Source organism: Salmo salar, chromosome 14 (genome assembly GCF_965601325.2).
Source record: "Salmo salar chromosome 14, fSalSal1, whole genome shotgun sequence".
Taxonomy (NCBI): domain Eukaryota; kingdom Metazoa; phylum Chordata; class Actinopteri; order Salmoniformes; family Salmonidae; genus Salmo; species Salmo salar.
In genome coordinates this window covers 75,587,265-75,659,353 of record NC_138304.1, presented here as the reverse complement: position 1 = coordinate 75,659,353, position 72,089 = coordinate 75,587,265, and the positions used below count along the sequence as shown (strand labels likewise).

Genomic DNA, 72,089 nt, shown 5'->3' with positions numbered 1-72,089 from the left:
GTTGTTTTGAAAGTGTATTGGAAAGTTTCTTCGTAGCTAGCTAACTTTTTAGTTTGGATTCCGCTACGCATTTGACATCAGTTACTGGGACTGCTACTCTCTGTCTAGTGATCCTGCCGACCAAGGCCGGGTCTGAGGAGCTATTTGGCGTAGCAGCTAGCCTAGCTGCTTAATAGCTGCCTATCAAGCTAGCACGGTTCATTGAGGACTAGAATGTAGCCCGCAACGTGGTTAGCCATTGTGGCTGGGACCGCAGATTGTCACGGGTTTGTGGCTGTCTAGATCCCTGCTGTTTGTTGTGTTCAATCTTCCCTGTGACCTGCCATGTCTGGAACTGCGAGGAGTAACAGCGTAACATACGTTGCTAGCTACCATGGCAAAGACGAAAGCCGGCGGGAGTATTGTTGAGGAGTGGTGTCTCCCTATCACAGGTGAAGGATCTTTTAAACAAACAAAAAGAGTCCAGGACCTGAAGAACAATTTGCAGTTCTCCCAGGGTCAGCTCGATGAGGTGAAACAGGAGAACGGCAAGATGACAGCAATCGTAAGTCATTGAGAGAGGACATCAGTTATGTGTGTGAATCCATGATAACAATGACGGGTAAATCTCGAGGGACAATCAAGGCGGAACAACATGTTTGTGGACGGAATTGCAGAATCCCCACATGAGACCTGGATGAAGTCTGAGGAACGTATATCTTCCTCAACAAGGACTATCCTGAAGCTGTGCGGCAGAAGAGAAAATAACTTATCCCAGTCATGAAAGCTGTCAGAGCGCGGGGGACATTGCTTACATACGCTATGACAGGCTCATTGTCCACCCTCCCTCCCAAAAGCCTGGAAGGGATGAGAGAGCTTCAACCCCACAGCACACACACACACACACACACACACACCAATTGATTAACCTCTCTAGGGTAGGGGGCAGTATTTGCACGGCCGGATAAAAAACGTACCCGATTTAATCTGGTTATTACTACTGCCCAGAAACTAGAATATGCATATAATTGTTTGATTTGGATAGAAAACACCCTAAAGTTTCTAAAACTGTTTGAATGGTGTCTGTGAGTATAACAGAACTCATATGGCAGGCAAAAACCTGAGAAGATTCTGTACAGGAAGTGCCCTCTCTGACCATTTCTTGGCTTTCTACACTCTCTTTATTGAAAACTGAGGATCTCTGCTGTAACGTGACACTTCCTACGGCTCCCATAGGCTCTCAGAAGGCGCAGAACGTTGAATGATGACTTTGCAGCCCATGGCTGAAAAACAGTAGCGCATTTGGTAAGTGGTCGATCTGAGAACAATGAGACGGGGGCGCGCGTGCACGTGAAGAGTCCATTTTAGATTTTCAGTCTTTGAACGAAAACAGGGTTTCCCGGTCGGAATATTATCGTTTTTTTACAAGAAAAATCGCATAAAAATTGATTTTAAACAGCGTTTGACATGCTTCGAAGTACGGTAATGGAATATTTCGAATTTTTTTGTCATGATACGCGCCGGGCGCGTCACCCTTCTTTACCATTCGGATAGTGTCTTGAACGCACGAACAAAACAGAGGATATTTGAACATAACTATGGATTATTTTGAACCAAACCAACATTTGTTATTGAAGTAGAAGTCCTGGGAGTGCATTCTGACGAAGAACAGCAAAGGTAATCCAATTTTTCTTATAGTAAATCTGAGTTTGGTGAGTGCCAAACTTGGTGGGTGTCAAAATAGCTAGCCCGTGATGGCGAGCTATCTACTCAGAATATTGCAAAATGTGCTTTTGCCGAAAAGCTATTTTAAAATCGGACATAGCAATTGCATAAAGGAGTTCTGTATCTATAATTCTTAAAATAATTGTTATGTTTTTTGTGAATGTTTATCGTGAGTAATTTAGTAAATTCACCAGAAGTTTGCGGTGGGTATGCTAGTTCTGAACGTCACATGCTAATGTAAAAAGCTGTTTTTTGATATAAATATAAACTTGATTGAACAAAACATGCATGTATTGTATAACATAATGTCCTAGGAGTGTCATCTGATGAAGATCATCAAAGGTTAGTGCTGCATTTAGCTGTGGTTTGGGTTTATGTGACATTATATGCTAGCTTGAAAAATGGGTGTCTGATTATTTCTGGCTGGGTACTCTGCTGACATAATCTAATGTTTTGCTTTCGTTGTAAAGCCTTTTTGAAATCGGACAGTGTGGTTAGATTAACGAGAGTCTTGTCTTTAAAATGGTGTAAAATAGTCATATGTTTGAGAAATTGAAGTAATAGCATTTCTAAGGTATTTGAATATTGCGCCACGGGATTCCGCTGGCTGTTGAGTTGGTGGGACGCAAGCTAGAGGTTAATAATGCCACTTTAATAATGTTTACATATCTTGCGTTACTCTTCCCATATGTATATACTGTATTTTATACCATCTATTGCATCTTGCCTATGCCACTCAGTCATTGCTCATCCATATATGTATATATTCTTATTCCATCCCTTTACTTAGATTTGTGTCTATTAGGTAGTTGTTGTGGAATTGTTAGATTACTTGCTAGATATTGCTGTACCGCCGGAACTAGAAGCACAAGCATTTCTCTAAACTCGCAATAACATCTGCTAACCATGTGTATGTGACCAATAACATTTGATTTGATTTTTTACTGTTAGTGTTCAGTGCAGCCTTTGATATTGTAACCTGTTGTTGAAGAAATGTATGTGTTATGGCTTTTCAACCCTTGCCATATCATGTATTCAGAGCTATCTATCTAATAGAACTCAACGGGTTTTCTTTAATGTAAGCTTCTCTAATGTCAAACATGTAAAGTTTGGTGTAGCACAGGGCAGCTCTCTAGAACCTCTACTCTTTTCTATTTTTACCAATGACCTGCCACTGGCATTATACAAAGCACGAGTGTCCATGTATGCTAATGATTCAACCATATACGCATCAGCAACCACAGCTAATGAAGTCACTGGAACCCTTAGCAAATACTTGCTGTATGTTTTGGAATGGGTGGCCAGTAATAAACTGGTGCTGAACATCTCTAAAAATAAGAGCATTGTATTTGGTACAAATCATTCCTTAAGTTCTAGACTTCAATCTGGTAATGAATGGTGTGGCTGTTGAACAAGTTGAGGTTACTAAATTACTTGGTGTTACCTTTTAGATTGGAAACTGTCATGGTCAAAACATATAGATTCAATTGTTGTGAAGATGGTGAGAGATCTGTCCATAATAAAGTCATTTTTGACCACACTCCAAAAAGCAAGTTCTGCAGGCTCTAGTTTTGTCTTATCTTGTTTATTGTCCAGTCGTGTGGTCCAGTGCTGCAAGGAAAGACCTAGTTAAGCTGCAGCTGGCCCAGAACAGAGCGGCACGTCTTGCTCTTCATTGTAATTGGAAGGCCTGATATAAATACTATGCATGCCAGTCTCTCTTGGCTAAGAGTTAAGGAGAGACAGACGACATCACTTCTTTTTATAATAAATATTTATCCCAAATTGTTTGCATAGTCAACTTACACACAGCTCTGACAAACACAATTACCCCACCAGACATGCCACCAGTGGTCTTTTCACAGTCCCCAAATACAGAACAAATTCAAGAAAGTGTACAGTATAATATAGAGCCATTATTGCATGGAACTCCGTTCCATCTCATATTGCTCAAGTGAACAGCAAACCTGGTTTAAAAAAACAGATTAAGCAACTCCTCACAGCACAACGCCTCTCCCCTATTTGACCTCGATAGTTTGTGTGTATGTATTGGTATTGATATGTAGGCTACGTGTGCCTTTTTACATTTATTTTTAATAATGTAGTTCTGTCCTTGAGCTGTTCTTGTCTATTAATGTTCTATATTATGTCATGTTTCATGTTTTGTGTGGACCCCAGGAAGAGTAGCTGCTGCTTTTGCAACAGCTAAAGGGGATCCTAATGAAATACCAAAATACTTTGCTCTGTTGATCTTTCCCTCGATCCTGACTAGTCTCTGCCGCTGAAAACATCCCCACAGCATGATGCTGCCACCACCATGCTTCACCGTAGGGATGGTACCAGGTTTCCTCAAGATGTAACGCTTGGCATTCAGGCCAAATAGTTCAATCTTGGTTACATCAGACCAGAGAATCTTGTTTCCCATGGTCTGAGAGTCCTTTAGGTGTCTTTTGGCAAACTCCAAGCGGGCTGTCATGTGCCTTTTGCTGAGGAGTGGCTTCCGTCCATAAAGGCCTGATTGGTGGAGTGCTGCAGAGATGGTTGTCCTTCTGGAAGGTTCTCCCATCTCCACAGAGGAACTCTCAAGCTCTGTCAGAGTGACCATCGGGTTCTTGGTCACCTCCCTGATAAAGGCCCTTCTCCAATCAAGTTGTAGAAACATCTCAAGGATGATCAATTTCGAGTCTCATAGCAAAGGGTCTGAATACTTAAAAAACAGTTTTCGCTTTGTCATTATGGGGTATTGTGTGTAGATTGATGAGGATTTTTTTTTATTTAATCCATTTTAGAATAAGGCTGTATCGTAACAAAATGTGGAAAAAGTCAAGGGGTCTGACTACTTTCCTAATGCACTGTATACATTCTGAACAAAATGATAAATGCAACATGTAAAGTGTTGGTACCAATTTTAAAACTTCTTCAGGATTGATGGGTCCCCCACGGGACGGTTGAGCTAACGTAGCCTAATGCGATTAGCATGAGGTTGTAAGTAACAAGAAAATTTCACAGGACATAGACATATCTGATATTGTTAAGCTAACTGCACTGTCCAATTTACAGTAGCTATTACAGTGAAATAATACCATGCTATTGTTTGAGGAGAGTGCACAGTTATGAACTTGAAAAGTTATTAATAAACTAATTAGGCACATTTGGGCAGTCTTGAACCATACAATGGTTCATTGGATCAGTCTAAACCTTTGCACATGCACTGCTGCCATCTAGTGGCCAAAATCTAAATTGCGCCTGGGCTGGAATAATACATTATGGCCTTTCTCTTGCATTTCAAAGATGATGGTACAATTTTTTTTAAAATTTTCTTTGTATTCTCTTTTACCAGATCTAATGTGTTATATTCTCCTACATTCATTTCACATTTCCTTTCAAATGGTATCAAGAATATGCATATCCTTGATTCAATGCCGGAGCTACAGGCAGTTAGATTTGGGCATGTCATTTTAGGTGAACATTTTTAAAAATGGCTCGATCCTTTAGAGGTTATTAATTAATGAGCTGAAATAAAAGGTCCCAGAAATGTTCCATACACACAAAAGCTTATTTCACTCAAATTTTGTGCACAGATTTGTTTACTTCCCTTTTAGTGAGCATTTCTCCTTTGCCAAGATAATTCATCCACCTGACAGGTGTGGCATATCAAGAAGCTGATTGAACAGCATGATCATTATCACAGGTGCACCTTGTCACACAACACAATGCCACAGATGTCTCAAGTTTTGAGGGAGTGTGCAATTAGCATGCTGATTGTAGGAATATCCACTAGAACTGTTGCCAGAGAATTTAATGTTAATTTCTCTACCCTAAGCCACCTCCAACATCGTTTTAGAGTTTGCATACTCACCAGACATGTCACCCATTGAGCATGTTTGGGCTGTTCTGGATCGTTGTGTACGACAGCATATTCCAGTCCCGTCAATATCCAGCTACTTAATACTGCCATTGAATATGAGTGGGACAACATTCCACAGGCCACAAGCAACAGCCTGATCAACTCTATGCAAAGGAGATGTATTGCGCTGCATGATGCAAATCGTGGTCACACCAGATACTGACTGGTTTTCTGATCCACATCGCTACCTTTTTTAAGGTATCTCTTGCCAACAGATGCATATCTGTATTCACAGTCATGTGAAATCCATAGATTAGCGTCTAATGATTTTATTTCAATTAACTGATTTCCTTATATGAACTGTGTAACTCAATAAAATATTTGAAATTGTTGCATGTTGCGTTTATATTTTTGTACAGTGTATATTATTCTTATTAACACAAGTTCAACTCACTATAAAACTATAAATCTGGATATCCAAGATGATTTCCTCTGTTGTTCGGTTCACCATGTGGGGTCATTGTGACCCTCAATCATAGTTAGCAGCTGATTACAAAGTACCTTGACATCTCTTTTGTTAGAGATTCATGAACGGAATCTACCTTTAAAAGAAACAGCTACGTTATGTTAGTTAAAATATATTGGAATTAGCAAGTATGTGAGTGTAGGACTGTTAAATAAAAAAAAGTCTGGGTGATCACTTTAGGCCACTGATGAAATAAAATTAATGGCTCAAAAGTTAAGCAAATTATGTGTAATGAAGCAAGTTTTGGGCTATAGAAAATCTTGAAAAATGTTTGTCACCTGACCAGTTTTCAATACAAGAAGGTCAGTAACTGGGGAACTAACAATTGTAATTATACTCTCAAAGAGATTCACCTACCCATCTTTTGTTCCTCCCTTTTTCACATTATGTTTTGTCCCTCCCACAAGTTCTTCAGAACACCTAACCAGTTTTCTTTCACCTGACCGGTTTTCAATAACTCGGCAGTATCTTGTGGAAAAAACAAAAGCAATATTATCCATATACTGCATATTATTATATAACATAGCAGTGACCCCACCACTTTTGAAAACAGATGGGGAATGAGGCTGGATAAATGTATGCAAGGAAATTCATGGATGCATGGAATGACCGTCAATGAAGTAAAAATGATGAGGATCAAGGCAGGCTTCAAAATATTGAAATGCCTTTATTGCAGTGTAGTTTCATGTTCAATAGAACAAATAAAAAAAAAATATTTGAACACCTTTCATCATTATAGCAGTCGTCAGGCAGAGATACAAGTAACCACTGTGATTATTATTATTTGACCCTGCTGGTCATTGTCACGTCCTGACCAGTTTAGGTATTATTTGTATTGTAGTTTGGTCAGGATGTGGCAGAGGGTATTTGTTTTGGTTGGTTCGGGGTGGTTGGTTGTGTTTAGGGTGTGTGATTTGTTAGTTCTGGGTGTTGGGTATGTTCTAGGTTGTATTTTCTACGTTCTGTCTAGTTTAGTTTTTCTATGTTTAGGTTTGGGTGTGGACTCTCAATTGGAGGCAGGTGTTTCTATTTTCCTCTGATTGAGAGTCCTATATATAGGTATGTGTTTGGGGTTGTTAATTGTGCGTAGTTGTATTTCGCACTGCTGTTATTATTGTAGCCTGTGAAACTGTCGTTCTTTGTTTTCCGTGTTCACGTTTATTTAATAAATTATAATGATGAGCACGCAACCCGCTGTGCCTTGGTCCTCTCTCTCCTACGACAGCCATTACAGTCATCTATGAACATTTCAACATCTTAGCCATGTTCTGTTATAATCTCCACCTGGCACAGCCAGAAGAGGACTGGCCCTAGGTTCTGGCCTTTCTAGGGAGTTTTTCCTAGCCACCGTGCTTCTACACCTGCATTGCTTGCTGTTTGGGGTTTTAGGCTGGGTTTCTGTACAGCACTTTGTGACATCAGCTGATGTAAGAAGTGATTTATAAATACATTTGATTTGATTTAAATAAAAATGCAATATTCTGTTATGTAATATTATAACAAACCAAACCAGTGTTCAATCAACCATGATTATAAAGGGTTTGGCAAGTCACAGAATTAGTCATCTGTGGACAGCAACAGCTAAGACAATAGTAAATGATCAGAAACGTGAAATCACAGTTCACGTATCCAAAATAGTGCTAAGTGTAAGTGTAAGAGTAGGTTGTACAATTCACATCGGATAAATATAAATTGTTGCGGATTGTTACAATTGGGGTCCCTGCAATATGTTTGGTTCGGAGTTCAACATAGGTTGGCGGTCTCAAAATGGTCTCTCAATAGCCATTTTGTACGGCTCACATCCTTAGGTTGTCCCCTGTCCTGGGGAAATGTAACCACTCAAATTCATAGACTGTTATGGATGCAAGAATTAATACTTACCAATCCCAGATTGTCCATTTAAAGACTGCCCAATCACTTTTTTAATTAAAAATGTTTTTATTCAGCCACGAGATAAAGATTTATATTAATTTCTCCAAAAATATTATCTGTGAAGTCTAAAAATTAAAGGGTAGCACACAAAAGTCATAGACAGAATGTCAGAATGATTATTATTTAAAAAAAAAATATATTTTCTAGCAGGCACACACGGATGTTTTGGTGTCAATCTTCAGTTTAAGTAATCAATGTTAAATCATTTTAGCATCTGAAAAAAGTGCCATACAAATATATTATTCTTATTAATACAATTAATGAAGTCCAACTGAAATCTGGAAATCCAAGATGATTTTCTTCATTGTTGAACTCACCATGTGGGGTCATTGTGATCCTCAGTCATAGTTAGCAGCTGATTACAAAGTACCTTGGCATCTCTTTTGTTAGGGATTCATTAACTGAATCTACTGATTATAGAAACAGCTAGGTTATGTTAATAATATATATACGAATTAGCAGGCGTGTGAGTGTAGGACTGTTAAATAGAAAAAGGCTGAATTATAACCTTAGGCCACTGACTAAATAAAAGTACGTTTTTGACTATAGAAAATGTAAAAAAAAAATAATAATTGTTGCCTGACCAGTTTTCAATACAATAAGGTCATTAAGTGGGGAAAACGAAATTGTTATTATACTCGCAATCCGATTCACCTACCCATATTTCGTTCCTCCCTTTTTCATATTATCTTTTGTCCCTCCCAAAAATTTTTGTCATAACACCTAACCAGTTTTCTTTCACCTGACCAGTTTTCAATACCACGTCAGTATCTTGGGAAAAAACAAAAACAGTATTATCCACAAGACCTTTCACATGCATTCACCCGCCCATCCATTGTCCCTCCCTTTTTTCATAATCTTTCTTATATTTTGTGCCTCCCAAAATATTTACGTCACTTGAAAGGTGAAGAATTTGTGGCATCAAAACAGCCCTAGAGTAATATAAATAGAAACTAGAAAAACATTGGCATGACAGTATACATATGAACAGTTCAATTGTAAGCTTGAAATGGCAAACACAACTACAAGGATAATAACATTTTAGAGTGGATAGAAGCTAGATATTGTGATTGTTTATTGTCATTGACCAATTCCTTCCTCAATTGATATTTGGAGAAATTACAGAAATAAGGAGACTGGCAGTAAAGTGTTTTCTGTAGGTAAGTAATGACCTTTACTGTATAATGTAATATATACATGGAAAAGCTTTGATTTTTTTTACATTTTATTTGCACACAGTAAAAAAATATAAAATATAACACAAGGTATGTACACATGTCACATGAGGAAGAGAAACCCAAAATGGGCTTATAAGAAAGGATACAAATCCTAAATGGATAATGTAAATAAAAAACATAGAAACTATGAAGTTTATGGTTATTATGTATGTGTTAAAAATGAACTTATCCACTTTTGATGAACTACAACTATTACTGTCACAGAATATATATAGGATTCAGAAATTCTGGCAGACCATTTGGAAACTTGAAATTACTTTTCCTCTTTTATGAAGTAACGGTTACATGATTTAAGTGATATACATTCATCAGTATAATGTATGGATGTGGATTCCTTTCAAAATAATTAAGTACGCTTACAGTATTGTTATGTGTGAGAGGATATTAAGCATAATTATTTATCCCCGTCTTCTTTATACGAATACAATAACATGTAGCCAAGTCCTGTGCTGTCATAATGAATGACACAAACATATCTCCCATCTAAATCTACCACATTCCATATGTTTTTTAAGCAGTAATAGGCTGATTTCTCTTGACAAAATGCAACCCTAATGTATTATTAGATGTATTATGTGTTATATTTGGAAAAACACTCCACTTTTGATGAACTGAACCTATTACTGTCACATAATATGTATAGGTTTCAGAGTGAATTGCTGGGTGCTGGTAGACTGTTTGAAAACTAGAAATTACTTTTCTTCTTTTATGAAGTAACATCATTGACATGCTGCAGTAAAAGGCAGATTTCTTATAGAAAAAATACAACACAAATTTTGATTTTCCTATAAAATTTCACTAGGGTGTATAAATCCCGTGTGGCTCAGTTGGTAGAGCATGGTGTTTGCAACGCCAGGGTTGTGGGTTTGATTCCCACGGGGGACCAGTATGGAAAAAATGTATGAAATGTATGCATTCACTACTATAAGTCGCTTTGGATAAGAGCGTCTGCTAAATGACTAAAACATATATATTTTTTAATCCATTTTTACAGCAGCCTACTATACAAAAAAGTATAGAAAACTTTTTGAGATCTTTATACCGCTTGATCTGGCACACCTAAATGAATTCAAGTGCATACGTTTCCTTACCAAGTTACACATTAAGTTTAACTTGAATGGAGTCCACCATTGCACATTAATAGTGGTTCATATGAACAGTCAATAAAATTGATATTTTTTATTTCTGTTCAGAAAACAACTGCATCAACTGGGTTCAAAATGAAGGCACAGAAAGTGACAGCTACTTTCACCATGGGTATGTAGTACACTAAATTTCATGTTTTACTAAATGCTAACTTCATGTCAACTAGTGTATTAATCCTGAATCAAAATATAAATGATCAGAAAGGCAGGATGGTGACAGAAAATACCATATCCAATTTGGATAATGTAATTAAATCATCAAATGAAATGTATTTATAAATCCCTTCTTACATCAGCTGATGTAAGCCCAATTGTAACAATCCGCAACAATTTATATTTATCAGATGTGAATTGTACAACCTACTCTTACACTTACACTTAGCACAATTTTGGATACGTGAACTGTGATTTCACGTTTCTGGTCATTTGCTATTGTCTTAGCTGTTGCTGTCCACAGATGACTAATTCTGTGACTTGCCAAACCCTTTATAATCATGGTTGATTGAACACTGGTTTGGTATAATATTACATAACAGAATATTGTATTTTTATTTAAATCAAATCAAATGTATTTAGAAATCCCTTCGTACATCAGCTGATGTCACAAAGTGCTGTACAGAAACCCTGCATAAAACCCCAAACAGCAAGCAATGCAGGTGTAGAAGCACAGTGGCTAGGAAAAACTCCCTAGAAAGGCCAGAACCTAGGAAGAAACCTAGAGAGGAACCAGGCTATGAGGGGGGGCCAGTCCTCTTCTGGCTGTGCCGGGTGGAGATTATAACAGAACATGGCTAAGATGTTCAAGTGTTCATAGATTACCAGCAGGGTCAAATAATAATAATCACAGTGGTTGCCGAGGGTGCAACAGGTCAGCACCTCAGGAGTAAATGTCAGTTGGCTTTTCATAGCCGATCATTCAGAGTATCTCAACCGCTCCTTCTGTCTCTAGAGAGTTGAAAACAGCAGGTCTGGGACAGGTAGCACGTCCGGTGAACAGGTCAGGGTTCCATAGCCGCAGGCAGAACAGTTGAAACTGGAGCAGCAGCACGGCCAGGTGGACTGGGGACAGCAAGGAGTCATCAAGCCAGGTAGTCCTCAGGCATGGTCCTTGGGCTCAGGGCTCGAGAGAGAGAAAAAGATAGAGAGAAAGAAAGATAGAATTAGAGAGAGCATACTTACATTCACACAGGACCCCGGATAAGACAGGAGAAATACTCCAGATATAACAGACTGACCCTAGCCCCCCGACTCACAAACTACTGCAGCATAAATACTGGGGACTGAGACAGGAGGGGTCGGGAGACACTGTGGCCCCATCCGACGATACCACTGGGCAGGGCCAAACAGGCAGGATATAAGCCTACCGACTTTGCTAAAGCATAGCCCACACACCACTAGAGGGATATCTTCAACCACCAACTTACCATCCTGAGACAAGGCCGAGTATAGCCCACAAAGCTCTCTGCCACTGCACAAAACAAGGGGGGCGCCAACCCAATTATTGTCACGTCCTGACCATAGTAAGTGGTTATTTTCTATGGTAGAGTAGGTCAGGGTGTGACGGGGTGTTTGTCTATGTTTTGTATTTCTATGTTCAGTTTCTAGTTTTGTATTTCTATGTTGGTTTTGTTTGGTATGATCTCCAATTAGAGGCAGCTGGTCGTCGTTGTCTCTAAATGGAGGTCATATTTAAGTTGATGTTTGTCCCACCTGTTTTTGTGGGTGATTATTTGTGAGTAGTGTTTGTTTCTCCTCTGCGTCACGGTTTGTTATTTTGTAGATTTCAGTTATTTGATGTATTGCATACTTTTCCCAGATTAAATAAATATGTGGAACGAAACACACGCTGCACTTTGGTCCGATCCTTTCGACAGCCGTGACAGAATCACCCACCACCAAAGGACCAAGCAGCGTGGTATGGATCAGCAAGACAAATGGACTTGGGAGGAGATATTGGACGGGAAAGGACCCTGGAGGCAGGCTGGGGAGTATCGCCATCCTAAGGAGGAGATTGAGGCAGCAAGAGCGGAGCGACGATACTACGAGGCGCTATATCCACCAAGAGGCAAGTGCGAGAGGCACCCCCAAATATTTTTTTTGGGGGGGGGCACATGGGAAGATTGGCAGAGTCAGGTTGGAGACATGAGCCAACTCCCCGTGCTTACCGTGGTTAGCAAGTGACCGAGCAGGCACAGTGTTATGCGGTGATGCGCACTGTGTCGCCAGTGCGCACTCACAGCCCGGTGCGCTCGGTGCAAGCTCCTCACCGTTACCGTGCTAGAGTTGGCCGTCAGCCAGGAAGAAGTGCGCCAGCTCAGCGTATCTGGTCTCCAGTGTGTCTCTTCGGCCCAGGTTATCCTGCGCCTGCTCTACGCACGGTACCCGCCATTCACCAGCACAGCCCAGTTCGTCCTGTGCCAGCGCTCCGCCCTTGCTGGGCTCAAATAACCATCCAGCCAGGACGGGGTGTGCCAGCCCTAAGCTCCAGACCTCCAGTGCGCCTCCACGGCCCAGTATACCCTGTGCCTGCCCTGCGCACCCAGTCTCCTGTGCGTCTCCCCAGTCCGGTGAGACCGGTTCCAGCTCCACGTATGAAGCCTCCAGTGATGATCAATGGTCCGAAGCCTCCAGTGATGATCCATGGCCCGGAGCCTGTAGTGATAATCCATGGCATGAAGCCTCCAGTGATGATCCATGGCCCAGAGCCTGTAGGGATGATCCATGGCACGAAGCCTCCAGTGATGATCCATGGCCCGGAGCCTGTAGGGATGATCCATGGCATGAAGCCTCCTGTGATAATTCATGGCCTGGAGCCTCCAGTGATGGTCCATGGCACAAAGCCTCCAGTGATGATCCATGGCGCGGAACCTGTAGTGATGATCCATGGCACGGAGCCTGCCATGACGGTTCCCAGTCCGGAACATACAGAGACGCTCTCCAGTCTGGAGCCTCCAGCGACGCTCTCCAGTCCGGAGCCTCCAGCGACGCTCTACAGTCCGGAGCCTCCAGCGACGCTCTCCAGTCCGGAGCCTCCAGCGACGCTCTCCAGTCCGGAGCCTCCAGCGACGCTCCCTAGTCCTGAGCCTCCAGCGACGCTCCCCAGTCCGGAGCCTCCAGCGACGCTCCGCAGCCCGGAGCCTTCAGCGGCGGCCTGCAGCCCGGAGTCTTCAGCGGCGGCCTGCAGCCCGGAGTCTTCAGCGACGGCCTGCAGCCCGGAATCTCCAGCGGCGGCCTGCAGCCCGGAGTCTTCAGCGCCGGCCTGCAGCCCGGAGTCTTCAGCGCCGGCCTGCAGCCCGGAGTCTTCAGCGCCGGCCTGCAGCCCAGAACCTCCATCGGCGGCCTGCAGCCCAGAACCTCCAGCGGCGGCCTGCAACCCAGAGCCTCCGGCGATGATCTACAGTCCGGTGGTACAGAAGCAGAGGGATCAGCGGGTGGAGCTGGGGTTACGCCTCGAACCCGAGCCGCCTCCTCCACGTGGGGATGCGCTGGATAAAAAGGTTCTGGGTACTGCACCTGAGCCGCCATAGACATTCGTCACCCACCCTACCCTCCCTTTGTGTTTTTGTTATTTGGGGGGGGTGTTGTTTTAAAAAAAATATATAATAATTGTGTAGGTGCGGTCAGAGTCCGCACCTTTGGGGGGGGGGGAGGTACTGTCACGTCCTGACCATAGTAAGTGGTTATTTTCTATGGTAGAGTAGGTCAGGGCGTGACAGGGGGTGTTTGTCTATGGTTTGTATTTCTATGTTGGTTTTGTTTGGTATGATCTCCAATTAGAGGCAGCTGGTCATCGTTGTCTCTAAATGGAGGTCATATTTAAGTTGATGTTTGTCCCACCTGTTTTTGTGGGGGATTGTTTGTGAGTAGTGTTTGTTTCTCCTCTGCGTCACGATTTGTTATTTTGTAGATTTCAGTTATTTGATGTATAGCATAGTTTTCACGTATTAAATAAATATGTGGAACGAAACACACGCTGCACTTTGGTCCGATCCTTTCGACAGCCGTGACAATTATACTAATGAGCAATGATGTATTTTTTTTTGCATATGATGTTACAATGCATATGATTTTTTTCAAATATGTTTCTATTTTGACATTTAGTGTGGGAAATTTGAAATGTTGCCTAATCTAATGTCAAATGTCACACCTCGTTTAAATACATACATATTAAAATGGAAAATGACTAAAGTGTAAGAGGTAAACATAATCACACTGCTATATATTACTTTAATTATATTAACACACTACTGTAATGAAAACAGTGATATCTTATAAACAAACAAAAAATACAACTCAAGTATGTTAATCTCAGTAAGGTATTATCAGTGCCTTTAGAAATTATTCACACCCTTTCACTTTTTCCATGTTGTTGAATTCCAGCCTGAATTTAGAATGGATTAAATTGAGATTTTTATACCACTGGCCTCGACTCAATACCCGATAATGTCAAAGTGGAGTCATGTTTTTCAATTTTTTTAAACAAATTAATAAAAAATGAAATGCTGAAATGTCTTGAGTTTATAAGTATGCAACCTCTTTCGCTATGGCAAGCCTAAATAAGTTCAGGAGTAAAAATGTGATTTACAAGTCACATAATAAGTTGCAAGGACTCACTCTGAGTGCAATAATAGTGTTTAACATGATTTTTGAGTTACTAACTCATCTCTGTACCCAACACATACAATTATCTGTAAGTTCTCGAGCAGTGAATCTCAAACACAGATTCAACCACAAAGACCAGGAAGGTTTTCCAATGCCTCGCAAAAAAAAGCAGACATTGAATATCCCTTTGAGCATGGTGAAGTTATTAATTCATCTTTAGAAGGTGTATCAATACACCCAGTCACTACAAAGATACAGGCATCCTTCCTAGTGAAGTTGAAAGAGAGGAAGGAAAACGCTCAGGGATTTCACCATCAGGCCAATGGTAACTTTGAAACAGTTTAATGGCTGTGATAGGGAAAACTGAGGATGGATCAACAACATTGTAGTTAATCCACAATACTAACCTAATTGACAGAGTGAAAAGACAGAAGCCTATACAGAATATTCAAATCACTTTTTGTCCTGAATACAAAGTGTTATGTTTGGGGCAAATCCAATACAACACATTACTGAGTACCACTCCATATTTTCAAGCATAGTTGTAGATGCATCATGTTATGGGTATGCTTAGAATCATTAAGGACTGGGGAGTTTTTAAGGATAAAAAAGAAATGGAATGGAGCTAAGCGCAGGTGAAATCCTAGAGGAAAATCTGGTTTCCACCAGACACTGGGAGATGAATTCACATTTCAGCAGGACAATAACCTAAAAAGGAAGGTGAAATCTACACTGAAGTTGCTAATCAAGAAGACAGTGTGAATGTTCCAGTTCTGACTTGAATCTACTTGAAAATCTATGTAAATGGTTGTCTAGCAATGATCAACAACCAATTTGACAGAGCTTGAAGAATTTTGAAAAGAATAATGAGTAAATGTTGCACAATCCAGGTGTGGAAAGCTCTTAGAGACTGACAAAAGGTGTTTCTACAAAGTATTGATTCTGGTGTGAACACTTATGCAAATGAGATATTTCTGTATTTTATTTTCAATACGTTTGAAAAATGTTCTTAACATGTTTTCACTTTGTCATTATGGCTTATTGTGTGTAGATGGGTAAGAATTATATTTTTTTTAATACATTTTGAATTCAGGCTGTAACACAACAAAATGTGGAATAAGTCAAGTGGTATGAACACTTTCTTCAGGCATTGTAGGTAATAAATATCCGTAACAATCAATTACATTTTTACATCATTATTTATTTTCTGAAAAAATAGGGAGTGTGGCTACAAATTATAATTATTTATTTTATATGAAAATAAGCAGAATATTTAAAAACTGCACCATCCTGATGAAGAGTAATCTTGGAAATATTGATATTGTGCGCAATAAACAATTTAACCCTTCATCTCACAAACCACAGTGTTCTTAAATTGGATTATCCATGGAGTTTCTACCACAACCGCATCTTCTACAACTGCAGATCTAATTATGAAAAGTACAACTACAGCTCTTATTACAACAACAACAACTGAAGCTCCTACGGCAACAACTGTAGCTCCTACGACAACTGCAGATCCTACGACAACTGCAGCTCCAACGACAACTACAACTGCAGTTCCTAATACAACTGAAGCTCCTATGACCACTACCACAGTAGAACCTACAACGACAACTGTAGCTCCTACAGCAACAAATGTAGCTCCTACTACTACTACAACTACAGCCCCTACTACGACTGTAGATCCTACGGACACTACAAAGGTAACTGTAGCTCCCAGGACACCTGCAGCTCCTTCGACAACTGAAGCTCTGACGACAACAACTGCTGCTCCTACGACCACAACAACTCCAGAACCTACTACGACAGAACCTACCCCTACGACTGCTACGACTGCAGAACTTACCATGACAACCAGTGCAGCTCCTACTACACCAACTGCTGTTCTTATGACCACAGCAAATGCAGCACCTTCTACAACAACTACAACTTCAGCTCCTACGACAACCACAACAACAACTGTAGCTGCCACGACAACTGCAGCTCCTACAACAACTTTAGTATCTACCTCAACCACAGCAGCTGCCTCTACGACAACCACTGCAGCCCTAACTGCAACTGCTGCTCCTACGACCACTACAACTCCAGAACCTACTACGACAGAACCTACTCTTACGACTGCTACGACTGCAGAACTTACCACGACAACCAGTGCAGCTCCTACTACAACAACTGCTGTTCTTACGACCACAGCGACTACAGCACCTTCTACAACAACTTCAATTTCAGCTCCTACGACAACCACAACAACAGCACCTAATACAACACCTGCAGTTCCTACAAATGTAGCGCCAACGACCACTACACCTGCTGAAATTACTACAACAATCACAACTACAGCTCCTTCTACAACACCTGTAGCTTCTACGTCAACCACAGCAGTTGCCTCTACAACAACCACTGCAGCTCTAACTACAACTGCTGTTCCAATGACCACTACAACTCCAGAACCTATCACGACAACCACTGCAGCTCCGACTACAACACCTGCTATTCTTACGACTGCAGCACCTTCTACAATACCTACAACTTCAGCTCCTACGATAACCACAACAACAACTGTAGCTCCCACGACACCTGCAGCTCCTACAACAACTTTAGCATCTACTTCAACCACAGCAGCTGCCTCTACGACAACCACTGCTGCCCTAACTACAACAACTTCTGCTCCTACGACCACTACAACTCCAGAACCTACTCCTACGACTGCTACGACTGCCGAACCTACCACGACAACAACTGCCACTCCTACTACAACAACTGTTGATCTTACGACTGCAACCACTGCAGCACCATCTACAACAACTACAACTTCTGCTCCTACGACAACCACAACAGCAGCACCTACTACAACACCTGCAGTTCCTACAACTGTAGCTCCAGCTACCACTTCACCTGATTTACTTACTACAACAATCACAACTACAGTTCCTGCTACAACTGTAGTTTCTACATCAACCTCAGTAGCTGCCTCTACGACAACCACTGCAGCTCTAACTAAAACAACTGCTGCTCCAACAACCGCTACAACTCCAGAACTTATTACGACAACCACTGCAACTCCTACCACAACAACTGCTGTTCTTACTACCGCAACGACTGCAGCACCTTCTACAACAACTACAACTTTAGCTCCTACGACATCCACAACAACAGCACCTTCTACAACACCTGCAGTTCCTACAACCACAGCAGATGCCTCTACGACAACCACTGCAGCCCTAGCTACAACAACTGCAACTGAAACGTCCACTACATCTCCAGAACCTACTGCGACAGAACCTACTCATACGACTGCTACGATTGCAGAACCTACCACGACAACCACTTTAGCTCCTACTACAACATCTGCTGTTCTTACGACCACTACGACTGCAGCACCTTCTACAACAACTACTACTTCAGCTCCTACGACAACCACAACAACAACTGTAGCTGCCACGACAACTGCAGCTCCTACAACAACTTTAGCATCTACTTCAACCACAGCAGCTGCCCCTTCAACAACCACTGCAGCCCTAACTACAACAACTGCTGCTCCTACGACCACTACAACTCCAGAACCTACTCCTACGACTGCTACGACTGCCGAACCTACCACGACAACAACTGCCACTCCTACTACAACAACTGTTGATCTTACGACTGCAACCACTGCAGCACCATCTACAACAACTACAACTTCTGCTCCTACGACAACCACAACAGCAGCACCTACTACAACACCTGCAGTTCCTACAACTGTAGCTCCAGCTACCACTTCACCTGATTTACTTACTACAACAATCACAACTACAGTTCCTGCTACAACTGTAGTTTCTACGTCAACCTCAGCAGCTGCCTCTACGACAACCACTGCAGCTCTAACTAAAACAACTGCTGCTCCAACAACCGCTACAACTCCAGAACGTATTACGACAACCACTGCAACTCCTACCACAACAACTGCTGTTCTTACTACCGCAACGACTGCAGCACCTTCTACAACAACTACAACTTTAGCTCCTACGACATCCACAACAACAGCACCTTCTACAACACCTGCAGTTCCTACAACCACAGCAGATGCCTCTACGACAACCACTGCAGCCCTAGCTACAACAACTGCAACTGAAACGTCCACTACATCTCCAGAACCTACTGCGACAGAATTTACTCATACGACTGCTACGATTGCAGAACCTACCACGACAACCACTTTAGCTCCTACTACAACATCTGCTGTTCTTACGACCACTACGACTGCAGCACCTTCTACAACAACTACTACTTCAGCTCCTACGACAACCACAACAACAACTGTAGCTGCCACGACAACTGCAGCTCCTACAACAACTTTAGCATCTACTTCAACCACAGCAGCTGCCCCTTCAACAACCACTGCAGCCCTAACTACAACAACTGCTGCTCCTACGACCACTACAACTCCAGAACCTACTCCTACGACTGCTACGACTGCCGAACCTACCACGTCAACCACTGCCACTCCTACTACAACAACTGTTGATCTTACGACTGCAACGACTGCAGCACCATCTACAACAACTACAACAACAGCACCTACTACACCTGCAGTTCCTACAACTGTAGCTCCAGCTACCACTACACCTGATTTACTTACTACAACAATCACAACTACAGTTCCTGCTACAACTGTAGTTTCTACGTCAACCTCAGCAGCTGCCTCTACGACAACCACTGCAGCTCTAACTAAAACAACTGCTGCTCCAACAACCGCTACAACTCCAGAACCTATTACGACAACCACTGCAGCTCCTACCACAACAACTGCTGTTCTTACTACCGCAACGACTGCAGCACCTTCTACAACAACTACAACTTCAGCTCCTACGACAACGACAACAACAGCTCCTACTACAACACCTGCAGCTCCTACAACCACAGCAGCTGCCTCTACGACAACCACTGCAGCCCTAGCTACAACAACTGCAACTGCAACGTCCACTACAACTCCAGAACCTACTGCGACAGAACCTACTCATACAACTGCTACGATTGCAGAACCTACCACGACAACCCCTGCCACTCCTACTACAACAACTGCTGTTCTTACTACCGCAACGACTGCAGCACCTTCCACAACAACTACAACTTCAACTCCTACGACAACCACAACAACAGCACCTACTACAACACCTGCAGTTCCTACAACTGTAGCCCCAGCTACCACTACACCTGATTTACTTACTACAACAATCACAACTACAGTTCCTGCTACAACTGTAGTTTCTACGTCAACCTCAGCAGCTACCTCTACGACAACCACTGCAGCTCTAACTAAAACAACTGCTGCTCCAACAACCGCTACAACTCCAGAACCTATTACGACAACCACTGCAGCTCCTACCACAACAACTGCTGTTCTTACTACCGCAACGACTGCAGCACCTTCCACAACAACTACAACTTCAACTCCTACGACAACCACAACAACAGCACCTACTACAACACCTGCAGTTCCTACAACTGTAGCCCCAGCTACCACTACACCTGATTTACTTACTACAACAATCACAACTACAGCTCCTGCTATAACAACTGTAGCTTCTACGTCAACCTCAGCAGCTGCCTCTACGACAACCACTGCTGTTCTTATTACAACAACTGCTGCTCCAAAATCCACTACATCTCCAGAACCTACTACGACAGAACCTACTCCTACGACTGCAATGACTGCAGAACCTACCACGGCAACCACTTTAGCTCCTACTACAACATCTGCTGTTCTTACGACCACTACGACTGCAGCACCTTCTACAACAACTACAACTTCAGCTCCTACGACAACCACAACAACAACTGTAGCTGCCACGACAACTGCAGCTCCTACAACAACTTTAGCATCTACTTCAACCACAGCAGCTGCCCCTTCAACAACCACTGCAGCCCTAACTACAACAACTGCTGCTCCTACGACCACTACAACTCCAGAACCTACTCCTACGACTGCTACGACTGCCGAACCTATCACGACAACAACTGCAACTCCTACTAAAACAACTGTTGATCTTACGACTGCAACCACTGCAGCACCATCTACAACAACTACAACTTCTGCTCCTACGACAACCACAACAGCAGCACCTACTACAACACCTGCAGTTCCTACAACTGTAGCTCCAGCTACCACTTCACCTGATTTACTTACTACAACAATCACAACTACAGTTCCTGCTACAACTGTAGTTTCTACGTCAACCTCAGCAGCTGCCTCTACGACAACCACTGCAGCTCTAACTAAAACAACTGCTGCTCCAACAACCGCTACAACTCCAGAACTTATTACGACAACCACTGCAACTCCTACCACAACAACTGCTGTTCTTACTACCGCAACGACTGCAGCACCTTCTACAACAACTACAACTTTAGCTCCTACGACATCCACAACAACAGCACCTTCTACAACACCTGCAGTTCCTACAACCACAGCAGCTGCCTCTACGACAACCACTGCAGCCCTAGCTACAACAACTGCAACTGAAACGTCCACTACATCTCCAGAACCTACTGCGACAGAACCTACTCATACTACTGCTACGATTGCAGAACCTACCACGACAACCACTTTAGCTCCTACTACAACATCTGCTGTTCTTACGACCACTACGACTGCAGCACCTTCTACAACAACTACTACTTCAGCTCCTACGACAACCACAACAACAACTGTAGCTGCCACGACAACTGCAGCTCCTACAACAACTTTAGCATCTACTTCAACCACAGCAGCTGCCCCTTCAACAACCACTGCAGCCCTAACTACAACAACTGCTGCTCCTACGACCACTACAACTCCAGAACCTACTCCTACGACTGCTACGACTGCCGAACCTACCACGTCAACCACTGCCACTCCTACTACAACAACTGTTGATCTTACGACTGCAACGACTGCAGCACCATCTACAACAACTACAACTTCTGCTCCTACGACAACTACAACAACAGCACCTTCTACAACACCTGCAGTTCCTACAACCACAGCAGCTGCCTCTACGACAACCACTGCAGCCCTAGCTACAACAACTGCAACTGCAACGTCCACTACAACTCCAGAACCTACTGCGACAGAACCTACTCATACGACTGCTACGATTGCAGAACCTACCACGACAACCCCTGCCACTCCTACAACAACTGCTGTTCTTACTACCGCAACGACTGCAGCACCTTCCACAACAACTACAACTTCAACTCCAACGACAACCACAACAACAGCACCTACTACAACACCTGCAGTTCCTACAACTGTAGCCCCAGCTACCACTACACCTGATTTACTTACTACAACAATCACAACTACAGCTCCTGCTATAACAACTGTAGCTTCTACGTCAACCTCAGCAGCTGCCTCTACGACAACCACTGCTGTTCTTATTACAACAACTGCTGCTCCAAAATCCACTACATCTCCAGAACCTACTACGACAGAACCTACTCCTACGATTGCAGAACCTACCACGACAACCACTTTAGCTCCTTCTACAACATCTGCTGTTCTTACGACCACTACGACTGCAGCACCTTCTACAACAACTACAACTTCAGCTCCTACGACAACCACAACAACAACTGTAGCTGCCACGACAACTGCAGCTCCTACAACAACTTTAGCATCTACTTCAACCACAGCAGCTGCCCCTTCAACAACCACTGCAGCCCTAACTACAACAACTGCTGCTCCTATGACCACTACAACTCCAGAACCTACTCCTACGACTGCTACGACTGCCGAACCTACCACGACAACAACTGCCACTCCTACTACAACAACTGTTGATCTTACGACTGCACCCACTGCAGCACCATCTACAACAACTACAACTTTTGCTCCTACGACAACCACAACAACAGCACCTACTACAACACCTGCAGTTCCTACAACTGTAGCTCCAGCTACCACTACACCTGATTTACTTACTACAACAATCACAAATACAGTTCCTGCTACAACTGTAGTTTCTACGTCAACCTCAGCAGCTGCCTCTACGACAACCACTGCAGCTCTAACTAAAACAACTGCTGCTCCAACAACCGCTACAACTCCAGAACTTATTACGACAACCACTGCAGCTCCTACCACAACAACTGCTGTTCTTACTACCGTAACGACTGCATCACCTTCTACAACAACTACAACTTCAGCTGCTACGACAACCACAACAACAGCACCTTCTACAACACCTGCAGTTCCTACAACCACAGCAGCTGCCTCTACGACAACCACTGCAGCCCTAGCTACAACAACTGCAACTGCAACGTCCACTACAACTCCAGAACCTACTGCGACAGAACCTACTCATACGACTGCTACGATTGCAGAACCTACCACGACAACCCCTGCCACTCCTACAACAACTGCTGTTCTTACTACCGCAACGACTGCAGCACCTTCCACAACAACTACAACTTCAACTCCAACGACAACCACAACAACAGCACCTACTACAACACCTGCAGTTCCTACAACTGTAGCCCCAGCTACCACTACACCTGATTTACTTACTACAACAATCACAACTACAGCTCCTGCTATAACAACTGTAGCTTCTACGTCAACCTCAGCAGCTGCCTCTACGACAACCACTGCTGTTCTTATTACAACAACTGCTGCTCCAAAATCCACTACATCTCCAGAACCTACTACGACAGAACCTACTCCTACGACTGCAGAACCTACCACGACAACCACTTTAGCTCCTTCTACAACATCTGCTGTTCTTACGACCACTACGACTGCAGCACCTTCTACAACAACTACAACTTCAGCTCCTACGACAACCACAACAACAACTGTAGCTGCCACGACAACTGCAGCTCCTACAACAACTTTAGCATCTACTTCAACCACAGCAGCTGCCCCTTCAACAACCACTGCAGCCCTAACTACAACAACTGCTGCTCCTATGACCACTACAACTCCAGAACCTACTCCTACGACTGCTACGACTGCCGAACCTACCACGACAACAACTGCCACTCCTACTACAACAACTGTTGATCTTACGACTGCACCCACTGCAGCACCATCTACAACAACTACAACTTTTGCTCCTACGACAACCACAACAACAGCACCTACTACAACACCTGCAGTTCCTACAACTGTAGCTCCAGCTACCACTACACCTGATTTACTTACTACAACAATCACAAATACAGTTCCTGCTACAACTGTAGTTTCTACGTCAACCTCAGCAGCTGCCTCTACGACAACCACTGCAGCTCTAACTAAAACAACTGCTGCTCCAACAACCGCTACAACTCCAGAACTTATTACGACAACCACTGCAGCTCCTACCACAACAACTGCTGTTCTTACTACCGTAACGACTGCATCACCTTCTACAACAACTACAACTTCAGCTCCTACGACAACCACAACAACAGCACCTTCTACAACACCTGCAGTTCCTACAACCACAGCAGCTGCCTCTACGACAACCACTGCAGCCCTAGCTACAACAACTGCAACTGCAACGTCCACTACAACTCCAGAACCTACTGCGACAGATCCTACTCATACGACTGCAACAATTGCAGAACCTACCACGACAACCCCTGCCACTCCTACTACAACAACTGCTGTTCTTACTACCGCAACGACTGCAGCACCTTCTACAACAACTACAACTCCTACGACAACAACAGCACCTACTACAACACCTGCAGTTCCTACAACTGTAGCTCCAGCTACCTCTACACCTGATTTACTTACTACAACAATCACAACTACAGTTCCTGCTCCAACTGTAGTTTCTACGTCAATCACAGCAGCTGTCTCTACGACAACCACTGCTGCTCTTACTACAACAACTGCTGCTCCAACAACCACTACAACTCCAGAACCTACTACGACAGAACCTACTCGTACAACAGCAACGACTGCAGAAGCTACCACAATAACCACTTTAGCTCCTACAACAAACATTGTTGTTCTTATGACCGCAACAACTGCAGCAACTTCTACAACAACTACAACTTCAGCTCCTACAACAACCACAACAACAGCATCTACTACAACACCTGCAGTTCCTACAACTGTAGCTCCAGCGACCACTACACCTGATGTACTTACTACAACAATCACAACTACAGCTCCTGCTATAACAACTGTAGCTTCTAAGTCAACCTCAGCAGCTGTCTCTACGACAACCACTGCTGTTCTTATTACAAATGCTGCTCCAAAATCCACTACATCTCCAGAACCTACTACAACAGAACCTACTCCTACGACTGCAATGACTACAGAACCTACCACGACAACCACTTTAGCTCCTACTACAACATCTGCTGTTCTTACGACCACTACGACTGCAGCACCTTCTACAACAACTACAACTTCAGCTCCTACGACAACTACAACAACAACTGTAGCTGCCACGACAACTGCACCTCCTACAAAAACTTTAGTGTCTACTTCAACCACAGCAGCTGCCCCTACGACAACCGCTGCAGCCCTAACTACAACAACTGTTGCTCCTACGACCACTACAACTCTAGAACCTACTCCTACGTCTGCTACAACTGCAGAACCTACCACGACAACCAGTGCATCTCCTACTACAACATCTGCTGTTCTTATGACCACTACGACTGCAGCACCATCTACAACAACTACAACTTCTGCTCCTGCAACAACCACAACAGCACCTACTACAACACCTGCAGTTCCTACAACTGTAGCTCCAGCTACCACTACACCTGTTGTACTTACTACAACAATCACAACTACAACTCCAGCTACAACAACTGTAGCTTCTACGTCAAGCACAGCAGCTGCCTCTATGATAACCACTGCAGCTCTAACAAAAACAAGTGCTGCTCCGACGACCTCTACATCTCCAGAACCTACTCCGACAGAACCTACTCTTACGACTGCTACGACTGCAGAACCTACCACGACAGCAACGGCAGCTCCTACTACAGCATCTGCTGTTCCTATGTTCGCAGCGAATGCAGCACCTTCTAAAATCATTTCAACTTTAGCTCCTACGACAACCACAACAACAGCACCGACAACAACACCAGTAGTTCCTACAACTCTAGCTGCCACGACCACTACACCTGCTTTACTTACTACAACAATCACAACTACAGCTCCTGCTACAACAACTGTAGCTCCTCTGTCAACCACAGCAGCTGCCTCTACGACAACCACTGCTGCTCTTACTACAACAACTGCAGCTCCAACAACCACTACATCTCCAGAACCTATTACGACAGAACCTAATCCTACAACTGCAACGACTGCAGAACCTACCACGACAACCACTTTAGCTCCTACAACAATCACTGCTGTGCTTACCACCACAACAATTGCAGCACCTTCTACAACAACTACAACTTCAGCTCCTACAACAACCACAACATCAGCACCTACTACAACACCTGCAGTTCCTACAACTGTAGCTCCATCGACCAATACACCTGATGTACTTACTACAACAATCACAACTACAGCTCCTGCAACAACACCTGTAGCTTCTATGTCAACCACAGAAGCTGTCTCTACGCCAACCACTGCAACTCTAACTAAAACAACTGCTGCTCCAACGACCACTACAACTCCAGAACCTATTACGACAGAACCTACTCGTACGACTGCTACGAATGCAGAACCTACCACGACAGCAACGGCAGCTCCTACGACAACATCTGCTGTTCTTATGACAGCAACTACAGCAGCACCTTCTACAACAACTACATCTTCAACTCCTACGACAACCACAACAGCACCCACTACAACACCTACAGTTCCTACAACTGTAGCTCCACCTAATACTTCACCCGATTTACATACTACAACAATCACAACTACAGCTCCTGCTACAACACCTGTAGCTTCTATATCAAGCACAGCAGCTGTCTCTACGACAACCACTGCTGCTCTTACTACAACAACTGCTGCTCCAACGACCACTACAACTCCAGAACCTACTACGACAGAACCTACTCATACAACTGCAGAACCTACCACAACAACCACTTTAGCTCCTACAACAAACGTTGTTCTTACGACCGCAACAACTGCAGCACCTTCTACAACAACTACAACTTCAGCTCCTACAACAACCACAACAACAGCACCTACTACAACACCTGCAGTTCCTACAAGTGTAGCTCCAGCGACCACTACACCTGATGTACTTACTACAACAATCACAACTTCAGCTCCTGCAACAACACCTGTAGCTTCTACGTCAACCACAGCAGCTGTCTCTACGTCAACCACTGCAGCTCTAACTAAAACAACTGCTGCTCCAACGACCACTACAACTCCAGAACCTATTACGACAGAACCTACTCGTACGACTGCAGAACCTACCACAACAACCAATTTAGCTCCTACAGCAAACATTGTTGTTCTTACAACCGCAACAACTGCAGCATCTTCTACAACAACTACCACAACAGCACCTACTACAACACCTGCAGTTCCTACAACTGTAGCTCCAGCGACCACTACACCTGATGTACTTTCTACAACAATCATAACTACAGCTCCTGCTACAACCACTGTAGCTTCTACGTCAACCACAGCAGCTGTCTCTACGACAACCACCTCAGCTCTAACTAAAACAACTGCTGCTCCAACGACCGCTACAACTCCAGAACCTATTACGACAGAACCTACTCCTACGACTGCTACGACTGCAGAACCTACCACGACAGCAACGGCAGCTCCTACTACAACATCTGCTGTTCTTACGACAGCAACTACTGCAGCACCTTCTACAACAAGTACAACTTCAGCTCCTACGACAACCACAACAACAGCACCCACTACAACACCTGCAGTTCCTGCAAGTGTAGCTCCAGCGACCACTACACCTGATGTACTTACTACAACAATCACAACTACAGCTCCTGCTACAAAAACTGTAGCTTCTACGTCAACCACAGCAGCTGTCTCTACGCCAACCACTGCAGCTCTTACTACAACAACTGCTGCACCAACAACCACTACAACTCCAGAACCTACTACGACAGAACCTACTCGTACGACTGCAACGACTGCAGAACCTACCACAACAACCACTTTAGCTCCTACAACAAACATTGTTGTTCTTACAACCGCAACAACTGCAGCACCTTCTACAACAACTACAACTTCAGCTCTTACAATAACCACAACAACAGCACCCACTACAACACCTGCAGTTCCTACAACTGTAGCTCCAGCGACCACTACACCTGATGTACTTTCTACAACAATCATAACTACAGCTCCTGCTACAACAACTGTAGCTTCTACATCAAGCACAGCAGCTGTCTCTACGACAACCAGTGCTGTTCTGACTACAACAACTGCTGCTCCAACAACCACTACAACTCCAGAACCTACTACGACAGAACCGACTCGTACGACTGCAACAACTGCAGAACCTACCTCAACAACTACTTTAGCTCCTACAACAAACATTGTTGTTCTTACGACCGCAACAACTGCAGCACCTTCTACAACAACTACAACTTCAGCACCTACGACAACCACAACAACAGCACCCACTACAACGCCTGCAGTTCCTACAACTGTAGCTCCAGCGACCACTACACCTGATTTACTTTCTACAACAATGATAACTACAGCTCCTGCTACAACAACTGTAGCTTCTACGTCAACCACAGCAGCTGTCTCTACGACAACCACCTCAGCTCTAACTAAAACAACTGCTGCTCCAACGACCGCTACAACTCCAGAACCTATTACGACAGAACCTACTCCTACGACTACTACGACTGCAGAACCTACCACGGCAGCAACGGCAGCTCCTACTACAACATCTGCTGTTCTTACGACAGCAACTACTGCAGCACCTTCTACAACAAGTACAACTTCAGCTCCTACGACAACCACGACAACAGCACCCACTACAACACCTGCAGTTACTACAACTGTAGCTCCAGCGACCACTACACCTGATGTACTTACTACAACAATCATAACTACAGCTCCTGCTACAACAACTGTAGCTTCTACGTCAACCACAGCAGCTGTCTCTACGCCAACCACTGCAGCTCTTACTACAACAACTGCTGCTCCAACAACCACTACAACTCCAGAACCTACTACGACAGAACCTTCTCGTATGACTGCAACGACTGCAGAAACTACCACAACAACCACTTTAGCTCCTACAAGAAACATTGTTGTTCTTACAACCGCAACAACTGCAGCACCTTCTACAACAACTACAACTTCAGCTCCTACAATAACCATAACAACAGCACCCACTACAACACCTGCAGTTCCTACAACTGTAGCTCCAGCGACCACTACACCTGATGTACTTTCTACAACAATCATAACTACAGCTCCTGCTACAACAACTGTAGCTTCTACGTCAACCACAGCAGCTGTCTCTACGACAACCACCTCAGCTCTAACTAAAACAACTGCTTCTCCAACGACCGCTACAACTCCAGAACCTATTACGACAGAACCTACTCCTACGACTGCTACGACTGCAGAACCTACCACGACAGCAACGGCAGCTCCTACTACAACATCTGCTGTTCTTACGACAGCAACTACTGCAGCACCTTCTACAACAAGTACAACTTCAGCTCCTACGACAACCACAACAACAGCACCCACTACAACACCTGCAGTTCCTACCACTGTAGCTCCAGCGACCACTACACCTGATGTACTTACTACAACAATCATAACTACAGCTCCTGCTACAACAACTGTAGCTTCTACGTCAACCACAGCAGCTGTCTCTACGCCAACCACTGCAGCTCTTACTACAACAACTGCTGCACCAACAACCACTTCAACTCCAGAACCTACTACGACAGAACCTACTCGTACGACTGCAACGACTGCAGAACCTACCACAACAACCACTTTAGCTCCTACAACAAACATTGTTGTTCTTACAACCGCAACAACTGCAGCACCTTCTACAACTACTACAACTTCAGCTCCTACGACAACCACAACAACAGCACCCACTACAACACCTGCAGTTCCTGCAAGTGTAGCTCCAGCGACCACTACACCTGATGTACTTACTACAACAATCACAACTACAACTCCTGCTACAACAACTGTAGCTTCTACGTCAACCACAGCAGCTGTCTCTACGACAACCACCTCAGCTCTAACTAAAACAACTGCTGCTCCAACGACCGCTACAACTCCAGAACCTATTACGACAGAACCTACTCCTACGACTGCTACGACTGCAGAACCTACCACGACAGCAACGGCAGCTCCTACTACAACATCTGCTGTTATTACGACAGCAACTACTGCAGCACCTTCTACAACAATTACAACTTCAGCTCCTACGACAACCACAACAACAGCACCCACTACAACACCTGCAGTTCCTGCAAGTGTAGCTCCAGCTACCACTACACCTGATGTACATACTACAACAATCACAACTACAGCTCCTGCTACAAAAACTGTAGCTTCTACGTCAACCACAGCAGCTGTCTCTACGCCAACCACTGCAGCTCTTACTACAACAACTGCTGCACCAACAACCACTACAACTCCAGAACCTACTACGACAGAACCTACTCGTACGACTGCAACGACTGCAGAACCTACCACAACAACCACTTTAGCTCCTACAACAAACATTGTTGTTCTTACAACCGCAACAACTGCAGCACCTTCTACAACAACTACAACTTCAGCTCTTACAATAACCACAACAACAGCACCCACTACAACACCTGCAGTTCCTACAACTGTAGCTCCAGCGACCACTACACCTGATGTACTTTCTACAACAATCATAACTACAGCTCCTGCTACAACAACTGTAGCTTCTACATCAAGCACAGCAGCTGTCTCTACGACAACCACTGCTGTTCTGACTACAACAACTGCTGCTCCAACAACCACTACAACTCCAGAACCTACTACGACAGAACCGACTCGTACGACTGCAACAACTGCAGAACCTACCTCAACAACTACTTTAGCTCCTACAACAAACATTGTTGTTCTTACGACCGCAACAACTGCAGCACCTTCTACAACAACTACAACTTCAGCTCCTACAATAACCACAACAACAGCACCCACTACAACACCTGCAGTTCCTACAACTGTAGCTCCAGCGACCACTACACCTGATGTACTTTCTACAACAATCATAACTACAGCTCCTGCTACAACAACTGTAGCTTCTACGTCAACCACAGCAGCTGTCTCTACGACAACCACCTCAGCTCTAACTAAAACAACTGCTGCTCCAACGACCGCTACAACTCCAGAACCTATTACGACAGAACCTACTCCTACGACTACTACGACTGCAGAACCTACCACGACAGCAACGGCAGCTCCTACTACAACATCTGCTGTTCTTACGACAGCAACTACTGCAGCACCTTCTACAACAAGTACAACTTCAGCTCCTACGACAACCACAACAACAGCACCCACTACAACACCTGCAGTTACTACAACTGTAGCTCCAGCGACCACTACACCTGATGTACTTACTACAACAATCATAACTACAGCTCCTGCTACAACAACTGTAGCTTCTACGTCAACCACAGCAGCTGTCTCTACGCCAACCACTGCAGCTCTTACTACAACAACTGCTGCTCCAACAACCACTACAACTCCAGAACCTACTACGACAGAACCTTCTCGTATGACTGCAACGACTGCAGAAACTACCACAACAACCACTTTAGCTCCTACAACAAACATTGTTGTTCTTACAACCGCAACAACTGCAGCACCTTCTACAACAACTACAACTTCAGCTCCTACAATAACCATAACAACAGCACCCACTACAACACCTGCAGTTCCTACAACTGTAGCTCCAGCGACCACTACACCTGATGTACTTTCCACAACAATCATAACTACAGCTCCTGCTACAACAACTGTAGCTTCTACGTCAACCACAGCAGCTGTCTCTACGACAACCACCTCAGCTCTAACTAAAACAACTGCTTCTCCAACGACCGCTACAACTCCAGAACCTATTACGACAGAACCTACTCCTACGACTGCTACGACTGCAGAACCTACCACGACAGCAACGGCAGCTCCTACTACAACATCTGCTGTTCTTACGACAGCAACTACTGCAGCACCTTCTACAACAAGTACAACTTCAGCTCCTACGACAACCACAACAACAGCACCCACTACAACACCTGCAGTTCCTACCACTGTAGCTCCAGCGACCACTACACCTGATGTACTTACTACAACAATCATAACTACAGCTCCTACTACAACAACTGTAGCTTCTACGTCAACCACAGCAGCTGTCTCTACGCCAACCACTGCAGCTCTTACTACAACAACTGCTGCTCCAACAACCACTACAACTCCAGAACCTGCGACGTCAGAACCTACTCGTACGACTGCAAAGACTGCGGAACCTACCTCAACAACCACTTTAGCTCCTACAACAAACATTGTTGTTCTTACGACCGCAACAACTGCGGCACCTTCTACAACAACCATAACAACAGCACCCACTACAACACCTGCAGTTACTACAACTGTAGCTCCAGCGACCACTACACCTGATGTACTTACTACAACAATCATAACTACAGCTCCTGCTACAACAACTGTAGCTTCTACGTCAACCACAGCAGCTGTCTCTACGCCAACCACTGCAGCTCTTACTACAACAACTGCTGCTCCAACAACCACTACAACTCCAGAACCTACTACGACAGAACCTTCTCGTATGACTGCAACGACTGCAGAAACTACCACAACAACCACTTTCGCTCCTACAACAAACATTGTTGTTCTTACAACCGCAACAACTGCAGCACCTTCTACAACAACTACAACTTCAGCTCCTACAATAACCACAACAACAGCACCCACTACAACACCTGCAGTTCCTACAACTGTAGCTCCAGCGACCACTACACCTGATGTACTTTCTACAACAATCATAACTACAGCTCCAGCTACAACAACTGTAGCTTCTACGTCAACCACAGCAGCTGTCTCTACGACAACCACCTCAGCTCTAACTAAAACAACTGCTGCTCCAACGACCGCTACAACTCCAGAACCTATTACGACAGAACCTACTCCTACGACTACTACGACTGCAGAACCTACCACGGCAGCAACGGCAGCTCCTACTACAACATCTGCTGTTCTTACGACAGCAACTACTGCAGCACCTTCTACAACAAGTACAACTTCAGCTCCTACGACAACCACAACAACAGCACCCACTACAACACCTGCAGTTACTACAACTGTAGCTCCAGCGACCACTACACCTGATGTACTTACTACAACAATCATAACTACAGCTCCTGCTACAACAACTGTAGCTTCTACGTCAACCACAGCAGCTGTCTCTACGCCCACCACTGCAGCTCTTACTACAACAACTGCTGCTCCAACAACCACTACAACTCCAGAACCTGCTACGACAGAACCTACTCGTACGACTGCAAAGACTGCGGAACCTACCTCAACAACCACTTTAGCTCCTACAACAAACATTGTTGTTCTTACGACCGCAACAACTGCAGCACCTTCTACAACAACTACAACTTCAGCTCCTACGACAACCACAACAGCACCCACTACAACACCTGCAGTTCCTACCACTGTAGCTCCAGCGACCACTACACCTGATGTACTTACTACAACAATCACAACTACAGCTCCTGCTACAACAACTGTAGCTTCTACGTCAACCACAGCAGCTGTCTCTACGCCAACCACTGCAGCTCTTACTACAACAACTGCTGCACCAACAACCACTACAACTCCAGAACCTACTACGACAGAACCTACTCGTACGACTGCAACGACTGCAGAACCTACCACAACAACCACTTTAGCTCCTACAACAAACATTGTTGTTCTTACAACCGCAACAACTGCAGCACCTTCTACAACAACTACAACTTCAGCTCCTACAATAACCACAACAACAGCACCCACTACAACACCTGCAGTTCCTACAACTGTAGCTCCAGCGACCACTACACCTGATGTACTTTCTACAACAATCATAACTACAGCTCCTGCTACAACAACTGTAGCTTCTACGTCAACCACAGCAGCTGTCTCTACGACAACCACCTCAGCTCTAACTAAAACAACTGCTTCTCCAACGACCGCTACAACTACAGAACCTATTACGACAGAACCTACTCCTACGACTGCTACGACTGCAGAACCTACCACGACAGCAACGGCAGCTCCTACTACAACATCTGCTGTTCTTACGACAGCAACTACTGCAGCAACTTCTACAACAAGTACAACTTCAGCTCCTACGACAACCACAACAACAGCACCCACTACAACACCTGCAGTTCCTACCACTGTAGCTCCAGCGACCACTACACCTGATGTACTTACTACAACAATCACAACTACAGCTCCTGCTACAACACCTGTAGCTTCTACATCAAGCACAGCAGCTGTCTCTACGACAACCACTGCTGTTCTGACTACAACAACTGCTGCTCCAACAACCACTACAACTCCAGAACCTACTACGACAGAACCTTCTCGTATGACTGCAACGACTGCAGAAACTACCACAACAACCACTTTAGCTCCTACAACAAACATTGTTGTTCTTACAACCGCAACAACTGCAGCACCTTCTACAACAACTACAACTTCAGCTCCTACAATAACCACAACAACAGCACCCACTACAACACCTGCAGTTCCTACAACTGTAGCTCCAGCGACCACTACACCTGATGTACTTTCTACAACAATCATAACTACAGCTCCAGCTACAACAACTGTAGCTTCTACGTCAACCACAGCAGCTGTCTCTACGACAACCACCTCAGCTCTAACTAAAACAACTGCTGCTCCAACGACCGCTACAACTCCAGAACCTATTACGACAGAACCTACTCCTACGACTACTACGACTGCAGAACCTACCACGGCAGCAACGGCAGCTCCTACTACAACATCTGCTGTTCTTACGACAGCAACTACTGCAGCACCTTCTACAACAAGTACAACTTCAGCTCCTACGACAACCACAACAACAGCACCCACTACAACACCTGCAGTTACTACAACTGTAGCTCCAGCGACCACTACACCTGATGTACTTACTACAACAATCATAACTACAGCTCCTGCTACAACAACTGTAGCTTCTACGTCAACCACAGCAGCTGTCTCTACGCCCACCACTGCAGCTCTTACTACAACAACTGCTGCTCCAACAACCACTACAACTCCAGAACCTGCTACGACAGAACCTACTCGTACGACTGCAAAGACTGCGGAACCTACCTCAACAACCACTTTAGCTCCTACAACAAACATTGTTGTTCTTACGACCGCAACAACTGCAGCACCTTCTACAACAACTACAACTTCAGCTCCTACGACAACCACAACAGCACCCACTACAACACCTGCAGTTCCTACCACTGTAGCTCCAGCGACCACTACACCTGATGTACTTACTACAACAATCACAACTACAGCTCCTGCTACAACAACTGTAGCTTCTACGTCAACCACAGCAGCTGTCTCTACGCCAACCACTGCAGCTCTTACTACAACAACTGCTGCACCAACAACCACTACAACTCCAGAACCTACTACGACAGAACCTACTCGTACGACTGCAACGACTGCAGAACCTACCACAACAACCACTTTAGCTCCTACAACAAACATTGTTGTTCTTACAACCGCAACAACTGCAGCACCTTCTACAACAACTACAACTTCAGCTCCTACAATAACCACAACAACAGCACCCACTACAACACCTGCAGTTCCTACAACTGTAGCTCCAGCGACCACTACACCTGATGTACTTTCTACAACAATCATAACTACAGCTCCTGCTACAACAACTGTAGCTTCTACGTCAACCACAGCAGCTGTCTCTACGACAACCACCTCAGCTCTAACTAAAACAACTGCTTCTCCAACGACCGCTACAACTACAGAACCTATTACGACAGAACCTACTCCTACGACTGCTACGACTGCAGAACCTACCACGACAGCAACGGCAGCTCCTACTACAACATCTGCTGTTCTTACGACAGCAACTACTGCAGCAACTTCTACAACAAGTACAACTTCAGCTCCTACGACAACCACAACAACAGCACCCACTACAACACCTGCAGTTCCTACCACTGTAGCTCCAGCGACCACTACACCTGATGTACTTACTACAACAATCACAACTACAGCTCCTGCTACAACACCTGTAGCTTCTACATCAAGCACAGCAGCTGTCTCTACGACAACCACTGCTGTTCTGACTACAACAACTGCTGCTCCAACAACCACTACAACTCCAGAACCTACTACGACAGAACCTACTCGTACGACTGCAACAACTGCAGAACCTACCTCAACAACTACTTTAGCTCCTACAACAAACATTGTTGTTCTTACGACCGCAACAACTGCAGCACCTTCTACAACAACTACAACTTCAGCTCCTACGACAACCACAACAGCACCCACTACAACACCTGCAGTTCCTACCACTGTAGCTCCAGCGACCACTACACCTGATGTACTTACTACAACAATCATAACTACAGCTCCTGCTACAACAACTGTAGCTTCTACGTCAACCACAGCAGCTGTCTCTACGCCAACCACTGCAGCTCTTACTACAACAACTGCTGCTCCAACAACCACTACAACTCCAGAACCTGCTACGACAGAACCTACTCGTACGACTGCAAAGACTGCGGAACCTACCTCAACAACCACTTTAGCTCCTACAACAAACATTGTTGTTCTTACGACCGCAACAACTGCTGCACCTTCTACAACAACTACAACTTCAGCTCCTACGACAACCACAACAACAGCACCCACTACAACACCTGCAGTTCCTGCAAGTGTAGCTCCAGCGACCACTACACCTGATGTACTTACTACAACAATCACAACTACAGCTCCTGCTACAACAACTGTAGCTTCTACGTCAACCACAGCAGCTGTCTCTACGCCAACCACTGCAGCTCTTACTACAACAACTGCTGCACCAACAACCACTACAACTCCAGAACCTACTACGACAGAACCTACTCGTACGACTGCAACGACTGCAGAACCTACCACAACAACCACTTTAGCTCCTACAACAAACATTGTTGTTCTTACAACCGCAACAACTGCAGCACCTTCTACAACAACTACAACTTCAGCTCCTACAATAACCACAACAACAGCACCCACTACAACACCTGCAGTTCCTACAACTGTAGCTCCAGCGACCACTACACCTGATGTACTTTCTACAACAATCATAACTACAGCTCCTGCTACAACAACTGTAGCTTCTACGTCAACCACAGCAGCTGTCTCTACGCCAACCACTGCAGCTCTTACTAACTACAACAATCACAACTACAGCTCCTGCTACAACACCTGTAGCTTCTACATCAAGCACAGCAGCTGTCTCTACGACAACCACTGCTGTTCTGACTACAACAACTGCTGCTCCAACAACCACTACAACTCCAGAACCTACTACGACAGAACCTACTCGTACGACTGCAACGACTGCAGAACCTACCACAACAACCACTTTAGCTCCTACAACAAACATTGTTGTTCTTACAACCGCAACAACTGCAGCACCTTCTACAACAACTACAACTTCAGCTCCTACAATAACCACAACAACAGCACCCACTACAACACCTGCAGTTCCTACAACTGTAGCTCCAGCGACCACTACACCTGATGTACTTTCTACAACAATCATAACTACAGCTCCTGCTACAACAACTGTAGCTTCTACGTCAACCACAGCAGCTGTCTCTACGACAACCACCTCAGCTCTAACTAAAACAACTGCTGCTCCAACGACCGCTACAACTCCAGAACCTATTACGACAGAACCTACTCCTACGACTACTACGACTGCAGAACCTACCACGACAGCAACGGCAGCTCCTACTACAACATCTGCTGTTCTTACGACAGCAACTACTGCAGCACCTTCTACAACAAGTACAACTTCAGCTCCTACGACAACCACAACAACAGCACCCACTACAACACCTGCAGTTACTACAACTGTAGCTCCAGCGACCACTACACCTGATGTACTTACTACAACAATCATAACTACAGCTCCTGCTACAACAACTGTAGCTTCTACGTCAACCACAGCAGCTGTCTCTACGCCAACCACTGCAGCTCTTACTACAACAACTGCTGCTCCAACAACCACTACAACTCCAGAACCTACTACGACAGAACCTTCTCGTATGACTGCAACGACTGCAGAAACTACCACAACAACCACTTTAGCTCCTACAACAAACATTGTTGTTCTTACAACCGCAACAACTGCAGCACCTTCTACAACAACTACAACTTCAGCTCCTACAATAACCACAACAACAGCACCCACTACAACACCTGCAGTTCCTACAACTGTAGCTCCAGCGACCACTACACCTGATGTACTTTCTACAACAATCATAACTACAGCTCCAGCTACAACAACTGTAGCTTCTACGTCAACCACAGCAGCTGTCTCAACGACAACCACCTCAGCTCTAACTAAAAAAACTGCTTCTCCAACGACCGCTACAACTCCAGAACCTATTACGACAGAACCTACTCCTACGACTGCTACGACTGCAGAACCTACCACGACAGCAACGTCAGCTCCTACTACAACATCTGCTGTTCTTACGACAGCAACTACTGCAGCACCTTCTACAACAAGTACAACTTCAGTTCCTACGACAACCACAACAACAGCACCCACTACAACACCTGCAGTTCCTACCACTGTAGCTCCAGCGACCACTACACCTGATGTACTTACTACAACAATCATAACTACAGCTCCTGCTACAACAACTGTAGCTTCTACGTCAACCACAGCAGCTGTCTCTACGCCAACCACTGCAGCTCTTACTACAACAACTGCTGCTCCAACAACCACTACAACTCCAGAACCTGCTACGACAGAACCTACTCGTAAGACTGCAAAGACTGCGGAACCTACCTCAACAACCACTTTAGCTCCTACAACAAACATTGTTGTTCTTACGACCGCAACAACTGCAGCACCTTCTACAACAACTACAACTTCAGCTCCTACGACAACCACAACAGCACCCACTACAACACCTGCAGTTCCTACCACTGTAGCTCCAGCGACCACTACACCTGATGTACTTACTACAACAATCATAACTACAGCTCCTGCTACAACAACTGTAGCTTCTACGTCAACCACAGCAGCTGTCTCTACGCCAACCACTGCAGCTCTTACTACAACAACTGCTGCTCCAACAACCACTACAACTCCAGAACCTGCTACGACAGAACCTACTCGTACGACTGCAAAGACTGCGGAACCTACCTCAACAACCACTTTAGCTCCTACAACAAACATTGTTGTTCTTACGACCGCAACAACTGCTGCACCTTCTACAACAACTACAACTTCAGCTCCTACGACAACCACAACAACAGCACCCACTACAACACCTGCAGTTCCTGCAAGTGTAGCTCCAGCGACCACTACACCTGATGTACTTACTACAACAATCACAACTACAGCTCCTGCTACAACAACTGTAGCTTCTACGTCAACCACAGCAGCTGTCTCTACGCCAACCACTGCAGCTCTTACTACAACAACTGCTGCACCAACAACCACTACAACTCCAGAACCTACTACGACAGAACCTACTCGTACGACTGCAACGACTGCAGAACCTACCACAACAACCACTTTAGCTCCTACAACAAACATTGTTGTTCTTACAACCGCAACAACTGCTGCACCTTCTACAACAACTACAACTTCAGCTCCTACAATAACCACAACAACAGCACCCACTACAACACCTGCAGTTCCTGCAAGTGTAGCTCCAGCGACCACTACACCTGATGTACTTACTACAACAATCACAACTACAGCTCCTGCTACAACAACTGTAGCTTCTACGTCAACCACAGCAGCTGTCTCTACGCCAACCACTGCAGCTCTTACTACAACAACTGCTGCACCAACAACCACTACAACTCCAGAACCTACTACGACAGAACCTACTCGTACAACTGCAACGACTGCAGAACCTACCACAACAACCACTTTAGCTCCTACAACAAACATTGTTGTTCTTACAACCGCAACAACTGCAGCACCTTCTACAACAACTACAACTTCAGCTCCTACAATAACCACAACAACAGCACCCACTACAACACCTGCAGTTCCTACAACTGTAGCTCCAGCGACCACTACACCTGATGTACTTTCTACAACAATCATAACTACAGCTCCTGCTACAACAACTGTAGCTTCTACGTCAACCACAGCAGCTGTCTCTACGACAACCACCTCAGCTCTAACTAAAACAACTGCTTCTCCAACGACCGCTACAACTACAGAACCTATTACGACAGAACCTACTCCTACGACTGCTACGACTGCAGAACCTACCACGACAGCAACGGCAGCTCCTACTACAACATCTGCTGTTCTTACGACAGCAACTACTGCAGCAACTTCTACAACAAGTACAACTTCAGCTCCTACGACAACCACAACAACAGCACCCACTACAACACCTGCAGTTCCTACCACTGTAGCTCCAGCGACCACTACACCTGATGTACTTACTACAACAATCACAACTACAGCTCCTGCTACAACACCTGTAGCTTCTACATCAAGCACAGCAGCTGTCTCTACGACAACCACTGCTGTTCTGACTACAACAACTGCTGCTCCAACAACCACTACAACTCCAGAACCTACTACGACAGAACCTACTCGTACGACTGCAACAACTGCAGAACCTACCTCAACAACTACTTTAGCTCCTACAACAAACATTGTTGTTCTTACGACCGCAACAACTGCAGCACCTTCTACAACAACTACAACTTCAGCTCCTACGACAACCACAACAGCACCCACTACAACACCTGCAGTTCCTACCACTGTAGCTCCAGCGACCACTACACCTGATGTACTTACTACAACAATCACAACTACAGCTCCTGCTACAACACCTGTAGCTTCTACATCAAGCACAGCAGCTGTCTCTACGACAACCACTGCTGTTCTGACTACAACAACTGCTGCTCCAACAACCACTACAACTCCAGAACCTACTACGACAGAACCTACTCGTACGACTGCAACAACTGCAGAACCTACCTCAACAACTACTTTAGCTCCTACAACAAACATTGTTGTTCTTACGACCGCAACAACTGCAGCACCTTCTACAACAACTACAACTTCAGCTCCTACGACAACCACAACAGCACCCACTACAACACCTGCAGTTCCTACCACTGTAGCTCCAGCGACCACTACACCTGATGTACTTACTACAACAATCATAACTACATCTCCTGCTACAACAACTGTAGCTTCTACGTCAACCACAGCAGCTGTCTCTACGCCAACCACTGCAGCTCTTACTACAACAACTGCTGCTCCAACAACCACTACAACTCCAGAACCTGCTACGACAGAACCTACTCGTACGACTGCAAAGACTGCGGAACCTACCTCAACAACCACTTTAGCTCCTACAACAAACATTGTTGTTCTTACGACCGCAACAACTGCAGCACCTTCTACAACAACTACAACTTCAGCTCCTACGACAACCACAACAACAGCACCCACTACAACACCTGCAGTTCCTGCAAGTGTAGCTCCAGCGACCACTACACCTGATGTACTTACTACAACAATCACAACTACAGCTCCTGCTACAACAACTGTAGCTTCTACGTCAACCACAGCAGCTGTCTCTACGCCAACCACTGCAGCTCTTACTACAACAACTGCTGCACCAACAACCACTACAACTCCAGAACCTACTACGACAGAACCTACTCGTACGACTGCAACGACTGCAGAACCTACCACAACAACCACTTTAGCTCCTACAACAAACATTGTTGTTCTTACAACCGCAACAACTGCTGCACCTTCTACAACAACTACAACTTCAGCTCCTACAATAACCACAACAACAGCACCCACTACAACACCTGCAGTTCCTGCAAGTGTAGCTCCAGCGACCACTACACCTGATGTACTTACTACAACAATCACAACTACAGCTCCTGCTACAACAACTGTAGCTTCTACGTCAACCACAGCAGCTGTCTCTACGCCAACCACTGCAGCTCTTACTACAACAACTGCTGCACCAACAACCACTACAACTCCAGAACCTACTACGACAGAACCTACTCGTACGACTGCAACGACTGCAGAACCTACCACAACAACCACTTTAGCTCCTACAACAAACATTGTTGTTCTTACAACCGCAACAACTGCAGCACCTTCTACAACAACTACAACTTCAGCTCCTACAATAACCACAACAACAGCACCCACTACAACACCTGCAGTTCCTACAACTGTAGCTCCAGCGACCACTACACCTGATGTACTTTCTACAACAATCATAACTACAGCTCCTGCTACAACAACTGTAGCTTCTACGTCAACCACAGCAGCTGTCTCTACGACAACCACCTCAGCTCTAACTAAAACAACTGCTGCTCCAACGACCGCTACAACTCCAGAACCTATTACGACAGAACCTACTCCTACGACTACTACGACTGCAGAACCTACCACGACAGCAACGGCAGCTCCTACTACAACATCTGCTGTTCTTACGACAGCAACAACTGCAGCACCTTCTACAACAACTACAACTTCAGCTCCTACAATAACCACAACAACAGCACCCACTACAACACCTGCAGTTCCTACAACTGTAGCTCCAGCGACCACTACACCTGATGTACTTTCTACAACAATCATAACTACAGCTCCTGCTACAACAACTGTAGCTTCTACGTCAACCACAGCAGCTGTCTCTACGACAACCACCTCAGCTCTAACTAAAACAACTGCTGCTCCAACGACCGCTACAACTCCAGAACCTATTACGACAGAACCTACTCCTACGACTACTACGACTGCAGAACCTACCACGACAGCAACGGCAGCTCCTACTACAACATCTGCTGTTCTTACGACAGCAACTACTGCAGCACCTTCTACAACAAGTACAACTTCAGCTCCTACGACAACCACAACAACAGCACCCACTACAACACCTGCAGTTACTACAACTGTAGCTCCAGCGACCACTACACCTGATGTACTTACTACAACAATCATAACTACAGCTCCTGCTACAACAACTGTAGCTTCTACGTCAACCACAGCAGCTGTCTCTACGCCAACCACTGCAGCTCTTACTACAACAACTGCTGCTCCAACAACCACTACAACTCCAGAACCTTTCTACAACAACTACAACTTCAGCTCCTACAATAACCACAACAACAGCACCCACTACAACACCTGCAGTTCCTACAACTGTAGCTCCAGCGACCACTACACCTGATGTACTTTCTACAACAATCATAACTACAGCTCCTGCTACAACAACTGTAGCTTCTACGTCAACCACAGCAGCTGTCTCTACGACAACCACCTCAGCTCTAACTAAAACAACTGCTGCTCCAACGACCGCTACAACTCCAGAACCTATTACGACAGAACCTACTCCTACGACTACTACGACTGCAGAACCTACCACGACAGCAACGGCAGCTCCTACTACAACATCTGCTGTTCTTACGACAGCAACTACTGCAGCACCTTCTACAACAAGTACAACTTCAGCTCCTACGACAACCACAACAACAGCACCCACTACAACACCTGCAGTTACTACAACTGTAGCTCCAGCGACCACTACACCTGATGTACTTACTACAACAATCATAACTACAGCTCCTGCTACAACAACTGTAGCTTCTACGTCAACCACAGCAGCTGTCTCTACGCCAACCACTGCAGCTCTTACTACAACAACTGCTGCTCCAACAACCACTACAACTCCAGAACCTACTACGACAGAACCTTCTCGTATGACTGAGACGACTGCAGAAACTACCACAACAACCACTTTAGCTCCTACAATAAACATTGTTGTTCTTACAACCGCAACAACTGCAGCACCTTCTACAACAACTACAACTTCAGCTCCTACAATAACCACAACAACAGCACCCACTACAACACCTGCAGTTCCTACAACTGTAGCTCCAGCGACCACTACACCTGATGTACTTTCTACAACAATCATAACTACAGCTCCAGCTACAACAACTGTAGCTTCTACGTCAACCACAGCAGCTGTCTCTACGACAACCACCTCAGCTCTAACTAAAACAACTGCTGCTCCAACGACCGCTACAACTCCAGAACCTATTACGACAGAACCTACTCCTACGACTACTACGACTGCAGAACCTACCACGACAGCAACGGCAGCTCCTACTACAACATCTGCTGTTCTTACGACAGCAACTACTGCAGCACCTTCTACAACAAGTACAACTTCAGCTCCTACGACAACCACAACAACAGCACCCACTACAACACCTGCAGTTACTACAACTGTAGCTCCAGCGACCACTACACCTGATGTACTTACTACAACAATCATAACTACAGCTCCTGCTACAACAACTGTAGCTTCTACGTCAACCACAGCAGCTGTCTCAACGACAACCACCTCAGCTCTAACTAAAACAACTGCTTCTCCAACGACCGCTACAACTCCAGAACCTATTACGACAGAACCTACTCCTACGACTGCTACGACTGCAGAACCTACCACGACAGCAACGTCAGCTCCTACTACAACATCTGCTGTTCTTACGACAGCAACTACTGCAGCACCTTCTACAACAAGTACAACTTCAGTTCCTACGACAACCACAACAACAGCACCCACTACAACACCTGCAGTTCCTACCACTGTAGCTCCAGCGACCACTACACCTGATGTACTTACTACAACAATCATAACTACAGCTCCTGCTACAACAACTGTAGCTTCTACGTCAACCACAGCAGCTGTCTCTACGCCAACCACTGCAGCTCTTACTACAACAACTGCTGCTCCAACAACCACTACAACTCCAGAACCTGCTACGACAGAACCTACTCGTAAGACTGCAAAGACTGCGGAACCTACCTCAACAACCACTTTAGCTCCTACAACAAACATTGTTGTTCTTACGACCGCAACAACTGCAGCACCTTCTACAACAACTACAACTTCAGCTCCTACGACAACCACTACAACACCTGCAGTTCCTACCACTGTAGCTCCAGCGACCACTACACCTGATGTACTTACTACAACAATCATAACTACAGCTCCTGCTACAACAACTGTAGCTTCTACGTCAACCACAGCAGCTGTCTCTACGCCAACCACTGCAGCTCTTACTACAACAACTGCTGCTCCAACAACCACTACAACTCCAGAACCTGCTACGACAGAACCTACTCGTACGACTGCAAAGACTGCGGAACCTACCTCAACAACCACTTTAGCTCCTACAACAAACATTGTTGTTCTTACGACCGCAACAACTGCTGCACCTTCTACAACAACTACAACTTCAGCTCCTACGACAACCACAACAACAGCACCCACTACAACACCTGCAGTTCCTGCAAGTGTAGCTCCAGCGACCACTACACCTGATGTACTTACTACAACAATCACAACTACAGCTCCTGCTACAACAACTGTAGCTTCTACGTCAACCACAGCAGCTGTCTCTACGCCAACCACTGCAGCTCTTACTACAACAACTGCTGCACCAACAACCACTACAACTCCAGAACCTACTACGACAGAACCTACTCGTACGACTGCAACGACTGCAGAACCTACCACAACAACCACTTTAGCTCCTACAACAAACATTGTTGTTCTTACAACCGCAACAACTGCTGCACCTTCTACAACAACTACAACTTCAGCTCCTACAATAACCACAACAACAGCACCCACTACAACACCTGCAGTTCCTGCAAGTGTAGCTCCAGCGACCACTACACCTGATGTACTTTCTACAACAATCATAACTACAGCTCCTGCTACAACAACTGTAGCTTCTACGTCAACCACAGCAGCTGTCTCTACGACAACCACCTCAGCTCTAACTAAAACAACTGCTTCTCCAACGACCGCTACAACTACAGAACCTGTTACGACAGAACCTACTCCTACGACTGCTACGACTGCAGAACCTACCACGACAGCAACGGCAGCTCCTACTACAACATCTGCTGTTCTTACGACAGCAACTACTGCAGCAACTTCTACAACAAGTACAACTTCAGCTCCTACGACAACCACAACAACAGCACCCACTACAACACCTGCAGTTCCTACCACTGTAGCTCCAGCGACCACTACACCTGATGTACTTACTACAACAATCACAACTACAGCTCCTGCTACAACACCTGTAGCTTCTACATCAAGCACAGCAGCTGTCTCTACGACAACCACTGCTGTTCTGACTACAACAACTGCTGCTCCAACAACCACTACAACTCCAGAACCTACTACGACAGAACCTACTCGTACGACTGCAACAACGGCAGAACCTACCTCAACAACTACTTTAGCTCCTACAACAAACATTGTTGTTCTTACGACCGCAACAACTGCAGCACCTTCTACAACAACTACAACTTCAGCTCCTACAATAACCACAACAACAGCACCCACTACAACACCTGCAGTTCCTACCACTGTAGCTCCAGCGACCACTACACCTGATGTACTTACTACAACAATCACAACTACAGCTCCTGCTACAACAACTGTAGCTTCTACGTCAACCACAGCAGCTGTCTCTACGCCAACCACTGCAGCTCTTACTACAACAACTGCTGCACCAACAACCACTACAACTCCAGAACCTACTACGACAGAACCTACTCGTACGACTGCAACGACTGCAGAACCTACCACAACAACCACTTTAGCTCCTACAACAAACATTGTTGTTCTTACACCGCAACCTGCAGCACCTTATACAACAACTACAACTTCAGCTCCTACAATAACCACAACAACAGCACCCACTACAACACCTGCAGTTCCTACAACTGTAGCTCCAGCGACCACTACACCTGATGTACTTTCTACAACAATCATAACTACAGCTCCTGCTACAACAACTGTAGCTTCTACGTCAACCACAGCAGCTGTCTCTACGACAACCACCTCAGCTCTAACTAAAACAACTGCTTCTCCAACGACCGCTACAACTCCAGAACCTATTACGACAGAACCTACTCCTACGACTGCTACGACTGCAGAACCTACCACGACAGCAACGGCAGCTCCTACTACAACATCTGCTGTTCTTACGACAGCAACTACTGCAGCACCTTCTACAACAAGTACAACTTCAGCTCCTACGACAACCACAACAACAGCACCCACTACAACACCTGCAGTTCCTACCACTGTAGCTCCAGCGACCACTACACCTGATGTACTTACTACAACAATCATAACTACAGCTCCTGCTACAACAACTGTAGCTTCTACGTCAACCACAGCAGCTGTCTCTACGCCAACCACTGCAGCTCTTACTACAACAACTGCTGCACCAACAACCACTACAACTCCAGAACTTACTACGACAGAACCTACTCGTACGACTGCAACGACTCCAGAACCTACCACAACAACCACTTTAGCTCCTACAACAAACATTGTTGTTCTTACAACCGCAACAACTGCAGCACCTTCTACAACAACTACAACTTCAGCTCCTACAATAACCACAACAACAGCACCCACTACAACACCTGCAGTTCCTACAACTGTAGCTCCAGCGACCACTACACCTGATGTACTTTCTACAACAATCATAACTACAGCTCCAGCTACAACAACTGTAGCTTCTACGTCAACCACAGCAGCTGTCTCAACGACAACCACCTCAGCTCTAACTAAAACAACTGCTTCTCCAACGACCACTACAACTCCAGAACCTATTACGACAGAACCTACTCCTACGACTGCTACGACTGCAGAACCTACCACGACTGCAACGTCAGCTCCTACTACAACATCTGCTGTTCTTACGACAGCAACTACTGCAGCACCTTCTACAACAAGTACAACTTCAGTTCCTACGACAACCACAACAACAGCACCCACTACAACACCTGCAGTTCCTACCACTGTAGCTCCAGCGACCACTACACCTGATGTACTTACTACAACAATCATAACTACAGCTCCTGCTACAACAACTGTAGCTTCTACGTCAACCACAGCAGCTGTCTCTACGCCAACCACTGCAGCTCTTACTACAACAACTGCTGCTCCAACAACCACTACAACTCCAGAACCTGCTACGACAGAACCTACTCGTAAGACTGCAAAGACTGCGGAACCTACCTCAACAACCACTTTAGCTCCTACAACAAACATTGTTGTTCTTACGACCGCAACAACTGCAGCACCTTCTACAACAACTACAACTTCAGCTCCTACGACAACCACAACAGCACCCACTACAACACCTGCAGTTCCTACCACTGTAGCTCCAGCGACCACTACACCTGATGTACTTACTACAACAATCATAACTACAGCTCCTGCTACAACAACTGTAGCTTCTACGTCAACCACAGCAGCTGTCTCTACGCAAACCACTGCAGCTCTTACTACAACAACTGCTGCTCCAACAACCACTACAACTCCAGAACCTGCTACGACAGAACCTACTCGTACGACTGCAAAGACTGCGGAACCTACCTCAACAACCACTTTAGCTCCTACAACAAACATTGTTGTTCTTACGACCGCAACAACTGCAGCACCTTCTACAACAACTACAACTTCAGCTCCTACAATAACCACAACAACAGCACCCACTACAACACCTGCAGTTCCTACAACTGTAGCTCCAGCGACCACTACACCTGATGTACTTTCTACAACAATCATAACTACAGCTCCTGCTACAACAACTGTAGCTTCTACGTCAACCACAGCAGCTGTCTCTACGACAACCACCTCAGCTCTAACTAAAACAACTGCTTCTCCAACGACCGCTACAACTCCAGAACCTATTACGACAGAACCTACTCCTACGACTGCTACGACTGCAGAACCTACCACGACAGCAACGGCAGCTCCTACTACAACATCTGCTGTTCTTACGACAGCAACTACTGCAGCAACTTCTACAACAAGTACAACTTCAGCTCCTACGACAACCACAACAACAGCACCCACTACAACACCTGCAGTTCCTACCACTGTAGCTCCAGCGACCACTACACCTGATGTACTTACTACAACAATCACAACTACAGCTCCTGCTACAACACCTGTAGCTTCTACATCAAGCACAGCAGCTGTCTCTACGACAACCACTGCTGTTCTGACTACAACAACTGCTGCTCCAACAACCACTACAACTCCAGAACCTGCTACGACAGAACCTACTCGTACGACTGCAAAGACTGCGGAACCTACCTCAACAACCACTTTAGCTCCTACAACAAACATTGTTGTTCTTACGACCGCAACAACTGCTGCACCTTCTACAACAACTACAACTTCAGCTCCTACGACAACCACAACAACAGCACCCACTACAACACCTGCAGTTCCTGCAAGTGTAGCTCCAGCGACCACTACACCTGATGTACTTACTACAACAATCACAACTACAGCTCCTGCTACAACAACTGTAGAATCTACGTCAACCACAGCAGCTGTCTCTACGCCAACCACTGCAGCTCTTACTACAACAACTGCTGCACCAACAACCACTACAACTCCAGAACCTACTACGACAGAACCTACTCGTACGACTGCAACGACTGCAGAACCTACCACAACAACCACTTTAGCTCCTACAACAAACATTGTTGTTCTTACAACCGCAACAACTGCTGCACCTTCTACAACAACTACAACTTCAGCTCCTACAATAACCACAACAACAGCACCCACTACAACACCTGCAGTTCCTGCAAGTGTAGCTCCAGCGACCACTACACCTGATGTACTTTCTACAACAATCATAACTACAGCTCCTGCTACAACAACTGTAGCTTCTACGTCAACCACAGCAGCTGTCTCTACGACAACCACCTCAGCTCTAACTAAAACAACTGCTTCTCCAACGACCGCTACAACTACAGAACCTGTTACGACAGAACCTACTCCTACGACTGCTACGACTGCAGAACCTACCACGACAGCAACGGCAGCTCCTACTACAACATCTGCTGTTCTTACGACAGCAACTACTGCAGCAACTTCTACAACAAGTACAACTTCAGCTCCTACGACAACCACAACAACAGCACCCACTACAACACCTGCAGTTCCTACCACTGTAGCTCCAGCGACCACTACACCTGATGTACTTACTACAACAATCACAACTACAGCTCCTGCTACAACACCTGTAGCTTCTACATCAAGCACAGCAGCTGTCTCTACGACAACCACTGCTGTTCTGACTACAACAACTGCTGCTCCAACAACCACTACAACTCCAGAACCTACTACGACAGAACCTACTCGTACGACTGCAACAACGGCAGAACCTACCTCAACAACTACTTTAGCTCCTACAACAAACATTGTTGTTCTTACGACCGCAACAACTGCAGCACCTTCTACAACAACTACAACTTCAGCTCCTACAATAACCACAACAACAGCACCCACTACAACACCTGCAGTTCCTACCACTGTAGCTCCAGCGACCACTACACCTGATGTACTTACTACAACAATCACAACTACAGCTCCTGCTACAACAACTGTAGCTTCTACGTCAACCACAGCAGCTGTCTCTACGCCAACCACTGCAGCTCTTACTACAACAACTGCTGCACCAACAACCACTACAACTCCAGAACCTACTACGACAGAACCTACTCGTACGACTGCAACGACTGCAGAACCTACCACAACAACCACTTTAGCTCCTACAACAAACATTGTTGTTCTTACAACTGCAGCACCTTATACAACAACTACAACTTCAGCTCCTACAATAACCACAACAACAGCACCCACTACAACACCTGCAGTTCCTACAACTGTAGCTCCAGCGACCACTACACCTGATGTACTTTCTACAACAATCATAACTACAGCTCCTGCTACAACAACTGTAGCTTCTACGTCAACCACAGCAGCTGTCTCTACGACAACCACCTCAGCTCTAACTAAAACAACTGCTTCTCCAACGACCGCTACAACTCCAGAACCTATTACGACAGAACCTACTCCTACGACTGCTACGACTGCAGAACCTACCACGACAGCAACGGCAGCTCCTACTACAACATCTGCTGTTCTTACGACAGCAACTACTGCAGCACCTTCTACAACAAGTACAACTTCAGCTCCTACGACAACCACAACAACAGCACCCACTACAACACCTGCAGTTCCTACCACTGTAGCTCCAGCGACCACTACACCTGATGTACTTACTACAACAATCATAACTACAGCTCCTGCTACAACAACTGTAGCTTCTACGTCAACCACAGCAGCTGTCTCTACGCCAACCACTGCAGCTCTTACTACAACAACTGCTGCACCAACAACCACTACAACTCCAGAACTTACTACGACAGAACCTACTCGTACGACTGCAACGACTCCAGAACCTACCACAACAACCACTTTAGCTCCTACAACAAACATTGTTGTTCTTACAACCGCAACAACTGCAGCACCTTCTACAACAACTACAACTTCAGCTCCTACAATAACCACAACAACAGCACCCACTACAACACCTGCAGTTCCTACAACTGTAGCTCCAGCGACCACTACACCTGATGTACTTTCTACAACAATCATAACTACAGCTCCAGCTACAACAACTGTAGCTTCTACGTCAACCACAGCAGCTGTCTCAACGACAACCACCTCAGCTCTAACTAAAACAACTGCTTCTCCAACGACCACTACAACTCCAGAACCTATTACGACAGAACCTACTCCTACGACTGCTACGACTGCAGAACCTACCACGACTGCAACGTCAGCTCCTACTACAACATCTGCTGTTCTTACGACAGCAACTACTGCAGCACCTTCTACAACAAGTACAACTTCAGTTCCTACGACAACCACAACAACAGCACCCACTACAACACCTGCAGTTCCTACCACTGTAGCTCCAGCGACCACTACACCTGATGTACTTACTACAACAATCATAACTACAGCTCCTGCTACAACAACTGTAGCTTCTACGTCAACCACAGCAGCTGTCTCTACGCCAACCACTGCAGCTCTTACTACAACAACTGCTGCTCCAACAACCACTACAACTCCAGAACCTGCTACGACAGAACCTACTCGTAAGACTGCAAAGACTGCGGAACCTACCTCAACAACCACTTTAGCTCCTACAACAAACATTGTTGTTCTTACGACCGCAACAACTGCAGCACCTTCTACAACAACTACAACTTCAGCTCCTACGACAACCACAACAGCACCCACTACAACACCTGCAGTTCCTACCACTGTAGCTCCAGCGACCACTACACCTGATGTACTTACTACAACAATCATAACTACAGCTCCTGCTACAACAACTGTAGCTTCTACGTCAACCACAGCAGCTGTCTCTACGCAAACCACTGCAGCTCTTACTACAACAACTGCTGCTCCAACAACCACTACAACTCCAGAACCTGCTACGACAGAACCTACTCGTACGACTGCAAAGACTGCGGAACCTACCTCAACAACCACTTTAGCTCCTACAACAAACATTGTTGTTCTTACGACCGCAACAACTGCAGCACCTTCTACAACAACTACAACTTCAGCTCCTACAATAACCACAACAACAGCACCCACTACAACACCTGCAGTTCCTACAACTGTAGCTCCAGCGACCACTACACCTGATGTACTTTCTACAACAATCATAACTACAGCTCCTGCTACAACAACTGTAGCTTCTACGTCAACCACAGCAGCTGTCTCTACGACAACCACCTCAGCTCTAACTAAAACAACTGCTTCTCCAACGACCGCTACAACTCCAGAACCTATTACGACAGAACCTACTCCTACGACTGCTACGACTGCAGAACCTACCACGACAGCAACGGCAGCTCCTACTACAACATCTGCTGTTCTTACGACAGCAACTACTGCAGCAACTTCTACAACAAGTACAACTTCAGCTCCTACGACAACCACAACAACAGCACCCACTACAACACCTGCAGTTCCTACCACTGTAGCTCCAGCGACCACTACACCTGATGTACTTACTACAACAATCACAACTACAGCTCCTGCTACAACACCTGTAGCTTCTACATCAAGCACAGCAGCTGTCTCTACGACAACCACTGCTGTTCTGACTACAACAACTGCTGCTCCAACAACCACTACAACTCCAGAACCTACTACGACAGAACCTACTCGTACGACTGCAACAACTGCAGAACCTACCTCAACAACTACTTTAGCTCCTACAACAAACATTGTTGTTCTTACGACCGCAACAACTGCAGCACCTTCTACAACAACTACAACTTCAGCACCTACGACAACCACAACAACAGCACACACTACAACGCCTGCAGTTCCTACAACTGTAGCTCCAGCGACCACTACACCTGATGTACTTTCTACAACAATCATAACTACAGCTCCTGCTACAACAACTGTAGCTTCTACGTCAACCACAGCAGCTGTCTCTATGACAACCACCTCAGCTCTAACTAAAACAACTGCTGCTCCAACGACCGCTACAACTCCAGAACCTATTACGACAGAAACTACTCCTACGACTGCAGAACCTACCACGACAGCAACGGCAGCTCCTACTACAACATCTGCTGTTCTTACGACAGCAACTACTGCAGCACCTTCTACAACAAGTACAACTTCAGATCCTACGACAACCACAACAACAGCACCCACTACAACACCTGCAGTTACTACAACTGTAGCTCCAGCGACCACTACACCTGATGTACTTACTACAACAATCATAACTACAGCTCCTGCTACAACAACTGTAGCTTCTACGTCAACCACAGCAGCTGTCTCTACGCCAACCACTGCAGCTCTTACTACAACAACTGCTGCTCCAACAACCAGTACAACTCCAGAACCTACTACGACAGAACCTTCTCGTATGACTGCAACGACTGCAGAAACTACCACAACAACCACTTTAGCTCCTACAACAAACATTGTTGTTCTTACAACCGCAACAACTGCAGCACCTTCTACAACAACTACAACTTCAGCTCCTACAATAACGACAACAACAGCACCCACTACAACACCTGCAGTTCCTACAACTGTAGCTCCAGCGACCACTACACCTGATGTACTTTCTACAACAATCATAACGACAGCTCCTGCTACAACAACTGTAGCTTCTACGTCAACCACATCAGCTGTCTCTACGACAACCACCTCAGCTCTAACTAAAACAACTGCTGCTCCAACGACCGCTACAACTCCAGACCCTATTACGACAGAACCTACTCCTATGACTGCTACGACTGCAGAACCTACCACGACAGCAACGGCAGCTCCTACTACAACATCTGCTGTTCTTACGACAGCAACTACTGCAGCACCTTCTACAACAAGTACAACTTCAGCTCCTACGACAACCACAACAACAGCCCCCACTACAACACCTGCAGTTCCTACAAGTGTAGCTCCAGTGACCAGTACACCTGATGTACTTACTACAACAATCACAACTACAGCTCCTGCTACAACAACTGTAGCTTCTGAGTCAACCACAGCAGCTGTCTCTATGCCAACCACTGCAGCTCTTACTACAACAACTGCTGCTCCAACAACCAGTACAACTCCAGAACCTACTACGACAGAACCTACTCGTACGACTGCAACGACTGCAGAACCTACCACAACAACCACTTTAGCTCCTACAACAAACATTGTTGTTCTTACAACCGCAACATCTGCAGCACCTTCTACAACAACTACAACTTCAGCTCCTACAATAACCACAACTGCACCCACTACAACACCTGCAGTTCCTACAACTGTAGCTCCAGCGACCACTACACCTGATATACTTTCTACAACAATCATAACGACAGCTCCTGCTACAACAACTGTAGCTTCTACGTCAACCACAGCAGCTGTCTCTATGACAACCACCTCAGCTCTAACTAAAACAACTGCTTCTCCAACGACCGCTACAACTCCAGAACCTATTACGACAGAACCTACTCCTACGACTGCTACGACTGCAGAACCTACCACGACAGCAACGGCAGCTCCTACTACAACATCTGCTGTTCTTACGACAGCAACTACTGCAGCACCTTCTACAACAAGTACAACTTCAGTTCCTACGACAACCACAACAACAGCACCCACTACAACACCTGCAGTTCCTACCACTGTAGCTCCAGCGACCACTACACCTGATGTACTTACTACAACAATCATAACTACAGCTCCTGCTACAACAACTGTAGCTTCTACGTCAACCACAGCAGCTGTCTCTACGCCAACCACTGCAGCTCTTACTACAACAACTGCTGCTCCAACAACCACTACAACTCCAGAACCTGCTACGACAGAACCTACTCGTAAGACTGCAAAGACTGCGGAACCTACCTCAACAACCACTTTAGCTCCTACAACAAACATTGTTGTTCTTACGACCGCAACAACTGCAGCACCTTCTACAACAACTACAACTTCAGCTCCTACGACAACCACAACAGCACCCACTACAACACCTGCAGTTCCTACCACTGTAGCTCCAGCGACCACTACACCTGATGTACTTACTACAACAATCATAACTACAGCTCCTGCTACAACAACTGTAGCTTCTACGTCAACCACAGCAGCTGTCTCTACGCCAACCACTGCAGCTCTTACTACAACAACTGCTGATCCAACAACCACTACAACTCCAGAACCTACTACGACAGAACCTACTCGTACGACTGCAAAGACTGCGGAACCTACCTCAACAACCACTTTAGCTCCTACAACAAACATTGTTGTTCTTACGACCGCAACAACTGCAGCACCTTCTACAACAACTACAACTTCAGCTCCTACGACAACCACAACAACAGCACCCACTACAACACCTGCAGTTCCTGCAATTGTAGCTCCAGCGACCACTACACCTGATGTACTTACTACAACAATCACAACTACAGCTCCTGCTACAACAACTGTAGCTTCTACGTCAACCACAGCAGCTGTCTCTACGCCAACCACTGCAGCTCTTACTACAACAACTGCTGCACCAACAACCACTTCAACTCCAGAACCTACTACGACAGAACCTACTCGTACGACTGCAACGACTGCAGAACCTACCACAACAACCACTTTAGCTCCTACAACAAACATTGTTGTTCTTACAACCGCAACAACTGCAGCACCTTCTACAACAACTACAACTTCAGCTCCTACAATAACCACAACAACAGCACCCACTACAACACCTGCAGTTCCTACAACTGTAGCTCCAGCGACCACTACACCTGATGTACTTTCTACAACAATCATAACTACAGCTCCTGCTACAACAACTGTAGCTTCTACGTCAACCACAGCAGCTGTCTCTACGACAACCACCTCAGCTCTAACTAAAACAACTGCTTCTCCAACGACCGCTACAACTCCAGAACCTATTACGACAGAACCTACTCCTACGACTACTACGACTGCAGAACCTACCACGACAGCAACGGCAGCTCCTACTACAACATCTGCTGTTCTTACGACAGCAACAACTGCAGCACCTTCTACAACAAGTACAACTTCAGCTCCTACAATAACCACAACAACAGCACCCACTACAACACCTGCAGTTCCTACAACTGTAGCTCCAGCGACCACTACACCTGATGTACTTTCTACAACAATCATAACTACAGCTCCTGCTACAACAACTGTAGCTTCTACGTCAACCACAGCAGCTGTCTCTACGACAACCACCTCAGCTCTAACTAAAACAACTGCTGCTCCAACGACCGCTACAACTCCAGAACCTATTACGACAGAACCTACTCCTACGACTACTACGACTGCAGAACCTACCACGACAGCAACGGCAGCTCCTACTACAACATCTGCTGTTCTTACGACAGCAACTACTGCAGCACCTTCTACAACAAGTACAACTTCAGCTCCTACGACAACCACAACAACAGCACCCACTACAACACCTGCAGTTCCTACCACTGTAGCTCCAGCGACCACTACACCTGATGTACTTACTACAACAATCATAACTACAGCTCCTGCTACAACAACTGTAGCTTCTACGTCAACCACAGCAGCTGTCTCTACGCCAACCACTGCAGCTCTTACTACAACAACTGCTGCACCAACAACCACTACAACTCCAGAACCTACTACGACAGAACCTACTCGTACGACTGCAACGACTGCAGAACCTACCACAACAACCACTTTAGCTCCTACAACAAACATTGTTGTTCTTACAACCGCAACAACTGCAGCACCTTCTACAACAACTACAACTTCAGCTCCTACAATAACCACAACAACAGCACCCACTACAACACCTGCAGTTCCTACAACTGTAGCTCCAGCGACCACTACACCTGATGTACTTTCTACAACAATCATAACTACAGCTCCAGCTACAACAACTGTAGCTTCTAAGTCAACCACAGCAGCTGTCTCTACGACAACCACCTCAGCTCTAACTAAAACAACTGCTTCTCCAACGACCGCTACAACTCCAGAACCTATTACGACAGAACCTACTCCTACGACTGCTACGACTGCAGAACCTACCACGACAGCAACGGCAGCTCCTACTACAACATCTGCTGTTCTTACGACAGCAACTACTGCAGCACCTTCTACAACAAGTACAACTTCAGTTCCTACGACAACCACAACAACAGCACCCACTACAACACCTGCAGTTCCTACCACTGTAGCTCCAGCGACCACTACACCTGATGTACTTACTACAACAATCATAACTACAGCTCCTGCTACAACAACTGTAGCTTCTACGTCAACCACAGCAGCTGTCTCTACGCCAACCACTGCAGCTCTTACTACAACAACTGCTGCTCCAACAACCACTACAACTCCAGAACCTGCTACGACAGAACCTACTCGTAAGACTGCAAAGACTGCGGAACCTACCTCAACAACCACTTTAGCTCCTACAACAAACATTGTTGTTCTTACGACCGCAACAACTGCAGCACCTTCTACAACAACTACAACTTCAGCTCCTACGATAACCACAACAGCACCCACTACAACACCTGCAGTTCCTACCACTGTAGCTCCAGCGACCACTACACCTGATGTACTTACTACAACAATCATAACTACAGCTCCTGCTACAACAACTGTAGCTTCTACGTCAACCACAGCAGCTGTCTCTACGCCAACCACTGCAGCTCTTACTACAACAACTGCTGCTCCAACAACCACTACAACTCCAGAACCTACTACGACAGAACCTACTCGTACGACTGCAACGACTGCAGAACCTACCACAACAACCACTTTAGCTCCTACAACAAACATTGTTGTTCTTACAACCGCAACAACTGCAGCACCTTCTACAACAACTACAACTTCAGCTCCTACAATAACCACAACAACAGCACCCACTACAACACCTGCAGTTCCTACAACTGTAGCTCCAGCGACCACTACACCTGATGTACTTACTACAACAATCACAACTACAGCTCCTGCTACAACAACTGTAGCTTCTACGTCAACCACAGCAGCTGTCTCTACGCCAACCACTGCAGCTCTTACTACAACAACTGCTGCACCAACAACCACTTCAACTCCAGAACCTACTACGACAGAACCTACTCGTACGACTGCAACGACTGCAGAACCTACCACAACAACCACTTTAGCTCCTACAACAAACATTGTTGTTCTTACAACCGCAACAACTGCAGCACCTTCTACAACAACTACAACTTCAGCTCCTACAATAACCACAACAACAGCACCCACTACAACACCTGCAGTTCCTACAACTGTAGCTCCAGCGACCACTACACCTGATGTACTTTCTACAACAATCATAACTACAGCTCCTGCTACAACAACTGTAGCTTCTACGTCAACCACAGCAGCTGTCTCTACGACAACCACCTCAGCTCTAACTAAAACAACTGCTGCTCCAACGACCGCTACAACTCCAGAACCTATTACGACAGAACCTACTCCTACGACTACTACGACTGCAGAACCTACCACGACAGCAACGGCAGCTCCTACTACAACATCTGCTGTTCTTACGACAGCAACTACTGCAGCACCTTCTACAACAAGTACAACTTCAGCTCCTACGACAACCACAACAACAGCACCCACTACAACACCTGCAGTTCCTACCACTGTAGCTCCAGCGACCACTACACCTGATGTACTTACTACAACAATCATAACTACAGCTCCTGCTACAACAACTGTAGCTTCTACGTCAACCACAGCAGCTGTCTCTACGCCAACCACTGCAGCTCTTACTACAACAACTGCTGCTCCAACAACCACTACAACTCCAGAACCTGCTACGACAGAACCTTCTCGTATGACTGCAACGACTGCGGAACCTACCTCAACAACCACTTTAGCTCCTACAACAAACATTGTTGTTCTTACGACCGCAACAACTGCAGCACCTTCTACAACAACTACAACTTCAGCTCCTACGACAACCACAACAACAGCACCCACTACAACGCCTGCAGTTCCTACAACTGTAGCTCCAGCGACCACTACACCTGATGTACTTACTACAACAATCATAACTACAGCTCCTGCTACAACAACTGTAGCTTCTACGTCAACCACAGCAGCTGTCTCTACGCCAACCACCTCAGCTCTAACTACAACAACTGCTGCTCCAACGACCGCTACAACTCCAGAACCTACTACGACAGAACCTACTCGTACGACTGCTACGACTGCAGAACCTACCACGACAGCCACGGCAGCTCCTACTACAACATCTGCTGTTCTTACGACAGCAACTACTGCAGCACCTTCTACAACAAGTACAACTTCAGCTCCTACGACAACCACAACAACAGCACCCACTACAACACCTGCAGTTCCTACCACTGTAGCTCCAGCGACCACTACACCTGATGTACTTACTACAACAATCACAACTACAGCTCCTGCTACACCAACTGTAGCTTCTACGTCAACCACAGCAGCTGTCTCTACGCCAACCACTGCAGCTCTTACTACAACAACTGCTGCTCCAACAACCACTACAACTCCAGAACCTGCTACGACAGAACCTACTCGTAAGACTGCAAAGACTGCGGAACCTACCTCAACAACCACTTTAGCTCCTACAACAAACATTGTTGTTCTTACGACCGCAACAACTGCAGCACCTTCTACAACAACTACAACTTCAGCTCCTACGACAACCACAACAGCACCCACTACAACACCTGCAGTTCCTACCACTGTAGCTCCAGCGACCACTACACCTGATGTACTTACTACAACAATCATAACTACAGCTCCTGCTACAACAACTGTAGCTTCTACGTCAACCACAGCAGCTGTCTCTACGCCAACCACTGCAGCTCTTACTACAACAACTGCTGCTCCAACAACCACTACAACTCCAGAACCTGCTACGACAGAACCTACTCGTACGACTGCAAAGACTGCGGAACCTACCTCAACAACCACTTTAGCTCCTACAACAAACATTGTTGTTCTTACGACCGCAACAACTGCAGCACCTTCTACAACAACTACAACTTCAGCTCCTACGACAACCACAACAACAGCACCCACTACAACACCTGCAGTTCCTGCAAGTGTAGCTCCAGCGACCACTACACCTGATGTACCTACTACAACAATCACAACTACAGCTCCTGCTACAACAACTGTAGCTTCTACGTCAACCACAGCAGCTGTCTCTACGCCAACCACTGCTGCTCTTACTACAACAACTGCTGCACCAACAACCACTACAACTCCAGAACCTACTACGACAGAACCTACTCGTACGACTGCAACAACTGCAGAACCTACCTCAACAATTACTTTAGCTCCTACAACAAACATTGTTGTTCTTACGACCGCAACAACTGCAGCACCTTCTACAACAACTACAACTTCAGCACCTACGACAACCACAACAACAGCACCCACTACAACGCCTGCAGTTCCTACAACTGTAGCTCCAGCGACCACTACACCTGATGTACTTACTACAACAATCATAACTACAGCTCCTGCTACAACAACTGTAGCTTCTACGTCAACCACAGCAGCTGTCTCTACGCCAACCACTGCAGCTCTTACTACAACAACTGCTGCACCAACAACCACTTCAACTCCAGAACCTACTACGACAGAACCTACTCGTACGACTGCAACGACTGCAGAACCTACCACAACAACCACTTTAGCTCCTACAACAAACATTGTTGTTCTTACAACCGCAACAACTGCAGCACCTTCTACAACAACTACAACTTCAGCTCCTACAATAACCACAACAACAGCACCCACTACAACACCTGCAGTTCCTACAACTGTAGCTCCAGCGACCACTACACCTGATGTACTTTCTACAACAATCATAACTACAGCTCCTGCTACAACAACTGTAGCTTCTACGTCAACCACAGCAGCTGTCTCTACGACAACCACCTCAGCTCTAACTAAAACAACTGCTTCTCCAACGACCGCTACAACTCCAGAACCTATTACGACAGAACCTACTCCTACGACTGCTACGACTGCAGAACCTACCACGACAGCAACGGCAGCTCCTACTACAACATCTGCAGCAACTTCTACAACAAGTACAACTTCAGCTCCTACGACAACCAGAACAACAGCACCCACTACAACACCTGCAGTTCCTACCACTGTAGCTCCAGCGACCACTACACCTGATGTACTTACTACAACAATCACAACTACAGCTCCTGCTACAACACCTGTAGCTTCTACATCAAGCACAGCAGCTGTCTCTACGACAACCACTGCTGTTCTGACTACAACAACTGCTGCTCCAACAACCACTACAACTCCAGAACCTACTACGACAGAACCTACTCGTACGACTGCAACAACTGCAGAACCTACCTCAACAATTACTTTAGCTCCTACAACAAACATTGTTGTTCTTACGACCGCAACAACTGCAGCACCTTCTACAACAACTACAACTTCAGCACCTACGACAACCACAACAACAGCACCCACTACAACGCCTGCAGTTCCTACAACTGTAGCTCCAGCGACCACTACACCTGATGTACTTTCTACAACAATCATAACTACAGCTCCTGCTACAACAACTGTAGCTTCTACGTCAACCGCAGCAGCTGTCTCTATGACAACCACCTCAGCTCTAACTAAAACAACTGCTGCTCCAACGACCGCTACAACTCCAGAACCTATTACGACAGAACCTACTCCTACGACTGCAGAACCTACCACGACAGCAACGGCAGCTCCTACTACAACATCTGCTGTTCTTACGACAGCAACTACTGCAGCACCTTCTACAACAAGTACAACTTCAGATCCTACGACAACCACAACAACAGCACCCACTACAACACCTGCATTTACTACAACTGTAGCTCCAGCGACCACTACACCTGATGTACTTACTACAACAATCATAACTACAGCTCCTGCTACAACAACTGTAGCTTCTACGTCAACCACAGCAGCTGTCTCTACGCCAACCACTGCAGCTCTTACTACAACAACTGCTGCTCCAACAACCAGTACAACTCCAGAACCTACTACGACAGAACCTTCTCGTATGACTGCAACGACTGCAGAAACTACCACAACAACCACTTTAGCTCCTACAACAAACATTGTTGTTCTTACAACCGCAACAACTGCAGCACCTTCTACAACAACTACAACTTCAGCTCCTACAATAACCACAACAACAGCACCCACTACAACACCTGCAGTTCCTACAACTGTAGCTCCAGCGACCACTACACCTGATGTACTTTCTACAACAATCATAACGACAGCTCCTGCTACAACAACTGTAGCTTCTACGTCAACCACAGCAGCTGTCTCTACGACAACCACCTCAGCTCTAACTAAAACAACTTCTGCTCCAACGACCGCTACAACTCCAGAACCTATTACGACAGAACCTACTCCTATGACTGCTACGACTGCAGAACCTACCACGACAGCAACGGCAGCTCCTACTACAACATCTGCTGTTCTTACGACAGCAACTACTACGGCACCTTCTACAACAAGTACAACTTTAGCTCCTACGACAACCACAACAGCACCCACTACAACACCTGCAGTTCCTACAAGTGTAGCTCCAGCGAATACTTCACCCGATTTAGTTACTACAACAATCATCACTACAGCTCCTGCTACAACAACTGTAGCTTCTACGTCAACCACAGCAGCTGTCTCTACGACAACCACCTCAGCTCTAACTAAAACAACTGCTGCTCCAACGACCGCTACAACTCCAGACCCTATTACGACAGAACCTACTCCTATGACTGCTACGACTGCAGAACCTACCATGACAGCAACGGCAGCTCCTACTACAACATCTGCTGTTCTTACGACAGCAACTACTGCAGCACCTTCTACAACAAGTACAACTTCATCTCCTACGACAACCACAACAACAGCCCCCACTACAACACCTGCAGTTCCTACAAGTGTAGGTCCAGTGACCAGTACACCTGATGTACTTACTACAACAATCACAACTACAGCTCCTGCTACAACAACTGTAGCTTCTGAGTCAACCACAGCAGCTGTCTCTACGCCAACCACTGCAGCTCTTACTACAACAACTGCTGCTCCAACAACCAGTACAACTCCAGAACCTACTACGACAGAACCTACTCGTACGACTGCAACGACTGCAGAACCTACCACAACAACCACTTTAGCTCCTACAACAAACATTGTTGTTCTTACAACCGCAACATCTGCAGCACCTTCTACAACAACTACAACTTCAGCTCCTACAATAACCACAACTGCACCCACTACAACACCTGCAGTTCCTACAACTGTAGCTCCAGCGACCACTACACCTGATGTACTTTCTACAACAATCATAACGACAGCTCCTGCTACAACAACTGTAGCTTCTACGTCAACCACAGCAGCTGTCTCTACGACAAACACCTCAGCTCTAACTAAAACAACTTCTGCTCCAACGACCGCTACAACTCCAGAAACTATTACGACAGAACCTACTCCTATGACTGCTACGACTGCAGAACCTACCACGACAGCAACGGCAGCTCCTACTACAACATCTGCTGTTCTTAGGACAGCAGCTACTACAGCACCTTCTACAACAAGTACAACTTCAGCTCCTACGACAACCACAACAACAGCACCCACTACAACACCTGCAGTTCCTACAAGTGTAGCTCCAGCTAATACTTCACCCGATTTACTAACTACAACAATCACAACTACAGCTCCTGCTACAACACCTGTAGCTTCTACATCAAGCACAGCAGCTGTCTCTACGACAACCACTGCTGCTCTGACTACAACAACTGCTGCTCCAACAAACACTACAACTCCAGAACCTACTACGACAGAACCTACTCGTACGACTGCAACAACTGCAGAACCTACCTCAACAACCACTTTACCTCCTACAACAAACATTGTTGTTCTTACGACCGCAACAACTGCAGCACCTTCTACAACAACTCCAACTTCAGCTCCTACGATAACCACAACAACAGCACCCACTACAACACCTGCAGTTCCTACAACTGTAGCTCCAGCGACCACTACACCTGATTTACTTTTTACAACAATCATAACTACAGCTCCTGCTACAACAACTGTAGCTTCTACGTCAACCACAGCAGCTGTCTCTACCCCAACCACTGCAGCTCTTACTACAACAACTGCTGCTCCAACAACCACTACAACTCCAGAACCTGCTATGACAGAACCTACTCGTACGACTGCAAAGACTCAGGAACCTACCTCAACAACCACTTTAGCTCCTACAACAAACATTGTTGTTCTTACAACCGCAACAACTGCAGCACCTTCTACAACAACTACAACACCTTCTACAACAACTACAACTTCAGCTCCTACAATAACCACAACAACAGCACCCACTACAACACCTGCAGTTCCTACAACTGTAGCTCCAGCGACCATTACACCTGATGTACTTTCTACAACAATCATAACTACAGCTCCTGCTACAACAACTGTAGCTTCTACGTCAACCACAGCAGCTGTCTCTACGACAACCACCTCAGCTCTAACTAAAACAACTTCTGCTCCAACGACCGCTACAACTCCAGAACCTATTACGACAGAACCTACTCCTATGACTGCTACGACTGCAGAACCTACCACGACAGCAACGGCAGCTCCTACTACAACATCTGCTGTTCTTACGACAGCAACTACTACAGCACCTTCTACAACAAGTACAACATCAGCTCCTACGACAACCACAACAACAGCACCCACTACAACACCTGCAGTTCCTACAACTGTAGCTCCAGCTAATACTTCACCCAATTTACTTACTACAACAATCATAACTACAGCTCCTGCTACAACAACTTTAGCTTCTACGTCAACCACAGCAGCTGTGTCTACGCCAACCACTGCAGCTCTTACTACAACAACTGCTGCTCCAACAACCACTACAATTCCAGAACCTGCTACGACAGAACCTACTCGTACGACTGCAACGACTGCGGAACCTACCTCAACAAACACTTTAGCTCCTACAACAAACATTGTTGTTCTTACGACCGCAACAACTGCAGCACCTTCTACTACAACTACAACTTCTGCTCCTACAACAACCACAACAACAGCACCCACTACAACACCTGCACTTACTGCAAGTGTAGCTCCAGCAACCACTACACCTGATGTACTTACTACAACAATCACAACTACAACTCCTGCTACAACAACTGTAGCTTCTACGTCAACCACAGCAGCTGTCTCTACGATAACAACTGCAGCTCTAACAAAAACAACTGCTGCTCCAACGACCACTACATCTCCAGAACCTACTCCGACAGAACCTACTCCTACGACTGCTACGACTGCAGAACCTACCACGACAGCCACTGCAGCTCCTACTACAGCATCTGCTGTTCTTACGACCGCAGCGAATGCAGCACCTTCTAAAATCATTTCAACTTTAGCTCCTACGACAACCACAACAACAGCACCGACTACAACACCAGTAGTTCCTACAACTCTAGCTGCCACGACCACTACACCTGCTTTACTTACTACAACAATCACAACTACAGCTCCTGCTACAACAGCTGTAGCTTCTACGTCAACCACAGCAGCTGTCTCTACGACAACCACTGCAGCTCTAACTAAAACAACTGCTGCTCCAACGACCGCTACAACTCCAGAACCTATTACGACTAAACCTACTCCTACAACTGCTATGACTGCAGAACCTACCACGACAGCAACGGCAGCTCCTACTACAACATCTGCTGTTCTTACGACAGCAACTACTGCAGCACCTTCTACAACAACTACAACTTCAGCTCCTACGACAACCACAACAACAGCACCCACTACAACACCTGCAGTTCCTACAACTGTAGCTCCAGCGACCACTACACCTGATGTACTTACTACAACAATCACAACTACAGCTCCTGCTACAACAACTCTAGCTTCTACATCAACCACAGCAGCTGTCTCTACGACAACCACTGCAGCTCTAACTAAAACAACTGCTGCTCCAACGACCACTACAACTCCAGAACCTATTACGACAGAACCTACTCCTACGACTGCTACGACTGCAGAACCTACCACGACAGCAACGGCAGCTCCTACTACAATATCTGCTGTTCTTACAACAGCAACTACTGCAGCACCTTCTACAACAACTACAACTTCAGCTCCTACGACAACCACAATAACAGCACCCACTACAACACCTTCAGTTCCTACAAGTGTAGCTCCAGCTAATTCTTCACCCGATTTACTTACTACAACAATCACAACTACAGCTCCTGCTACAACACCTGTAGCTTCTACGTCAAGCACAGCAGCTGTCTCTACGACAACCACTGCTGCTCTTACTACAACAACTGCTGCTCCAACAACTACTACAACTTCAGAACCTACTACGACAGAACCTACTCGTACGACTGCAACGACTGCAGAACCTACCACAACATTGAATGCAGCACCTTCTAAAATAACTACAACTTTAGCTCCTACGACAACCACAACAACTGCACCTACTACAACACCTGCAGTTCCTACAACTGTAGCTCCCACGACCACTACACCTGCTTTACTTACTACTCCTATCTCAACTTCAGCTCCTGCTATAACAACTGTAGCTTCTACGGCAACCACAGCAGCTGCCTCTACGACAACCACTGCAGATCTAACTACAACAAGTGCTGCTGCTACGACGACTACAACTACAGAATCTACTGCCACAGTACCCACTCATATGACTGCTATAACTGCAGATATTACCAGATCAACAACTGCAGTAGCTGCTACAACAACTGCAACTTCAGCTCCAACGACAGCCACAACAACAGCACCTACTACAGCACCTGCAGTTCCTACAACTGTAGCTCCTATGACCACTACACCTGCAGTACCTACTGCAATAATTATAACTACAGCTCCTGCTACAACATCTGTAGCTTCTATGTCAACCACAGCAGCTGCCCTTATCACAACCACTGCAGCTCCTTTGACAACTACAGCTCTTACGAAAACAACTGTAACTCATATGACAACTGTAGCACCTATTTTGACAACTACAACTGAAGCTACAACAACAACCACAATTACAGCAGCTAGTACAACACCTGCAGTTCCTATAACAAGTGCCGCTTCTACAACAACTGCAGCTTCTACAACTTCTGCAGGTCCAACGTCAACTGCAGCTCTTACGACAACTACTGTAGGTCCTGCAACCAATACAACTGGAGCTCCTGCAACAACTGCAACCACAGCTCCTACTACAATAAATGTAGCTCGTACAACATCAACTGTAGCTCCTACGGTTTCTGCGATTGCTGAACATACGACGACAACTCTACCTCCTACGACAACACCTGTAGCTGCTACCACAATAACTGTAGATCTTTCAAATACTACAACAGCAGTAACTACAACAAAACCCACAACTACAGCTCTTACTACAATAAATGTTGCTCCTACGACAACCACAACAACAGCCCCTACAACAACCAGTTCTGCTCTTACTACAACAACTGTGGGTTCAACAATCACTACAACTGCAGCATCTCCTACAACAACCACAACAGCAGCACCTACAACAACAACAGGAGCTTTTACAACAACTGAACATCCTACGTCAATAAATGTAGCTCCTATAACCACTACACCTGCAGTACCTACCACAACATCGGTAGCTTCTATGCCCACTACAACAGCAGCACCTACAATGACAACTGTATCTCCTACAACAACAACTGTAGCTCTTATGACCAATACAAATGCTGCACCAACTACGACAACTGCCGCTCTTACTACAACCACAACTACAGCTTTTACAGGAACTACCACTGTCCCTACTACCACCAGCACCATAGAAGCTCCTACTACCACAACTATACTGGCAGCTCCTATATCCACCACAACTGAAGCTTCTACGACGACAACCAAAACTTCACCTGCAATAATGACAACTACAAATACATCTCCAACAATCGCAACTCCAGCTCTTAAAACCACCACCATAAATGTTGCTTCTATTACAACAATTAATACTGCAGGTCCTACAACCACCACCACAACTGGTAGTTCTCATCCTACAACAACGACTACAACTGCAGCACCTACAAGTACAACCACAATTGTACTTCCTAACTCGGCATCCAGAACTGCAACTTATAACTCAACTTCTATGGCTTCAGTGACATCAACAACTAGGTATGCAAGATAATTTAGCATAATTAATTCATACAATTCAATTAACACTTTGTCAATCAAGGAACTTTTGCAACAATGAACCATGTAAATCCATGCTTGTGTCGTGAAATACTAATGTTTTCATAAAAGCATCCAAAATGTCAACCTTTCTTTAGAAAAGCACTTTGAGTACATCAATCGGTCAAAAGGCGCAATATAAATCCAATTCATTACTATTAATGTGCTTGCTGAAGGCAAGACAACTAGATTTCTTACATACTTTTTCTAATTATTTTAACATTTATTTAGAAAATATAATTTTCCATGTATTATTATTTTCTCTTAGATTCGGCATAGTGGGGGTTTTTGTTAAACTGATATTCAAGGTCAAAATGCCAGTCCCCACTGAGGATGATGTCCTTGGTGCCGTCAAGAATCAACTGTCTCCTCAATTCACGACCACTCAAACCACCTTCCAGAATGCAACTTATATCAGTGAGTCCAACAAATTAGGCTTCATGAAGACATTTATTTCCACTCTATAAAAAAATGTCTTACTAAGTAAACATGCAACTGCTCCTGCAATCTAAATACTTCTTGAATGTTTTTTAATGTTGTTGAAACTCCTAAATTGTAGCAGTTCATTTTATAATTTTTTTTGTGTGCTCACAGAACTTACAGATACTTCATTTGCCATCGTCCTTGGTTTCAAAATAACCAATGTAACCCAGGAGTCTCTAAGTAATAGACTCACACTCACCAATGAGACCGAAACCCAGATACAGGATTCAATTAACATACTAGTAAGATACTGTACTTCTATACATAAGATACATCCATGGTCATGTTCAGGTCATGATAGTAATTGACAACTTGATGTTTTGTCCCCTTTTAGCTCCATAAGGTTCTCAGTGAACCAGATGGCAAACAGTTTAAATTTCCCAACGCCAACTTCATGTAAGTACAATGTCATAACCTTGAACCAACCCATCTTTCTCAACTGCACTCTTTAGAATTTCTGCAGATTTCATTTAGCTTGGTACAGCTAAACAGGATGAAGGGAACATGTTTAACTCTCACACAAAACCCATTTTTACATCCACAGTGACGATGGCACTGAAATCACGGCAAACGTGACGTATGTATACAAAGAGGAAGATGTCAACCAGCCTAGTAGTTTTCTACAGGAAGTCTTAAAAGTCTCAGGTATGCTGCTTTTGTTACCATACGGTTGTCATTTCTATGTTTTTTTTATGACAGTGAGTTATCAAACACCATGTAATGTGTATAATACTCAATCTCGAAAACACTTATATATCTATGTTATGTGACATATTACAAGTTTATAATCCCTCTAAAATGTATTTTCATTTCTATTCTAGGTCTCCTGACCGCCACTGTTGCCCCAACAACAACTATCAGCAACACACCACTTCCTACCCTTTTGACTTCAGTGACATCAACAACTAGGTAAGCAAGATCATTTATTATAATTATTTCATACAATTGAATTAACACTTTGTCAATCAAGGAACCTTTGCAACAATGAACCATGTATATCCATGCTTGTGTCGTTAACTACTGATGTTTTTAATAAAAGCATCCAAAATGTCAACCTTTCTTTAGGAAAGCTCTTTGAGTACATCAATCGGTCAAAAGGCGCAATATAAATCCAATCCATTATTATTAATGTGCTTGCTGAAGGCAAGACCACTAGATTTAAGACATACTTTTTCAAATTATTTTAACATTTTCTAAACTTTCTAAACTAAAACAATTTAAATGAGTATAAATTAGCATATAATATCCCACCAAAAATAATAGTGACTCTTGAACCGTTCAAGCTAGAGAGACCGAACCAACTTTCATATGTTCATGCTATCCTATCCTATCCATCAATCAATCTTTCCATCTACCTACTTTTTCCAATTATATCCAGTCACTACTATTACTCTTGCAGTGACTGCCACTACTATAACTTATTTTACAACCATGAATACTTTAAGACAAGCTAGCAAGCACACACATTTTCTTTAGGAAATGTAATTTTCCATGTATTATTATTTTCTCTTAGATTCGGCACAGTGGTTTTTTTTGTTAAACTGATATTCAAGGTCAAAACACCAGTCCCCACTGAGGATGATGTCCTTGCTGCCGTCAAGAAGCAACTGTCTCCTCAATCCAAAACCACTCAAACCACCTTCCAGACTGCAACTTATATCAGTGAGTTCAACAAATTATGCTTCATGAAGACATTTATCTCCACTCTATAAAATAATTTGTTAATAAGTAAACATTCCTGCAATCTAAATACTTCTTGAATGTTTTTTAATGTTGTTGAATCTCCTAAATTGTAGCAGTTCATTTGATCCGTTGCTATAGTGACCATTTTTTTGTGTGCTCACAGAACTTACAGATACTTCATTTGCCATCGACCTTGGTTTCAAAATAACCAATGTAACCCAGGAGTCTCTAAGTAATAGACTCACACTCACCAATGAGACCAAAATCCAGATACAGGATTCAATTAACATACTAGTAAGATACTGTACTTCTATACATAAGATACATCCATGGTCATGTTCAGGTCATGATAGTAATTGACAACTTGATGTTTTGTCCCCTTTTAGCTCCATAATGTTCTCAGTGAACCAGACGGCAACCAGTTTCAATTTCCCAGCGCCAACTTCATGTAAGTACAATGTCATAACCTTGAACCAACCCATCTTTCTCAACTGCACTCTTTAGAATTTCTGCAGATTTCATTTAGCTGCTGCTTGTACAGCTAAACAGGATGAAGGGAACATGTTTAACTCTCACACAAAACCCATTTTTACATCCACAGTGACGATGGCACTGAAATCACGGCAAACGTGACGTATGTATACAAAGAGGAAGATGTCAACCAGCCTAGTAGTTTTCTACAGGAAGTCTTAAAAGTCTCAGGTATGCTGCTTTTAATACCATACGGTTGTCATTTCTATGTTTTTTTTATGACAGTGAGTTATCAAACACCATGTAACGTGTATAATACTCAATCTGGAAAACACTTATATATCTATGTTATATGACATATTACAAGTTTATAATCCCTCTAAAATGTATTTTCATTTCTATTCTAGGTCTCCTGACCACCACCGTTGCCCCAACAACAACTACCAGCACCATACCACTTCCTACCCTTTTGGCTTCAGTGACATCAACAACTAGGTAAGCAAGATGATTTATTATAA

At 45.2% G+C, this 72,089-nt stretch overlaps 2 protein-coding genes across 2 annotated transcripts; both read left to right on the top strand.

The window, feature by feature from the left end:
- Window positions 1-25,197: 25,197 nt before the first annotated feature.
- Window positions 25,198-31,967, top strand: LOC145860420 (uncharacterized; the record flags this gene model as incomplete). Its single annotated transcript, XM_082961411.1, has 4 exons — window positions 25,198-25,259; window positions 25,525-25,691; window positions 27,682-29,580; window positions 29,770-31,967. Coding segments are annotated over exons 1-4 (4,326 nt in total), but the record flags the coding sequence as incomplete, so codon positions are not given.
- A 1-nt stretch (window position 31,968) lies between these two features.
- On the top strand, window positions 31,969-69,968 carry LOC145860419 (uncharacterized). The gene is made up of 28 exons (XM_082961410.1): window positions 31,969-34,272; window positions 35,956-37,321; window positions 37,865-37,993; window positions 38,591-38,719; window positions 40,403-40,531; window positions 42,938-43,066; window positions 43,551-43,679; window positions 44,277-44,405; window positions 44,640-44,740; window positions 46,122-46,826; window positions 47,052-48,275; window positions 48,885-49,532; window positions 49,590-49,980; window positions 50,064-50,192; window positions 51,144-51,272; window positions 51,870-51,998; window positions 52,956-53,084; window positions 53,682-53,801; window positions 54,399-54,527; window positions 55,122-55,250; window positions 56,934-57,062; window positions 57,660-57,788; window positions 59,109-59,197; window positions 59,310-60,221; window positions 60,396-68,877; window positions 69,203-69,351; window positions 69,529-69,659; window positions 69,752-69,968. Exons 1-28 carry the CDS (start codon window positions 32,721-32,723, stop codon window positions 69,815-69,817), a joined length of 17,742 nt encoding a protein of 5,913 aa, XP_082817536.1. The 5' UTR covers window positions 31,969-32,720; the 3' UTR covers window positions 69,818-69,968.
- The last annotated feature ends 2,121 nt before the right edge of the window (window positions 69,969-72,089 follow it).

Bases quoted from the DNA above. Each gene is read 5' to 3' on its own strand.
- LOC145860419 (XM_082961410.1), top strand. From the start codon at position 32,721: ATGACTGCAACGACTGCAGAAACTACCACAACAACCACTTTCGCTCCT. The intron at 44,741-46,121 runs GCAACTACTGCA...CTACGACTGCAG, and splicing joins CATCTGCTGTTCTTACGACA to AACCTACCACGACAGCAACG. The intron at 49,533-49,589 runs GTGTAGCTCCAG...TCACAACTACAG, and splicing joins AACACCTGCAGTTCCTGCAA to CTCCTGCTACAACAACTGTA.